Source organism: Antechinus flavipes, chromosome 2 (assembly GCF_016432865.1).
Source record: "Antechinus flavipes isolate AdamAnt ecotype Samford, QLD, Australia chromosome 2, AdamAnt_v2, whole genome shotgun sequence".
Classification (NCBI taxonomy): Eukaryota; Metazoa; Chordata; class Mammalia; order Dasyuromorphia; family Dasyuridae; genus Antechinus; species Antechinus flavipes.
The window spans coordinates 261,254,693-261,326,781 of record NC_067399.1 but is presented as its reverse complement, the minus strand read 5'-3'; the positions used below and the strand labels follow the sequence as shown (position 1 = coordinate 261,326,781).

At 36.0% G+C, this 72,089-nt stretch overlaps 2 protein-coding genes across 2 annotated transcripts; both read right to left on the bottom strand.

Moving 5' to 3' along the window:
* Positions 1 to 24,291: 24,291 nt before the first annotated feature.
* Positions 24,292 to 34,880, bottom strand: RNASE10 (ribonuclease A family member 10 (inactive)). The gene is made up of 2 exons (XM_051973620.1): positions 34,813 to 34,880; positions 24,292 to 24,955 (listed from the first exon to the last, which is right to left on the bottom strand). Exons 1-2 carry the CDS (start codon positions 34,878 to 34,880, stop codon positions 24,292 to 24,294), a joined length of 732 nt encoding a protein of 243 aa, XP_051829580.1.
* Positions 34,881 to 62,052: 27,172 nt separating this feature from the next.
* Positions 62,053 to 62,577, bottom strand: LOC127546590 (ribonuclease pancreatic-like). Its single transcript, XM_051973618.1, has one exon. The coding sequence runs from the start codon at positions 62,575 to 62,577 to the stop codon at positions 62,053 to 62,055; it is 525 nt and encodes a 174-aa protein (XP_051829578.1).
* Positions 62,578 to 72,089: the final 9,512 nt, after the last annotated feature.

Here is a 72,089-nt window from a genome sequence, read left to right as displayed (position 1 = left end):
ATTTATTTTTCTCTCTCCCTTCTTTACCTCATTTCTTCCTCAAGAGAGCAAGGAATCTGATATAGGTTATACATGTACAATCATTTTTTTAAAAAATGTATTTCCATATTGGGAAAGAAAAATCAGAAGAAAAGAAAAAATCATGAGAAAGAGAAAAATAAAACAAAACAAAAAAAGGTGAAAATAGTATCCTTTGATCTGCATTCAGTCTCCATATTTCTCTCTCTGTGTATATAGTATTCTCCCAGTTCTGCTCACTTCACTTGCCATCACTTCAAATACATCTTTCCAAACTTTTCTGAAATCAACTTGCTCATCATTTCTTATAGAACAATAATATTTCATTACATTCATATGCCATAACTTATTCAGTCATTCCCAAATCATGGGCATCCATTCAATTTCCAATCCAATACTACCACAAAAAGAGCAGTTTCAAATGTTTTTGCACATGTGGATCCCTTTCCTTTTTTTATGATCTTTTTGGGATAGAGATCCAGCAGAAGCACTGTTGGATCAAAGGGTATGCACAGTTTTATAGCTCTATGGGCATAATTCGTTGAATTTATTTTAATGATTCTTGATATTTCATGGAATCATTTGTTTTTGTTTAGTCTATTTCAGTTTTCAAGAGTCATTAGCAGGCAAGGTTTACCACTTGAAGCCATATATTCTCCTTCCAATTTTCTTCTCAAAAGATTTTATTTCATTTAAAAAATATTTCCTGCTTAATTTTTTTTATTCCTCTCTCTAACATTACTTCCTGTATTGGATTTTTATGCTCTATTCCTTGGCAGGAGTAATTGTTCCTGCTTGGTCTCACCTGGATTCCTGCACTGACCTTCACCTTGCAGGATTAAAAATCCCTGTGGTCTTTGAATTTCAAGGTGCTCCATCTTTAGGATCTTTTCTGATGTTTTTACATAGTGTTAGGGGCTTCAGAAGCCCTGGGCCTGGGATAATTTAATCATAGTGCTTAGATGCCTACTGGTTTCTGCTTGGTCATATTACTTAGCATTCTCCACCTGGGGCTGTCTAATTACTCTGGGGCTTTTTCAGAGGAGGTCTTTACTTTGGCTGGCTTGAACATAGACTCTTGCAATCTACATGTATCTGGTCCTCTCTACTTGTAGTAGGAGGCTACCCTGAACTAGCCCTGGCTTTATTGGAAGCCTCCTCTCCTAATAATCTTAGGGTTCAATCTGGCACATATTTCAGGGTTTTGTTGAAACAAGAAATCTATCTTGTCTCAAAATCCAATTTTGCAAATGTAACTCAGCAAAGGTGCAATTTTTTGTTGGAAGAGCTATAGGAAATCAGGTATATTAATTCACTGCTGGTAGGACTGTGAGTCAGCTCAACTATTATAGAAAACATTTGGGAATTATGCACGAAAAGTTTAAGCCTTTTGATCCAGAGATTCCACTCTTGGTGATATGTGCAGTTTCTAGGGGAGATGTAGCAATAACCATAAGCCCATCTGACCTTGAGAGTGTAATAGTTGGAAATGATATATTTCTTCCCTTAGGCTATTCTGCCCCAGTTTACTCTATATGATCAGGATATTATAGCCACAAATATTGCTGGCTGTCAGATAACAGCCTGTTGGTCAGCGATAACAGAGTTTCTGTGACTAATGAGCAACAATAATGAAGTTCTTTATTGAAGCAAAAGAAGAAAAACTCATCTGTACCAAACATTCATAGCAGGATTATTTATTTTTTTAAATGTATTTAATATTTTATTTTTCCCCAGTTACATATAAAAACATTTCAGTTCCAAATTCTCTCCCTTCCTCCTCCTCAACCCCTTCAATGGAAAGGAAGGAATTCAATATAAGGTTATACATGCATAATAGTCATGTTGTGAAAGAAAATAGACTTAAAAAAACCCCTCAAAAATAAATAAAAGGAAAAAAGGGTGTTTCTATTTGTATTCAGACACTATTAGTTCTTTCTCTGGGGATGGATCACTGTATTGTATTGCTAAGAATAGCTAAGTTTTCATAGCTGAACATCTTACAATATTCTATTACTTTTTCATTTTACATCAACTCATGTAAGTCTTTTCATGTTTTTATGAGAGTATCCAGAATTATTTGTGATAACAAAAAAAAACTGGAAAAAAATATTTGTTCAGTGATTGGGGGAAAACTAAAGAAAGTGTGCTAAAATGAATGTAATAGAATTTTACTGTGTCATTAGGAACATCAAATATAACTAATTTGAAATAACATGGGAGCACTCATGTCAACTGAAGACAACAGAATTCACAGAAAATAATTAATGACTAAAACAACATAAATATAGGCCTCACTGGCAGGCAACAAAACATGCAATAAATATAAGTCAATGCTGGAACTATAATTTCAAAGTTAAGAAAAAAGATTCTGTTAACACTCATATAGAAACAGAAAGTAGACTATTGCAACAGTTTTTTTGCTGTTTCGTTTTTAGTAAATATTCTTTGTGAGGTGGAATTGATTAGTCATTTCTTGGAAAGCATGTATTGTGTCAAAGCAGTGGGTTAAATTATTTTTTTAAAGAACAAATTTTTCAGAACTAGTTTCTTTTTTAAATAAAATGAGTAAATTGATAGGTGAAGTAACACAAATTACTTGAATTTCAACAAGGATTTGATTAAGAATTTTAGAATATTCTTATGAGAAGGCCAAAGGATAGTGCAATTGACCAGATTAGAAACAATTAGATCCAAAGATTGTAGATTAGTTGCTTGATATGTAAAGCAGAGTTTCTTAATTTAGAATAGAGGTTCTTAATTTAGAATAGGGATTCTTAACCCCGTTTTAATTTTCCAAGGAGAGAAGGTCTATGAACTTGAATAAAAGAAAATTATGTATTTTCACCAACCTCTAACTGAAATCTAGCCCTTCCTTCAATTATTTAATTATTTAAAAATATTATTCTTAGTATGTCAGAAACTTGGCATTGATCCACACTTAACATTGTATACCAAGATAAAGTTGAAATGGGCTAATGATTTAGACATAAAAAGTGATATAAGCAAATTAGAAGAACATAAGACAGTTTACCTCTCAGATATGTGGAAAAGGAAGGAATTTGTGGCCAAAGAAGACCTGGAGTTCATTACTAAACATAGAATAGATAATTTTGATTATATTAAATTAAAAAATTTTTGTACAAACAAAACCAGTGCAGATAAGATTACAAGGGAAGCAATAAACTGGGGGGGGGGGGGGAATTTTCACATTCAAGGGATAAAGATTTCATTTCTAAAATACATAGAGAATTGATTGAAATTTATAAGAATTTAATCCATTCTCCATTTGAGAAATGGCCAGAGGATATGAACAGACAATTTTCAGATGAATAAATTGAAACCATTTTTAGCCATATGTAAAGGTATTCTAAATCACTATTGATCAGAAAAATGCAAATTAAGACAACTCTGAGGTACCTCTCAGATCGAATAAGATGATAGGAAAAAAATGATGAATGTTGAAGGGAATGTGGGAAAACTGAGACACTAATACATTGTTGGTGGAGTTGTGAAACGATCCAGTCATTCTGAAGAGCAATTTGGAACTATGCCAAAAGGGCTATCAAACTGTGCATATCCTTTGATCCAGCAGTTTTTCTACTGGGCTTATATCCCAAAGAAACCATAAAGGAGGGAAAAGGTAGCTTTTAAATCTTGTATGATTCTGATGATGGTCCCATGATAGTTGAATTGTTTGTTTCTGCCTGTTTTCAGTATTTTTCTTTGGGCCGGGGGCGCTGGAATTTGACTATAATATTCCTGGGACTTTTCATTTTGGGAATCTCTTTCAGGATTGCAAGGTGGTGATCAAAGGATTCTTTCCATTTTCACTTTACCATCTAGTTCTAAAATTTTGGGATAGTTTTCCTTGATAATTTCTTGAAAGATAATATCTTTGTTCTTTTTTTCAGGTAGTCTAATAATTCTTAAATTGTCTTAAATTGATCTCTTTTCCACATTGATTGTTTTTCTGTTGAAATATTTCATATTTTCTGCTTTTTAATTGCTTTTAACTTTGATTGTTTTGTGATGTCCCATGTATTCATTAGCTTCATTTGCCAAATTCTAATTTTTTAAGGAACTATTTTCTTTAGTGATATTTCATTCCTTTTTTATCATGTGACCAATTCTGTTTTTTAAGATGTTATTTTTTTCACCATTTAAAAATGCTCTTTTCATAATTTTCTTGAATTGCTCTTATTACTACTCTCCATTTTTCCCTCTATCACTAATATTTGCTTTTATAAAACCTTTTTGTGCATGCATGTGTGCATGCTCACTCTTTTTTTCCTGTCTGTCTCTGTTTCTGTCTTTTTCTCTGTCTCTGCCTCTCTCTGTATCTCTCTGTGTCTCTGTCTCTCTCTGTTTCTGTCTCTGTCTGTCTGTCTGTCTCTTTTTCTCATTCTCTAGCTTTCCCTAGAAATCTTCTGGGGCTTAGTGCTTTTCTTTTCCTTTATGATTTTTTTTTGGTTGTTTTTCTATTGTTTTGGCATTTTCCTAGCCCATTTCTTGACTTTGAACTTTATGTTAAAATTAGACTTTGTTCACTTGTGAGAAGACACACTATCCCAAGCATCATATTGGTTTTTTCCCTTACAGTACTTTTTTACAATGCTATTTTGGGGGGTTTGTAAGTTTTTGATGTTCCCAAGGTTGTGTGATCTGGGTAAAATTCTGGTTATTGCTCTCTTGGTTTGTTCTCTGGTTCTTAATCAGGAAGGTCCCTTACAGCCAGCTACCCGCTCCACTTTGTAACTGTTACCCAGAACAATGACTGGATAATTTAGGTGCTGTCAGGATCCTCATATCAATATCACCACCCTCTTTTATTCTTTTCTTTTTACCATTAGGAGATACCCTGTTTTCTAAAGCTAAGACCCAGCAAGCAAGCTGTTCTCTAAGTTGAACATAACAAAAATCCTGAGTGCTCACCTGTAATGGGCCAGAATACTGGAGAAATTCTTATAACAAGGTGTTAACTCAGTGGAATTGATAATACAATGGTTATCTAGTTTAGCATAGTGATTAATAGTTCTCTAGTTCAGTACATGTACTTAGTACTCAATATAGTTCCAAAAGATTGACACCTATTCTACAAAATTCACACTTACGATGATGTAATTATAATAGAGTATATAAGCTGGTACAAACTCAGCCAGAGACATTCAGTCCATCTCCCACCAATGTGGGGGACTGGAACGTGTAACGACCGTGCTAGCACCCAGGACACCCCAGAATCAGCCGGAGTCAGGATAAACAAAAGTCCTCAATCTTTATTCTTGGTCTCCAGACTCGAGATTGAACAGGATGGAAGCAGAATCAATTCGACCACCTTCTCCCTCGTCTACCACCAACAGTGTGTGTCTGGCTAGCTTTTCTCCACCCCCTAATCCCTCCTACAATCCTCTATACACCAATCACTGAGCCAGTACTGATAGTGGAAAGGACCATTTTCCAAGCATATGCCCATAGAGTATCGTCCAATCAGAAGTTAGCCTCAAGCATTCGCAGTCTCTGCAGTCCCGATCTCAGTGCATAGTTCCAGTCCTCTACATCTCCCGCTTTCTTTTGTTTTAAAACACAGGTGGTCATGCCATCCCTGACTTCTCAGAATGGTGAGAGCCCCCAAAAGGAGGTGATCATGCCATCCCTGACTTCTCAGGAAGGGAGGTGAAAGCACTAAAAAGGAGATGATCACGCCCTCCCTGACATCTCAGGAAGGGAGATGAAAAGCACCAAAGAGAAGTGGGGGTTGCTAGTGGGTTTCTAGGCTGAAGGCTCTTATTAGAAGCAGGTATGCACAAACCCATCAGCATTGGAGATATTACACAAGCATGTAGCAATAACGCACAGGCTGTTAGTGGTGACTCTTCCCACAGTCAGTACAGGCTCAATGTGGTGCAACAGATATGAATTGTATATGCAAGTAGTGATATAACAAACAATATAAATCAATATGGTATTATAAGAGATTTCCAGAAGTCCTAGAAGGAGGGCATGTAAACAACAGTCACACATACACCTTTTTCAGCAGCCAAGACATAGTCCAAAACCAATCTATTGTCCACTGCTTCACATGTCAGGGAATCTAATGATTCCCCACAAGTTTTTGAAGTCCTGTAACAGTCTTTTCATGTGTTAGGGAATCCAATGATCCCTGCAAGTTTTTGAAATCCTGCAACAGTCTTTTCATGTGTTAGGGAATCCAATGATCCCAGCAGATTTTGAAGTCTTGCAACAGTATCATCATTTCTCAGAAAATCCAATGATTCCTGAGAGTTTTCAAGTCCTACAACAATCTTATCATATCTCAGAGAATCCAATGATTCCTGAGGGTTTTAAAGTCCTACAACAATCTTATGTCTTGATGTCCATGGGTCAAACACCATAACTGCCATGCTCTTTTTTTTTTTTTTTTAATTTTTTTTTAAATTTTTATTTAATAATTACTTTATATTGACACTCGTTTCTGTTCCAATTTTTTTTTCCCTCCCTCCCTCCACCCCCTCCCCTAGATGGCAAGCAGTCCTTTATATGTTGGATATGTTGCAGTATATCCTAGATACAATATATGTTTGCAGAACCGAACAGTTCTCTTGTTGCATAGGGAGAATTGGATTCAGAAGGTATAAATAACCCGGGAAGAAAAACAAAAATGCAGATAGTTCACATTCATTTCCCAGTGTTCTTTCTTTGGGTGTAGCTGCTTTTGTCTGTCATTTATCAATTGAAACTCAGATCTCTTTGTCAAAGAAATCTCCTTCCATCAAAATATGTCCTCATACAATATCGTTGTCGAAGTGTATAATGATCTCCTGGTTCTGCTCATTTCACTTAGCATCAGTTCATGTAAGTCTCGCCAGTCCTCTCTGTATTCATCCTGCTGGTCATTTCTTACAGAACAATAATATTCCATAACATTCATATACCATAATTTACCCAGCCATTCTCCAATTGATGGGCATCATTCATTTTCCAGTTTCTAGCCACTACAAACAGGGCTGCTACAAACATTTTGGCACATACAGGTCCCTTTCCCTTCTTTAGTATTTCTTTGGGATATAAGCCCAATAGAAACACTGCTGGATCAAAGGGTATGCACAATTTGATAATTTTTTGGGCATAATTCCAGATTGCTCTCCAGAATGGTTGGATTCGTTCACAACTCCACCAACAATGCAATAGTGTCCCAGTTTTCCCGCATCCCCTCCAACATTCATCATTATTTTTTCCTGTCATCTTAGCCAATCTGACAGGTGTGTAGTGGTATCTCAGAGTTGTCTTAATTTGCATTTCTCTGATCAATAATGATTTGGAGCACTCTTTCATATGAGTGGTAATAGTTTCAATTTCATCCTCTGAAAATTGTCTGTTCATATCCTTTGACCATTTATCAATTGGAGAATGGCTTGATTTCTTATAAATTTGAGTCAGTTCTCTATATATTTTGGAAATGAGGCCTTTATCAGAACCTTTAACTGTGAAAATGTTTTCCCAGTTTGTTGCTTCCCTTCTAATCTTGTTTGCATTAGTTTTATTTGTACAAAGGCTTTTTAATTTGATGTAATCGAAATTTTCTATTTTGTGATCAGTAATGGTCTCTAGTTCATCTTTGGTCACAAATTTCTTTCTCCTCCACAAGTCTGAGAGATAAACTATTCTATGTTCCTCTAATTTATTTATAATCTCGTTCTTTATGCCTAGGTCATAGACCCATTTTGATCTTATCTTGGTATATGGTGTTAAGTGTGGGTCCATGCCTAATTTCTGCCATACTAATTTCCAATTATCCCAGCAGTTTTTATCAAATAATGAATTCTTTTCCCAGAAGTTAGGGGCTTTGGGTTTGTCAAACACTAGATTGCTATAATTGACTATTCTGTCTTGTGAACCTAGCCTTTTCCACTGATCCACTAATCTATTTCTTAGCCAATACCAAATGGTTTTGGTGACTGCTGCTTTATAATATAATTTTAGATCAGGTACAGCTAGGCCACCTTCATTTGATTTTTTTTTTCATTAATTCCCTTGAGATTCTCGACTTTTTATTGTTCCATATGAATTTTGTTGTTATTTTTTCTAGATCAATAAAATATTTTCTTGGAAGTCTGATTGGTATAGCACTAAATAAATAGATTAGTTTAGGGAGTATTGTCATCTTTATTATGTTCGCTCGGCCGATCCAAGAGCACATAATATTTTTCCAATTATTTAAGTCTGACTTTATTTGTGTGGAGACTTTTTTATAATTTTGCTCATATAATTCCTGACTTTCCTTTGGTAGATAGATTCCCAAATATTTTATGGTATCAACAGTTATTCTGAATGGAATTTCTCTTTGTATCTCTTGCTGTTGGGTTTTGTTGGTGATATATAAAAATGCTGAGGATTTATGGGGATTTATTTTGTAGCCAGCTACTTTGCTAAAATTATGAATTATTTCCAATAGCTTTTTAGTAGAATCTCTGGGGTTCTCTAGGTATACCATCATATCATCTGCAAAGAGTGATAGTTTGGTTTCCTCATTGCCTACTCTAATTCCTTTAATTTCTTTCTCGACTCTTATTGCCGAGGCTAGTGTTTCTAATACGATATTAAATAATAATGGTGATAGTGGGCAACCTTGCTTCACTCCAGATCTTACTGGGAAAGGTTCCAGTTTTTCCCCATTGCATATGATGCTTACTGATGGTTTTAAATATATGCTCCTGACTATTTTAAGGAAAAGTCCATTTATTCCTATGCTCTCAAGTGTTTTTATTAGGAATGGATGTTGGATTTTATCAAATGCTTTTTCTGCATCTATTGAGATGATCATATGGTTTTTATCTGTTTGGTTATTGATATAGTCAATTATGCTAATAGTTTTCCTAATATTGAACCAGCCCTGCATTCCTGGTATAAATCCTACTTGGTCATAGTGTATTATCCTGGTGATGATTTTCTGTAATCTTTTTGCTAATATTTTATTTAAGATTTTAGCATCAATATTCATTAGGGAGATTGGTCTATAATTTTCTTTCTCTGTTTTCAGCCTACCTGGTTTAGGTATCAGTACCATGTCTGTGTCATAAAAGGAGTTTGGTAGGACTCCTTCAATCCCTATTTTTTCAAATAGTTTATATAACATTGGAGTTAATTGTTCTTTAAATGTTTGGTAGAATTCACATGTAAATCCATCTGGTCCTGGGGATTTTTTCTTAGGGAGTTGATTGATAGTTTGTTCTATTTCTTTTTCTGAGATGGGACTGTTTAGGATATTTACTTCTTCCTCTGTTAGTTTGGGCAAGCTATATTTTTGGAGGTATTTTTCTATTTCATTTAAGTTGTCGAATTTATTGGCATAAAGTTGGGCAAAGTAACTCCTAATTATTGCTCTAATTTCCTCTTCGTTAGTGGCGAGTTCTCCCTTTTCATTTTTAAGACTAACAATTTGATTTTCCTCTTTCCTTTTTTTAATCAGATTTACTAAGGGTTTGTCTATTTTGTTGGTTTTTTCATAGAACCAACTCTTAGTTTTATTAATCATTTCAATAGTTTTTTTACTTTCAATTTTATTGATCTCACCTTTTATTTTTAGAATTTCAAGTTTAGTGTTTGACTGGGGGTTTTTAATTTGTTCCTTTTCTAGCATTTTTAATTGCAAACCCAATTCATTGATCTTCTCTTTCTCTATTTTATACAAATAGGCCTCTAGAGATATGAAATTTCCCCTTATTACCGCTTTGGCTGCATCCCATACATTTTGGTATGATGTCTCATTATTATCGTTTTCTTGGGTGAAGTTATTAATTATGTCTATGATTTGCTGTTTCACCCAATCATTCTTTAGTATGAGATTATTTAGTTTCCAATTATTTTTTGGTCTACTTCCCTAGGTAGTGGTTCCATGAACTGCTGAAAAGAAAGTGTATTCCTTTCTGTCTCCATTACATTTTCTCCAGAGATCTATCATATCTAACTTTTCTAGTATTCTATTTACCTCTTTGACTTCTTTCTTATTTATTTTGTGGTTTGATTTATCTAATTCTGAGAGTGCAAGGTTGAGATCTCCCACTATTATAGTTTTACTGTCTATTTCTTCTTGCAGCTCTCTTAGTTTCTCTTTTAAGAATTTAGATGCTACCCCACTTGGTGCATATATGTTTAATATAGATAGTGCTTCATTATCCATGCTACCCTTTAGCAAGATATAGTGTCCTTCCTTATCTCTTTTAATTAGGTCAATTTTTGCTTTAGCTTGATCTGAGATCAGGATGGCTACCCCTGCTTTTTTGACTTCACCTGAAGCATAGTAGATTTTGCTCCAACCTTTTACCTTTAACCTGCATGTATCTCCCCGCTTCAGGTGTGTTTCCTGTAAACAACATATTGTAGGATTCTGGCTTTTAATCCATTCTGCTAACCGCTTCCTCTTTATGGGGGAGTTTACCCCATTCACATTTATGGTTAGAATGACCAATTCTGTATTGCTTGCCATCTTGTTAACCCCGGTTTATGCTTTTCTCCCTTCTTTCCCCTTTCCCCCCCTTCCAAGTATTAAGCTTGTGAGCACCACTTGCTTCTCACAGCTCTCCCTTTTTAGTATCCCTCCCCCCACCTTAGAGTTCCTCCCCCTATCTTACCCCTTTCCCTCCCAGTTCCCGTATTCCCTTCCACTTAGCTTATTCCTTCCCTTTTCACTTTTCCCTTCTCACTTTTCAATGAGGTGGGAGAAGTTTTACCATAGATTGAATATGTCTTAAGAGTCAGCAATGGAACCATCAGATGTTTCTTGGGTCTTCTCCTTTGTTTCAAGGGTCTGTTCTGTTTCCCTCTGATGAACAAGGCGAATACTGCTTGTTGGCACCCATCTGATTCCTTCTCCACCTGTGGAGATACAAGCAAACCCTCTCCCCCAAGCAGTTAACCTATCTGGTCCCTTCCATTCACCACTTTCTGGGTCTCTCCATATCACCTGGTGATTATCTAAAGATAGTGGAGCTGCTCGCACTGGACACTGTCCTTCCAATGGGCTATAAAACCTGTCTGCCGGAGCCAGTGCATCTCTGTCAAAAATCAAGAAATTAATAGTATAAAGGGTTAGATTTAGAAGTTCTCTAGGGTTACCTGTGGCTCCCCCTTTCTCTTGTTTTTGGAGGAGGTTCTTAATGTCTCTGTTTCTCCTCTCTACTATTGTCTATCCTTGAGGATTAAAGGGTATGCCAGTGGTGTGTAAAATCTTGTACTGTGCACAAAAGTGTGCAAAATGTTTAGAAGTATATGCAGGTCCATTGTCTGTTTTTATGGCTTGTGGCATACCCATAATTACAAATGCTTGTATAAGGAATCCAGTAACCACTCGAGCTGTCTCTTTTGCTGCTGGTATTGCAAAAGTGAATCCTGAAAAAGTGTCTACCACAACATGGATAAAAGACAGATGACCAAAAGACTTATAATGGGTCACATTCACTTGCCAAATTTCATTGAGTCTCAAACCACGAGGGTTCTTCCCTGGAGGCAGTGTAGGAGCATGGAAAGGAAGGCAAGCTGTACAGGCTTTTACTATGCTCCTTGCTTCCTCTCTTGTTATTCCAAATTGCAAATGTAAAGCTCGAGCAGCCTGATGATATTTAAAATGAGATTCTTGGGCTTCTTGAAATAAAGGAGTATTGGCCAGCATAGTTAGAAGGCTATCTGCTTTTGAATTACCATCAAAAATTGGACCTGGAAGTCCACTATGAGAGTGGACATGCAAAATATAAATCTTACCTGGATGCTTTCTCACTTGCTCTTGAAGTTCCTTGAAGAGCTGATATGTATTAGAGGCTACAAATTTTAATTGGGCTGTGGCAATTCTTTGTACCACACCTACTGAATAGGCCAAATCAGATATTATATTTACATCTCCTGGATAATAAGAGCTAGAATGATTGCATACAATTAATTCATTCTGCTGAGTGGACTGAAAAGGAGTTCTGACTATTCTCTTTATAGTTAAGTCATGAGAGTATACAGCACAAATATTATGTTTGGATGCATCTGTAAAGATAGTTGGTCTTTTAAGAGGAACTTTAGAAACCTTTTCTTCAAGAATCCATCACCAATTATGTAATAGTCTGGTTATCTTTAATGGAGACTCATGTGCAAAATTTGGAGCCATGGCTAATAAAATTTGCCATTCTGGGATGATTTCACAGCATACATTAATTTGTGCATTAGTATAAAAGGTGTATATCTTGTCAGGTCTTATCCCAGATAATTGTACTGCTCACTTAATGGCCTTTAGTAAAATTCTAACCAAAAGTACTGGGTAAGGAATAAAGCTTTGTTCTGGTTGTGTTGGGAGGTTCACCCACTCTATCACACTATCTCCTTGATGAAGGATTGCTGTGGGTGTCTCTTGGGTAGCAAAAACCAATATTTCCAAGGGTTTTTGAATGACCCTTTCAGCCACATTGGATAAAACCAGTTCAACTTCTCTCAAAGCCTCTTGAGCTTCTTTTGTAAGCTGGCGTGGTGAGTTTAAAGCATTGTCTCCCCTTAAAATGTCATATAATAGTTGCAATTGATAGGTAGTCAAGCCTAACACTGGATGCATCCATTGGATATCTCCTATCAATTTCTGAAAGTCCTTTAAGGTGTTTAGCTTCTCTGTTCTTAAGGAAAGTTTTTGTACTGTGAGCACCTCAGGATATACTTCATATCCTAAATATTGAAAAGGAACATGTCTTTGAATTTTTCTGGAGCTATGTACAATTTGTAGTATCTTAGCATTTCCATGATCTTTTGTAGACATGTTTCTAACATTTGTTCCTCAGGTGCATATCCTAATATATCATCCATGTAATGTAGTAATATAACTTTTGGAAATGCTTTTCTTACTGGAGTAAGAGCAGCAGCAACATACATTTGACACATAGTAGGGCTGTTTTTCATTCCCTGTGGCACAACAGTCCATTCATATCTTTTATAAGGCTCAGCTAAGTTATCGCTGGGCACTGAAAAGGCAAATCTTTTCATATCCTCCTTATCCAGAAGGATAGAATAGAAACAATCCTTAATATCTATGACCCAAAGAGGCCATTCTCTAGGTAATTGAGTAGGAGATGGAAGTCTAGGCTGAAGAGTTCCCATAGTTTCCATCTGTTCATTTACCTTTCTTAAATCAGTCAACATCCTCCATTTTCCAGATTCCTTTCTTACCACAAATACTGGGGAATTCCAAGGAATGAGAGAAGGTTGTAAGTGTCCTTGGTCAAATTGTTCCTGTACTATATCTAATAAGGCCTGAATTTTATTGCTTCCTAAGGACCACTGTTCTATCCACACTAGTGTATCAGTTTTCCATTGGATAGGAACAGGTGAAAGTGTTGGCAGGCCTTCAACAGCAGCCCTGCCTAAAAAAACCGCAGTACTCATTTTTTATCCTAATTGTTGTAAAATGTCTCTTTCCCAAAGATTGATGGGGATTTTTTCAACTATAAAGGGAGTAAAAACTCCTGTTTCACCTTCAAATATCTCAAAGGGGTAGCACTAACTTCAGCTGCTATTGATCCTCCTATGCCAGGCATGTAGGTGTCTGCCATAATCTTTGGCCAGTGACTGGGCCAGTTGGCATTTCTAATAACTGTATGATCTTCACCTGTGTCTACCAATCCTTCTAATAGTATGCCATTTATATAGATAGTGAGCATAGGTCGGTCAGCTGTCACAGCTGCTGTCCAGTATATTCCTGGATTTTTTTGCTTGGAGTCAGAATCTGGGCGACTATCACCAGATTGTTTATTAGGAGTCTCTATCAGTAAACCTGATGCTACTACTTCTCTTGGGTGAGTCACACATTGTCTACCTGTATTAGTGACTGGGATATTACCTACACATTCCCCAGTTTCCTACATCAGTGTATGGATGGACACTGTTTTGTATGTACTCTCAGGAGGTGAAATGGTCAAGCCTACTGTGCCTGGAGGCAAGGGATCCATAAGCTGGAGAGGAACAGATTTCACCTCTCCAGGGGGTATCTCAGTTGTCCCAGATTAATACAGCTCTATTCTCCCCAACTGTAATCCCTTTCTCCCATCAGGTTGCTTCCTGGCTGACTGATTGTGTAATTCCTTTCTCCCATCATATGTCTTCCTGGCTGATTGGTCATGTCTGGGTACTAGACTTCTAGGCACTCTCTGGATGTACCATTGGCTGCCATCATGCCCCAAGTGTTTTTTTGTCTTGGGTCCTGGGGCTGGGCCCCTCATCCCGTTTCCTTGAATCAGTCTACATTCTGATGCCCAATGGAAGTCTCTGTTGCATTTTGACATGGGGTTTTGGGTCTTGTTCTCCTTCCCTGTTTTCTCACTCTGTCTCTATGCCAACATTGAGCTTTCAGATGCCCTACTTTACCACACTGAAAGCATTGATGAGTATCCCTGGAAGTCCCTTGCCAAAAGGGACCTTGTCTCCCCATGTTTGGATTTTGGGAAGTCTGCATCATAGCCTGGCTATAAAAAGTATTTGTGCCCACTGTGGCACAGAGTCTTATGAGCTCCTCTAAAGGAGCTTCCTTGCATAGTCCTAGTATAATTCTTCTACAAATCTCATTAGCATTTTCTTTAGCAAGTTGCCTTATCATAATGTCTGTTACTGCATTTTCACCATTAATATGTACGACGCAGTCTGCAAACATCCCACAAAATCAGCAAAGGGTTCATTTGGCCTTTGTGTTATTTTTGTGAAGGCTTCACTCCTGTTGTTCTTATTGAGCAGCGAAGTCCATGCTTTGATAGCTTTAGCAGCAATTTGCCCATATGCTGCTAACGGGTAATTAATTTGCACTGAAATTTCTGCATAAGAACCTATACCTGTTAATTGGTCACATGTGATTGGAGGATTAAGTCCACTTTGACTATTTTGTTGGGCTTGTATTCTACAGAGCTTATTATCTTCAGAAAGCCACAACAAGTATTGTCCCGGTTCTAAGCACGTCCTTGCTATAGATTTCCAGTCCCTAGGGGTTAAGATTTCATAAGCCAAATTCTGTAATACATCTTAATATAAGCTGATGAAAACCCATAAAGAATGCAAGCCTTTTTCAGGTCTTTGAGGATTTCTATATCAAAAGGAGCGTATCTTCTACTTTCTTGACCTGAAGAGTCAAACTCTTAAATCACTGGATACATTTCCATTTGCAAATCACTTAAATTCTGGCCTTCTTCCCTGGCTTTAACTACTGCCTTTTGCAATCTAGTCAGAGGAGGGGGTGATTTTTTGGGGGGCTGGTGCTGGTGGTGTCACAGCCTCTCCTACTACTCCTTCTCCCTCCATCCTGGAAGGTGAAGTTGATGGGGGCGTGTCAAGAACGAATTCTGGTGTAGGTGGAGTTGAAGCTGCTTTGTGAGAGTAAGAATCACCATATCCTTCACCACGCCCTTTATCCCACCCTTCACCACACCCTTCATCCTCACTTAACTCCTCATGCCCTCTGGTGATATCTCTGTTAATCCCTCCTTTGTCCTCCTCATTTTCCTCACACTTCCTCATCTGGCCATTTTTAGAATTTTCCTTTTTTCTATAACTAGCAGGATTTTTTAAGGCCCATTGTATTATGTTGTATGTATAGAATGTCTCCTTGGAAATTGAATGAGGACCGCTATCATTATAGTATTTGCATAATTGCTCTCCTACCAGCTTCCAATTATCTAGCCCTATTTCTTCTTCCTTTAAGAATCAAGGGGATGTTCGTTTTAATGTACCCAACAGTCTAGCAATCTGCAACCAAGTTACAATTAATCCTTGTCCCTTGATCAGCTTAGGCATGCTTTCTATAGCACCCACTTGGGGTAGGGGTGGGTGTGGGGCTGAGGCTGGGGCTGGATCTTTTCCCAATATCTGCCCCATTGTAGCTAGAAAAGGATACTAGCTTAGCCCTTAACAAAGTTAAGTTCCCTGTTTGTCTATTTAAATATTCACCCTATTTCCTGGTCCTCTGAGACTTCTTCAGTGAAGTTAGGGTCCTCTGGGTGCCAAATGTAACTTCCGTGCTCGCACCCAGGACACCCCAGTATCAGCTGGAGTCAGGATAAGCATAAGTCCTCAATCTTTATTCTTGGTCCCCAGATTCGAGATTGAACAGGATGGAAGCAGAATCTCTGCAACCACCTTCCCTCGTCTACCCCCCAAAGTGTGTCCCTGGCTAGCTTTTCTCCACCCCCTAGTCCCTCCTACAATCCTCTGTACACCAATCATTGAGCCAGCACAAATAGTGGAAAGGACCATTTTCCAAGTATATGCCCACAAAGTATCGTCCAATCAGAAGTTAGCCTCAAGCTTGGCAGTCCCGGCAGTCCCAATCTCAATGCATAGTTCCAGCCTTCTACAGGAACAAACTCGGGAAGACAGAGGACTGGAGGCTGGAGCACAAGCTCCCCAACTCAGGGAGACTTCAAGACAGAGACCATCGTGGTGGTCCTCCTGCCTCCCCCACAGAAACCAAGACACATTCTGGAGGGCCTCCAGAAAGTTGGCCCAGGCCCCAGGCAAGGAAACAGACTGTGAAGGAGATAATAAAGAATTTGGGCTTTATCCCTGGCTATTCTAGTGGTGATTACTCTGCTGAAACAAAGGCTGGTCCAAAGACCTCCAGAATACCAAACAGAACACTACACTCACCCTCTGGATGAAGTCTGATGTAGCAAAATCCCAGAATTGTTTCACACCTGCCCCAAGAGATCCTTAACTCAGATGAACACTTGCTTTTCCAAAATACATTCTGGTCAGGAAGCCCTGCTATGAATCAAACTCGCCTCATTGTTGCTGCTACCCTATCATTGCCATGGCTACAATTCAAAATGTTTCTTTGTCTAGATACTGCTATATGTATCTCTTCTCCTAGAGCAGACCCTGGCACACATATTTATTTAATTTCTCTCCTCCAGTGGAATAAAGAAGATTTTCTGCCAATAGCCTCTGTGAATTCTTTGGTTTAAGTTTACGTTTTTCAGAATTTAACAATTGGTGCATTACCTTTGTGAGCTTTGGTATTTTCAGAGTTAACCCTTGTTATATAACTTCTGTGGCTCTTTGGTCATTTATTTTCAGGGTTTAACAGTGCCAATTATACCCAGTGTCAGCATAAATATCTCCTTTAAGCTCTTTCCAACCCCTTGACCTACCTCTTCAGGCTGAGAGCTCCTAAAACTTCTACTGCTGTTGTTGTCACAACTTCCTCCAAGACCCACTGTCTGGGACAGTCCCAACCCCCAAAACCTCTATTTCTGATTTCCTAAGTCATCTTGTGCTGGGAAAATGTCTCTCTTTGTACTTTTGCTGGCTACATCATTCCACAATTTGATTTGATGCATTATTTTAAAGTTGTCTGGAGGGCAATTTTGAGAAAGGCCAGGTTACCCTACTGTAATGTTTTGGATCCACTTACATCAAATTTAATTCTTTTGGTCCTGTCTCTTAGAGACTGAAGGGGATATGGGAGATAGGGATCTCAGAAGCAGATTCTGATGAGTCATGGAATTTTAAATATTAGGAATTGAAGCTGCAAAGGGCATAATCATTAAGTCCTCTGGTTTTATAAATAAGAAAACAAAGGCTCAGATGCATCTTAATGTCATACCAGCAATAAATATCAAAGGCAGGGTTTGAACACAAATACTATAAAATCTCATGTCATGCTTCTCTTTATTATGCCTCAGTGCTCTGAGTTCCTTTCCTTTTCTACAAACAGAGCAGTATAGATAAGGTATGTGTGTTTTTCTCAGCTTACATACTATTTGTTTTACACTCCACCTGCTCTCCTCTTGCTCTGATATGTCTATACAGACATTTTAGCAGTTGATCTACAAAATCTTCTGTATTTGTTCTTTGGAGGGGTTCAAATCTTTTAGTAGTTCTAGGTAGAGATTAAAATAAGAGACAGAAAGTATCAAATCTCAGAGACCTCCAAGTAGTATTGAGTGAACTATCAGCCGAACAACAATGTCAAATATGCAACACCAAGCAAGGGAATGTTAGGGACAAATCACACTCTCTGAAACAGAATGACAATTTGCAAAACTTGGTTTTCTTCATATACTCATCATTTTTTAAATTCAAGCATTTTGTTTCTACATTCATAGATATCTAAAGAATCTGCCATTTCTTATTTAAAGAAGACAGGTCAAAAGTAGGAAGAGGCAGTCTTTCAAGTATGTCCATGTATTTCCATTCTGGTTTCAGTCTATATGAATGTGGAATTTCAGGAGAATCTCTTTTCCATTTACAATGACTGGGGATTAATACTATATAAAAACAAAAAAGTCTTGACGTTGCCCAGGGAGTGAAAAGAAAATGCTAAATCAAGACAGAGTGGTTATGTAAAAAGAGATGACTGACTTTATTGCTGACCCAGCCTTTCTATGCTCTTTGCATTCCAACTCCCTGCCTCCACAATAGTCATTTGAGAGAAGAACTTCCTTGTCTTTCTTCTTACTCTGCCAAAATGACTGTGAACTCAAGGACATCAAGATCTCTGGTGTTTGTTCTTTCCTAATCCTAGGTGAATGAGTAATCCAAGGTGGAGGCAGTGACAGTGATTTTGTGAGTTTAGATCTCTTTTAGTGATAGGAGTGGCAATGGGTTATTAGCCAGTTGGCAGCAAAAAACTCAGCCCAGAAGAGTAGCCCAGTGCTGTAGCTGGGAATGTAGCATAGTCCCACAACAGATTTATTCAGTTTGGTAGTGGACCAACCTGTCTAACAGAGATGTTTCACTTTTTGAGAAGGCAGCCTAATGGAATGATTCCAGACACTAATACCTTTCATAAAAAAAAAAAACAAAAAACAAAAAAACAAAAAAACTTCAGATGAGTCCTTCTGGGAACAGGAGTCTAGAGGAGTTCCTGCTACACTTGTTCTCCATATGTATGCCTTATAACCCTTACGTGTTTCTAATGAACTATCCTACTATCCCCCATGGACTCTGTGTCTATTTGTCGCACAGTGAGTTTCAGACTTTTAGTGGACTGTTTTGTCCCAACTCTTGCAATAACATTTTAGTAAATAACTTTTCTAAAAGCTAATTGTTATCTATTGGCTAACTATTGCTGTGTTGATAGAAACCCCAACTTCTGAGAATTGCTCCTAGAACTCTGAAGGAAGAAAATAGTTATCCTTTGGTACCCCAAGGTACTTGAGGGTGTAAGTATCCCGTTGGAGGAATCGCCCCAGAGAGGAATGCTACAATTACAAGAAATACTGAAATTCATTGGAAAAGAAGTGGGGAGGGAGACATATTTGCAGAATTACCCAAATAATTTTTGTACTTATTTTGGAATATTCTTAACTTAAAGAAAAATCCTTTTTTTTCCCTTCCAAAAAGTGACCTAGAGTTTCATTTAACTGATTTGTATATCAAGTCCTTCTGTGGTACTGTCAGTGGTTATAAGTAAAGCTTTCTCTTAGTATTCAAGTTTCTCTATACCAATAGACCAATAAGCAACTCTACTTGGAAGATTTTTGTGTTTTTGTGTTTCTGAATAAGAAGTTTTTCTTTATGGTCCAGTTATAGACCGTCAATTTTAAAAGTATTTATTAAGAACTTAGTATATAGAGGGAGATGTATTGGCAAGGGAGAAGGAAATAGACATTTCTTTCCTGCTCTCACTTAAATATATTTTATTTTTTACAATTACTTGTAAAAAATCCTCCCCAAAAAGGTGAAAATAGTATACATCAATCTTCATTTAAACTGCATAGTTATTTCTTTAGTTGTTCTTTATCACGAATCGTTTGGAATTGTCTTAAATTAGTGCTCAAAAAGAGCAAAGTTTATCAAATGGTCATCATGTAATGTTGCTGTGACTATGTACAATGTTTTCCTGATTCTCTCATTACACTCAGCATCAGTTCATGTAAGTTTTTCCAAGTTTTTTTGGAATCTACCTGCCCATATTTTCCTACTGAGTAGTAGAATTCCATTACATTCATATATCACAATTTATTCAGCCATTCCCCAATAGATGGACATCTCCTCAGTTTCCAATTCTTTGCTTCTAAAAACATTTTTGTATATGTGGGTCCTTTTATATTTTTATGATCTTTTTGGGATATAGATCTAGTAGTGGTATTTCTGGATCAAAGAATATGGACAGTTTTAAAGCCCTTGGGAATAGTTTCAAATTGCTTTCTGAAATGGTTGGATCAATTTACAATTCCACCATCAATGAGTTAATGTTCCAATTTTCCCACATCCTCTCCAATATTTTATCATTTTCCTTTTCTGTCATATTTGGCAATCTGATGGGTGTGAGATGGTACCTCAGAGTTGTTTTAATTTCTATTTCTTTAGTCAGTAGTGATTTGGAGCATTTCTTTCAATTACTATAGAGAGCTTTAATTTCTTCATTTGAAAACTGCCTGTTCCTATCCTTTGACCATTTATCAGTTGGGGAATAACTTGTATTCATACACATTTTTATATATTCTCTATATATTTTAGAAATGAGTCCTTTTCAGAAACACTGACTGTAAAAAATCATTTTCTGGCTTTCTGCTTCCATTCTAATCTTGGTTACATTGGCTTTGTTTGTGAAAACACTTTTTAATTTAATGTAATAAAAATTATCCATTTTGCAAGAAATGAGCATTTCTTTAGTGACTGTTTTTTTTTTAGTTCCTAACTTTTAAAAATTCCAGGCACCTTGCTAAGTGCTTTTACAAATATTATCTCATTTGATCTTCACAGCATCTTTTTGAGCTAGATACTATTAATTCCATTTACAGATGAAGAAATTGAGGCAAACACAAAGTAAATTAATTGCCCAGGGTCACAGAACTAGTAATTGTATTTGCATTCAGGTTTTACTGATTTGAAACCCTGCTTGCTATTCATTTCATCACCATCCACATACAAAAAATTTGGATAACCATGGTTCTTTTCTTTATAGGAAGGACCAACAGACTGTAATAAGACATTTGCATATATAAATAAAACATACAATTAAGAGTGATAAGGATGCTCAAATCAAAGATTGTAAACACTTTTTTTTAATGTCATGAAGTACTTTTAGCAAACTGTTGAAGCCTGTGAACCACTTCTTAGACTAATTTTTTAAATACTTAAATTAAAATACAAGGGATTACAAAGGAAACAAATTATACTGACATATATTTAAAAAATGTATATTTCAAAAAGTTCATGGAGCTCATTGTGATCTGGAAGACCAAGTGTTTTTATATTATCAAAAGTTCATTCCTTTAATGGGTGGTGGTGAGAGGGATAGGACAAAGTCCAGGAAGGAATCTGTTCTTTGATAAGAATTTTTTAAGTTTTTAAATTTTATTTTTACATATATTTTCTCAATTATATGTTAATCAACATTTTGATATTTAAAAAAAAATTCAAATTCTCTTCTCCCCTCCCTTCTCTCACCCTTTCTTAAGAAGACAAGCAATTTAATATAGACTATACATGTGCAGTCACGCAAAACATTTCTATATTATCCATGTTGAAAAGAACCATAAAGAAAAATAAAATTAAAAAGTATGTTTTAATCTGCATTCAGACTTCTTCAATTCTTTCTCTGGTAGATAGCACTTTTCATCACAAGTTCTTGTATCACTATATAGCTCAGAATAGCCAAGTCACTCATAGTTGATCATCCTAATATTGCTGTTACCATGTACAATCTTTTTCTGTTCGCTTCACTCAGCGTCAATATTAGTTCATATAAGTCTTTTCAGGTTTTTCTGAAATGTGCCTATTCATAATTTCTTATAGCACAATAGTATTTCATCACAATAATATATTGCAATTTGTTCAGCCATTACCCAATTAATAAGCATCCTTCAATTTCCAATTCTTTGTTACCACAAAAAGAGCTGCTATAAATATTGTGTACATTTTCTTTTTTCTTTGATCTCTTTGGAATATAGATCTAGTAGTATTACTTCTGGGCCAAAGGAATATGCACAGTTTTGTAGCCCTTTGGCCATAGTTCAAAACTGCTTTCCTGATTGGTTGGATCAGTTCACAATTCCAGCAACAATGTCTCAGTGTCCCTGTTTTTCCATATCCCCTCCAACATTTGTCATTTTCCTTTTCTGTCATATTAGCTAATCCGATAGGTATGAGATGATACTTCAGAGTTTTAATTTGCATTACTCAAATCAATAATAACTGACAGTATTTTTGTATGATTATAAATAGCTTTGATTTTTTCTTCTGAAAACTATCTATTCTTATTTTTTGATCATTTATCAATTGGAGGATTACTCATATTCTTTAAATTTTACTTTGTTCCATATATAGTTAAGAAATGAGGTCTTTATTAAAGAAAATTGCTGTAAAATTTTTTGGTGTTCCTCCTTTCCATTTCTGCTTTTTCCTAATCTTGGCTACACTGGTTTTATTTGCAATTTTTAAAATTTATGTAATCAAAACTGTCTATTTTTATATCTGTAATTCTATTTCTTGTTAGGTCATGAATTCTTCCCTTGTCCATAAATATGTAGGAAAGTATTTGTTTCTTCCCTAATTTGCTTATGATAACACCCTTTACATCTAAATCATGTATTCACTTTGTCCTTATTTCACTATAGGGGATGAGATAGTTGGTTTATACCTATTTTTTTTTGTCAAAATGCTTTCTAATTTTCCCAGAAATTTCTGTCAAATAGTGATTTCTTGTTCCAAAATTGTGGATCTTTGGGTTTGCCAAATACTAGATTACTGTGGTCATTTATTACTGTATATTGTACCTGATATATTCCACTCTATTTCTTAGGCAGTACCAGATTATTTTGATGATTACTGCTTTGTAATGTAGTTTGATATCTACTATTGCTATGCCACCTTCCTTGCATTTTTTTTCAAGGATTATTTCTATAGAGCTTTCACATTGATAGACAACCATGAACAGTGCAAGTAGGCACTCACTAGAACCCTCCCTTAAATGTCTTCATCTTTTTTTTTTAGTTAACAGAATAAAATCAGATTATTTTTATATTATTTGATTATTACTTTAATATAAGAAATATCATCATTAATTATGCTTTGGTGCATATTGTATCCTGCTCTCTAGAGCCCCCAAGTTGGGATAACAAATGTACTGTGCTTTCTAGAGCCCCCAAGTTGGGGTGGTTAAAACATACTGTCTTAGTGGAGAAGTGAAAAGGTGAATCTCCTGAGGATGGTGGAAATATGGAGTCCATTTATTCCCAGTTCTTTCCCCTTTATATTCCCTACTACCCTTATGTAACAAAAACAACACTGCACATGCACTAAGTATATACTGGGCATGTAGGACCACATAAACAACTTGCTATTGTATGTAGTTTGCCACCTAGTATCATTCTGCTTCAATCACAACACAGGTTGTCACCACCTCCTGACTTCTCAGGAAGGCTGAGAGCCCTTAGGGAAGATGGGGAGCTGAACCAGACATTATCAGCAGGTTCCCTCTAGGCTGAAGGGTCTTATACTCACACAGAGTTCCCCCACTGTCTGTGGCCATTTACAAGTAAAAATGAAATTGGTTTTGGTTCCCATGTGAAATTACTTGGTTATCTATATCATAGATCTATAGTTATCACACAATTATAACCACTTTAATTGAAACAAAAAACAAAGAGTTCTAGTTTATTTCAGCTTTAACTCAAACGCAAATTTCTCCTGAAACAGAAACTCAAAGACTCAAGATTAGGGCAATAGTTCTACTGAATTCATAGGTGCTCTTGGATTGGGAGAGGAATTTGGGCAGAGTCAGAATCCTGTCTTTTGGACCTGTATTCTCATTATCTCCCTTGCCAAGAGGAAAAAAAAGGAAACAATAGTTTTATTTCTCTTGCCTCTACCTTCCCAAGGAGCAAAGCCCTCTTAATATGCCCCATTTTTAGAAGAACCTCCCTAGGGTGATTGCAGTAGAGGTGATAAAAGCAGTAAAAGGTGAGAACTCAGTTGTACCAACACCTCTTCCCAGGGCCTTCCTTGCAGAATTACTTAAGATGTGTGTGTGTGGATGCAATAATAAGAGGAGAAGGAAGACAATGTTTAGCAATTCTCTTGGTTTCTTAACCTCAGTTATTCATTTGGGAAGTGAGAGGGAAAGAAAGGGAAGGAGGGGGAGGGAAAGAATAGGTATTTATGTATAAGGAACTATACTAAGTGCTTTTTACAAATCTGATTTTATTTGAAGTGATAGGGTGGACTAAATAATCTGTATATTCTTATTAAGATCTGGAATCAGTTTTTCTATGTTCTTAGGAGGAGAACAAACAGGATGAGGGGGAAGAAACACATGCATTATTAGGCATGTTCTTTAAAAGTCCTGGGGTTCAATCCATCACAAGAAATGACTATGTTCATGGTCATGGGAATGCTTTCGTAATTGCACTTATTGGGGGAGATCATGTCATGGATCAGTTGGCAGACAGTCAACTGTAAAAGTTCTCTGCTCTGGTGACAGTTATTCCCCTTTTTCTTACAAGGAATACTTGGGGTGTCACAGATGGCTCTGACTGTCTTGTAGTGTTCGTGGATGAAGGTGTGCTTCTCCTTACAGGTGCCCTTTGGCCCTGGTAACTTCTGGGCCATCATGACGTTGCAGTCCCTACTATTCTTGAGCTGCCTAGAGTAGACTATGGCCTCCTTTTGAAACAACTCCTCAGTTACTAGAGTCTCATGGCCCACAACTTCCTTGTCACGGGTTTCTGCCAGTGATGTTTTCACCTTATTCAAAAACATGTCAGTCTTGCCAGTCTCCTGCAGTTCTGTAGTTTGGGTGCCTTCTAAATCATCTGTGACTTCTGCCTCCTCCCATGAGTCACTGTCCCAGAATGAATTCTGCAGTTCCTGATTATCTCCTAGTTTTGTGGAAGTCAGCCAAAGCCCAGGCCCAGCCCCAGTTTTAGCCCCAGCAGCAGCAGCAGCAACACAGGAAAGGTCTGCAGCAAGACTGATTTCATTTTTCCTGTGAAACAAGAAAGAGATATAGATGTAGAGGGAAGAGGGAGAGAAACTTGTTTTTTAAGACACTCATCTCCCCAAATCCTTTCAGTCTTGTCCTTTGCTATCTTCTTTCCCCACATTCCCTCATACACACATGACAAAGTATCCCTCTCTTTATATTTCACATATCTCCAATATTTTCTACTCTTTCTGACCTTACTTTGGGATCTTTAGATTATAAACTTAGAATTAAAATGGGCTTTAGAAATGATTTCCTTTAGTTTCCTCATTTTATAGATGATGAAGCAGAGGTATAGGGACGTTTTACCCAGGAGTCACAAAATGGTAAATATTAGAGGTAGGATATGATCATCTCCTCTGATTGAAAAGCCAATGATATTTTTACTGTAGCCCACACTGATCTAAGACAATCTATCATGGTTCTGGGACCTTCCTGGCTTCCCAGGTCCTGTGCTAAAGTTTCCATAGAAACAAGATTTGTCTCTTCTTCAGGTCAAAGAGGCCTTAGAGAACATTTTTCTTCTAGAGCTGACAGGGGCTAGAGTTGGAAGTTAGTTAAATAGATGAAGTTAAAACTTTTTCTATAGGGAAGGAATTCAAGTATTCCCTTAGAACATAAATGACAAGGTAAAAGGCCAAAGATAACATAAATTCATACAAGCACACTTCTCTTCAGCAAGATTACAGTCATAGTCTAGTGAGAATGTGAACCTGGGATCATAAATTTCAAAGCTTCTGGTAATGCATGCAGCAAATTTCTTTGAGGATAGTCTTTATTTTTTCCCCCTTTCACTTGTAGCAAATGGATTTACCTTTCTAAAATCTGAGCAGCATCCCCAAGACAAGGGAAACCAGTTCCAAACTCTTTGCATAATGAGAAACTGCTAAGAGTTTGGGAAAAATGCTGGCTTATTGCTTACAAACTGTAGTTTCTGGCCTTTGTTCTGATATTTTCTTATTTGGGGAAAGTCATTCCGATTTTCTGAGTTTCCTCATCTGTGAAATGAGTATTAGATTAGATGATTTAGATCCCATTCAGTAATAATGCTTATGATCCTAAAAGTAAATAAAGCCATTGTACAAATATTTTATAGCTTTGTTTCTCTAGCAATTTTTCCTTATTGTGAAATATATCCCTTATCCTACTTTTCCCCAAATGCAAGAAGAAATTCACTCCTCCTCAAGTCAATTCTGGGAAAAGAATATTTACTATTGTATTCCAGGGCCAGATGAGGCTTGCAGAGTTAGGTGTTGCATTGACAGGCCTCTTCTGAAGCTGATAAACCATTCTTAACCCACATATAGTTGAACTTCAGCCAATCCCAAGGTAGGATAGAGGATATAGGATAGCTAGCTGCTGGGATCACCTTGATAATCAAATCCAAAGACAGTTGAGCAAAGATGCATTAACCTCTGACTCCAAGTCAGATTTCAATAGGTTGGTCCCTTTCTAGTATTTCTTCCAGTACTCTGACATAACTTACCTAATCACCAGAATAGCTTTCAAGACTCTCTTCAATTTCTTGTGTTCCCCTTTTGCTCTTCCTGAAAGTCCCCTTTCCACCTAAGTTTTCCTTCCTTTTAGCAGATGCTGATACTGAGCTATAGAGGAAACAGTAGTGAATCTCCTAATGAACTATTTATTCTTATATACAGTTTTGTCCCCTCCTTCCATTGCCTTAACTCCTAACTCTTTGGGTATATTCTCAGCCTATTCTTATTCCTACCCCCAGAAATTCTATGAAATCCGGTCATTTGGAGACTGAAACACTTCCGATCATCAATAAGGGAAATGATCCAAGACTGGGGAATGACTGGCAACTGTACAATCATTGGGTGGTTCTGCTCCTTGCTTACACCCGCACAGTTCCTTTGTTTGTGGCTGACCTATAGCCACCTCCCTGAATTTAACTGTTTTCAATATTCTCTCAAGCTCTAGCCTAATTCTTTTGTATTCACTCAGTTTAACTGTTCATCATAGCTATTTGACTTTCCAGTTTAAGAAAATATATTAAAGGAATATCATTGCAAGATGGTGAAACACTGGCCTAGGAAATGGGTCCAAATTTTGTCTCTGACACATACTGGCTGACACATGCTGGGCAAGTAACTTAAGCACTCATTGCTCTAGGCTATGACATTCTGTCCTAGACTCTATATATATTGCAGAGATGGTACCAAATTGGTAGAGGAAGTTTCCCTTATTTGGGAGTGCCATATATCAATGAAACCACAGGTTTCATGATTGCTGAGAGTTAAGATGGCATAGGAAATACAAGTTTGGTCTTGAAGCTCACAAACCACATGTGTGATCATGGAAGCAAGATCACAAGCCTAATTCCTTAGCCTTCCAGAAAATTCTCAAAAAACTTTAGATTTTAGAAAGCTTGTTACAGTTTGCTCCCACAAGTACTCACCTATTTGGTTTTCACAAGATAGCACTATGAATTTGCAAATGAGAAGACTTGCTTAGGTTTTAAAACTAATAAGTGAGATTTGAGACTTAAACTCAGGTCAGATCCACTATGACCTGTTGTGATCCAAGGACCATTACTGTTGTTATAAACAATGTTTTGCAAGTTGATCTCTAAGTGTAATGGGCTGAGGCTTGAGTTGATGCACTGAGGTCCCAAGCACATGAGGCTAAATAGTAATTGGGCCATACTCTATTAATATATAAGCTTGGAGAAAGAATGGCCCCCGCCCATTCTTTGTGCAAGTCCTGATGTGTTGTATAGGAAATGACGATTTTGGTGGGTGGAGGCAGGGGAATGGAAAAGGAAGGGGAAGGAGAGACTTTTGGGATTGCCATTGCCACGGTTTGCTCAGCTCAGATCTCTCTCTGTTAGCTGGCTTCCTGTTGCAGCTGCCCATATTGCTATCGCAATCTTTCTTGCCCATATTGCTATTGCAATCCTTATTCATCTCTTCACTTCAATAAAGATTGAAGATTTTTCCCTTAACCTGAATTCCTGACTCCAGCTGATTTTAAATACGCGGTCATTACATCTAATATTTTCAGTATTTACACTATGACTGTTTATATTGTTCTTTCTGGTATGAAATAAGAATAACAATATTTTAAGTTTTACAGAGTGATTTACATATACTAACTTAATTTATCCTCACAACCACCCTATGAGGAAAGTCCTATTGTTTTTCCTACTATGCAGATGAGGAAACTGAGACAGTTGAAAGTAAACTGAATTGTGCAGGGACATACAGTTAGTAAATTTTTGCTGCAATTGAAGTAGGAGTCAGTCAAAATTTAGGAGTGAATCCAAGAGAAGACTTTAGAATCACTGAATCCCCCTATTGGAGGGGACCTCCAATTTTTCGATAAGACATCAATCTTTTCTCTAATATTTCCAATAAAGAATTATCAAGTCTTCTAGAAATCAAGGGCACTTTCATAAAAATTAGTTTATCAATTAACTCTATGCATGTCTTCTCCAGTAGATAGTTACAGCACAGATCCTAAGTCAGAAATTAGAATAAGGTAATATTTGCTTCTCTAGTTTCATGGCCAATTCCTTTTTCCCTACTGAAACTTGATTTCAGGAAAAGAACTGATATCTGAATATATACCTCAGTATAATTTGTTCAGACGTTTTGGAGCCAGCTAGAACTTGATCAAGAGAGTCAGTGATTACATTTTCAGTTTGAACATATGCATCTTGGAAATCAAGCAAATACTACAAATCAGATCTTGATTTATTATTCTGTTTATAAGAAAATGATGATGAAGCAGAATAAACTTTTAAAAAGTATTGTATGTTTTCAGAAAGGTGGTTGTAAGATATTTCCTGGTGTGCCACTATTTTTGTCTTAGGGTCTGGGTAGTCATGTATGATTCCCAACAACATAATTCAGCAGTTCCTACCCTTATGTTTCTTATTAATCAGCCAGTAGAGGCAATTAGCTCTTAAGCAAAATCATTCACTAAGGTAAAAAATAGTTTCTATAAAACATTCCTTTTATAAACCTGGGGCACATTCTCCCACAATACACTTATAGTTGATGGAAAGACTTAAATCAGACTTAGAGAAGATGATGGTTATTAGGACATGTGTAAGAAACATGTGGCAAGAGCAACTCAGCTCTCAGTATTGCAAGTTCTAGGAATCTTTCTTCCTAGATTTCTTTTGACTACAGTATCTTTTGCTGGGGTAGGCTGCTTCACTGCCAGGCTGGGTTTGCTTCTCACGGGGCATCTCTGCTTGGTTGATTGCTCATCTGGGTCCTTAGAGGTACTTCATATCCTGATTCTTAATTACCCGAGGTCACATTTCTTGAAGCTGCTTCTTCCCTTGAATGACAATCTTTCTGTATCAGAGTCTGTCTGGAGTGTATGTTATTTCTCAGTTCTATTTACCTCTGATTCTGGGTGACTGCATGTCTGTATATTCTTTCCCCTCTATACTATCTTATTCACTTAGAGGTAGTATCTCTTATTTTGTTCCTCAAATTTCTCATAAAGGGATCACATATTGTTTTTACATGAAAATCTTTGCATGTAATGACTACAGTCTGTGACTATATCACTTGATCATTTCCCTTTTTCTTTTTATAAACATCAGACCCCAGATATTGAGAAAGTCCTCTTTTGTGTGTGTTTAACTTTTAGAGTTCGTGCTGTTTTTTTGGTCTCTTCACAAGAAATATTTTCAGAATGATTTTTCTGGTCTACAGAATGTCCAAGAAGATCATGAGGAAATAGAGAGGATAGAGGAAACAAGGAAGAAAGATCAAAGAAAAAGAGAGATAAACATATAGGGGCAGGATGTGTCTAAACCTTGGCAGATCAGGTATCAAGTTGTTCCTTCCTACAGGTAGCCTACTTAATACTGTGCCTCTCTTCCTGGCCAGACTGGATCAGATTGCATTGTCTGCCTGATGGTATCTATTTCAGGATTTTCAGGTTTCAGGCAGGCTTGTTGTCCAGGACACCTCCATAGATTGCCTTTGTTACTTGAGATCTTCCAAGTTCCCCCCTCTAATTGGATCTGATCTGTCCTGAACTCCATCCTCTGAATAGGAAACTTTCCAAGTCAGCAATTAGCTAACCTGATTATTCAATCTATGTGAACTTGCTTGAGGGTTTAGGCACCCCCAATTTTTTAGGTAACTGCAATTCAACAATGATTCCCCTTGGAGTCAAGCACATACATCCAAGCCATATCTCAAATTGACTGAAGATAAGTAATTTAGAAAAAATGAGAAAGCCACTGTGAATTTCTAACCCTGTACTTAGTTTTTATTTTGCTTTACAAAATGTATTCTTTTGTTATTCTTTAAAATTTTTTTTATTTTTTATTTTAAAAAATGTATTTATTTTATTTAAATTTTTATTTTATATCACCATGGTATGCCATATATCCTTTCCCTTCCTTCTTCCTACAAAATGTATTTTAACCTAGAGTCGATTAATTTTTCAGGGTCACATGAAGCTAGGAAAGAGATTAGAATTTCATTGGAATGGGGGCTGAACCTTAAGAGATATATGGGTTATCGTTTGAATTATTTTATATCCATAGAAAGTGAACCTAGGAGGGAAAAATTGAAGGTGGGGAAAAAATGAGAATTTCATGAATACTCCAAGAAGTGATCTGATATCCAGTGCCCGGACACAAATATCTAGAGTTATTTGGTACCTTAATTTGAAATAGCAAGCCACCAGACTGTTTCTTTCTTCACACCAGGGGAGTTAAAGCAGCTCGAACCTAGCCTGCCACCTTCTGGCTTTTCCTGATATAGCACTCTGAATCGCCCTTGGAGGGTTGTATTATCCATAGCAAAAAACAGTCAACGAATCAAGAAGCATGTATTAATTACATATTTATTGCTTACAACAAAGAAAAGCACAGTGTCTCAATAAGGAAAGTTGAGGAGTCATTTCTGCTCCTGATTTTTCCAGTTTCTTTGAAGATGTCTTAAATTCTATCTTCTGCAAGAAGCCTCAGAAGAATTCTTCTCCCTTTCTGTTCCTTCTTTCCTGCTTCCTTCCATTGCTAGTGTTTTCCCTTTAAAATTTCTTTCTATTTTTACTGTATATATTCTATTTATAAGTAGTTATTTCATATGTCTCCCCCATCAGAATGTGTGATCCTTAAAGACAAAGGCTATTTTTTTTTGCCTTTCTTTGATCTTCTGCCTTAGGACAGAGTCTGGCACATAGTGGATGCTCGGTAAATGCTTGTTAACTGACTGACTACAGGATTGAGAGAGTAAGAAAGACAAATACTTTTGTCCTTTTTTTGACCTTTTATAGGAATATTTCCTTTTCTCTGCCATTGCATAGATGGCTTCAAGGGTGTGTGTGTGTGTGTGTGTGTGTGTGTGTGTATAAAATCAAGGAATATCAGGAAAGAAGCTCAGGAATGGTATCTTTTAGTTGATAGACTAGGTAGAAGTGTCAAACATGAAACCTTAGGATTTCACTCACAACTCCAGAATTGACTTCTCATTTTGTAGTCATTGTTTAATCATGTCTGATTTTTCATGACCCTGTGGTCTAGAGCACACCCTTATATCCTCCACTATTTTGCTCAAAGCTCGTCTAACTTCATGTTTGTTGTTTTCATAATACTATCTGTCCATCTCCTTTTCCCTCTATCTATAGATAATTAAAAGATAACATCTTTTCTTTTTGTCTTCAATCTTTCTTAACACCAGGATCTTTTCCAGTAAGTCCCATCTTCTCACTATGTGTCCAAAGCTTCAACTTCAGTATTTGACCTTCCAGTAAACAGCTTGAATTGGTTTCTTTTTAAAATAGTATTTTATTTTTCCAAAAGACATGCAAAGATAGTTTTCAACATTCTCCTTTGCAAAACGTTGTGTTCCAAATATTTCTCCCCCTCCCCAAGATAGGAAGCAATCTGATATCAGTTAAACATGTGTACTGAATTAGCTTCTTTAAGTACTGACTGATTTGACTTTGCTGTCCAAGGGACTCTCAATAATCTTCTACAATACCACAATTTGAAAAAAAATCAATTTTGTGGTGCTCAACTTTGCTTAGAGTCCAATTCTCACAAACATACATTGTTTCTGAAAAAAAGCTTTGATGTTTGAGCCCAAAAATGTAAAATCAGACATTGTTTCCATTTCTGCTACCTCTGTTTGCCAAAAAGTGATGGGACCAGTAGCCAAGTTCTCAGTATTTTTGATGTTAAGCTTCAAGTCAGCTTTTACACTTTTGGATAACTTTGCATGGTATAGCTCATAGTTTCATTGTGCTACTCAAACCTCTCTGCCATGACAAGGCAGTGATAGGGAGGGAGGGGCTCTTCAATTTTATTTAATAAAATAAAAATATTACAAAACACAGCTAATGCTAACATGTTATTTAAGTTAACATACAACTCTCATGGAGCCTTACATATAGCTTAGTGACCCTCATTTCCCTTTGACTTTAACACCATTGGCCTACAATGGGGTCTGGGTGCTGTAAGCATGTCCACTTCAAAAATGACCAGGGGATTATCATTTGAGTTATTTTATATCCATAGACAGTGAACCTGGGAGGGGAAAACTGAAGGTGGGGAAAAAAATGAAAATTTCATGAATACTCCAAGAAGTGATCTGGCATCCAGTGTCTGGGCACAAGTATCTAGTGTTATTTGGTGCCTTAATTTGATACAACATTCCTATACCATAGTTGCTAAGAAAGAGTTTTGGTTGTGAATTTTTGGCATATTAAAGAGTAGAGAGTGGTTTGGAATAAGAGTGATTATTATGAGTGACTGTTTAGGAGTGTTAAAGAATAAAGTAAGGGCAGGCAAGTATCAGGGCTGAAGGGAGCTCTTGGCTCAAGAGAGTGACATGAGGATAAGTGTGTTGCTGGAATAGGGTTATCACCTGGTTATTAATATCTCTTACATAACTTATGGCTGGATGGAATCAGCAATGTGGAAGAAATTCCAAGATCAGATTCTTTCTAGTACAGCCTACAATTGTGACTGAGATCTGAAGACCTCTTGATGTCTGTTTTTTTTTTTTTTTTTAATTATTTATTAAAGCTTTTTATTTACAAAATATATACATGGGTAATTTTTCAACACTGACCCTTGCAAAACTAAGTGTTTCAAATTTTCTCTTTCTTACCCTCACCCCCTACCTGGATGGCAGGTAATTTAACACATGTTAAATATGTTAAAATATATATTAAATCTAATATATGTCTACATATAGTTATCTTGATGCACAAGAAAAATTGGATCAAGAAGGAAAAAAAATTGAGAAAGGAAACAAAATACAAGCAAACAACAATAGAAAGAGTGATAATGCTATGTTGTGGTCCACTCTCAGTTCCCACAGTCTTCTCTCTGGGTGCCGATGGCTCTCTTCTTGATTTCTGTTTTGGAAAGAGATTGGGATGGTGGTGGAGGAAGGTGGGGTAGGGAGAAGGTGCTAGTTTACCTCAGGTAAACTCTCCTTTAGGAACAAGTTGATGATGTGGGTAATAGATTTCAGGACCAAAATGTTGTAGATTATAGGTTTAGGATTAAAGTGTGTTGCTTGAGAATTAGGAGGGTGATCTGGCTTCTGTGCACATATGAATCTCAAGTCAATTGTTGCTGTAAGTATATACTCTGGTTGTGGATTTGCATCCTATCAGGGAGTGGAGTGTAGTTTACTGTGAGAGTACTTGTAGTGAGTGGCTGTTTAGGAATGATGAAAAGTGAAAGAGAGCACAGACAAATGTGAAAGGAACTTTGGCTCAAAAAAGGAGTGAAAGTTTAGGGCTTCTTAAACTTTTTCCTCTTATGACCCTTTTCATCTGAGAAATTTTTACACAATCCTAGGCATATAAATATATAAAATAGGCATACAAATCAAACATTTACTGATAAAAAAAATTACCGATAGATTTATTTTAAAATATTTCTTTGGTATACATATAATTTTACCATTTATTAAAAATGAAAGCAAATTTGCATACCAATTAATTACAAGGAATTAAATCTTGGCTGAATATTTAATACCTTTTACTGTTGCCAAATTTTCCATGTCCTTCATGTTTAGTAACCCCATGTGGAGTCGAGAACCACAGTTTAAGAAGCTTTACTATAGTCTACTCCTGCCCCACCTCACCTCCCTCACCTCCAGAATTACAATCACTTGCTTCCCTTATATCCAGTACCTGTGCAGTATTGGAAGAAAAGATATAAAAGGGTAATGAGTGTGACTCACTAAGAATCAATATTCTTTGACATCATTTCTATTTAATAGATTAGAATTTTTTTCCTCTTTCAGAATATTAATTTTTATTTGGTTTTTATCTGGATTCTCATCTTATACAGAGAAGGAATCCTTTGCTAGCCCTTGAAATAACAGTATCATTAATGAAAAGGAATGCTTTCCTACTATAGCTGGTATCATGTCCTCTTCAGGGAAAAGGAGAGATATAGATCCATGTTTCTGACTGTACTGCAATTCCATACTTGCCCTTTAAAAGTCACTTAAAGCTATCCTGAATATGGGTACCTTAATAGTCTCACTACCAGCTCATCATTGGATAGAGGGAAAGAGATTGGGGCAAAAGAACAATTCTATCTCATAGCTCTAATGCAATATTTTATACTTCAAGGATCTATGATTTCATCTGTGAGTTGTTATGGAAGTAACCTGCTAGTGGCTGCTCTGACCAGCAGAATAGATCCCTTCGTGTGAGAGGATGATAGCAATACAAGGAGACAAAGAAGCAGTAGCATTCTCTGACCACTTTCCTCTTCCCTCTTGCCTCTGATTTATTTCATTCCCAATTTACAAGCAACATCTGCTTCAGTAGAGGCTGATTTGCAGTTCCTTCAAGTGAGTTATGATTCACAGCTGTGGGGACTTTCAGAGTACCCGACAGCCCTTAATGGTACAATCTCCTTTAACCTTTTACAGACTTTCTGGTTTTCACACTTAGGCATGGTCCTTAACAATGAATATTCCCTCTACTGTTACTGATTTGAATCCTTTTTTGTCTTAGTTGCCTTAAGTGTTTTTTTAATCTCCCCCCCCCCCAAAGGATTTTGTTTTTCCAAATACTTGAAAAGATAATTTTCCAAACTCATTTTTGTAAGACTTTGTATTCCAAAATTTTCTCCCTTCCTCTGTTACATCTCCACTTCCCAAAACAGCAAGCAATCTGATATAAGTTAAATATTGTAATGCCTCAGTTTCCCTGAATTTTTATGCTATACTCTGAATTAAAATATTATAGTCACCCCTCTTTTCCTTACCCCATTAAGCTCTGGCCACTCTCACATTCCAAAGAGTCATAAAACTCCAGATGGCTTGTCTCAAATGTTTAGGTATTGCTCACTATCTCCTGTCCCTAAACTCTTTGTCTCCTGTACCTCCTTGACTCCCAACCTGTCAGAAGGAAATTATGATCCTTTCCTAAAATTATGGCTCATCCACTCACCCAGTATTTCCCCTCTCCCCCCCTTTGCCTTTGTTTCCTTGATAGCTGGAGCCCTATAAAAGTCTCTGGAATTAATTGCTGGCTGCTGGCTGCTTTGAGATAAGAGTCCCATTCAGCTGGCTAGTTTTGGCTAGTCTAAATTCTCTATTAATAAAATAATAAAAACCTAATCTCTGTCTTGCCTCAGTTTCTCTGGCATTATAATATGTGCAATCCTTTTTAACAAATGTCCATATTTGTCACTTGTTCAAGAAAAATTAGACCAAAAGGGGAAGGGAAAAAAAAAAAACATGAGAAAGGAAAAGCAAGGAAAAAAAAAAATGGAAATACTGTGCTTCAATCAATCCACATTTAGTCTCCATGATTTTCTCTCTGGATACAGATGGCATTTTCTATCCCAAGTCTATTGGAGTTGTCTTGAATCACTGAACTGTTGAAAAAAGCAAAGTATTAGGTGATGTTTTAATAACTTATAGTGGCTAAAGCCATTTAACAGTTTGTAGATAATCCTCTGGTGGTGAGCATCAATAAACTTTATCAGGATGCTCCTCTAAAACATAGATTTCATTGGCAGTTCTGTACTTGAAATTTTCCTTTACAGTTTGACAGGACCTTTTAGATCTTGTCTTTCATTGGCTTTTTTTTTTTTTTTTTTGGTTAGGCAATCAGAGTTAAGTGATTGGCCCAGAGCCCAAACTTGCTCACAACTAATAAGTGTCTGAGACCAGATTTGAAAAGAGGCTCTCTTGACTCCAGGGCTGATAGTCTATTCATTTTGCCACCTAGTGGCCCTTCTGGCATAATTTTTAAGAAGGGTCACTTCTACACTATAATAATTTACCAGAGTAGAAATTTGGTGAAGCAATATAATAATATCTTTATGAAATATTTTATGATTCACAAAGTGACTTCTTCAAAATATCCCTATGAGATGAGTATTATCTCCATTTGAGAGATGAAAAATTTGAGGCTTGATGAAGTTAAGTAACTTGAACACAGTCATAGAGTTAGTAAAAAAGCATAGCCATATATGATATACTGTACCAAGGTCTATAGATATAAAATCCAATGTTTTTTTCCTTTAGACCTCCAGTTTTCCCTAGGGCAGGCTTAAACAAGATTAAAATATAATTGGGAAATATTTATCAAAATAAATAAAAATGCAATATAACATAGATAATGTAAAATTGTGAAAATCATAGTTTCACAGGATTTAGAGTTGGTAGACTTTAGAGAACATTTAGTCCATTGGAAAGAAGACTGATCAAAAGAAAAGAAAAGGACTGTGATCTTTTCTTGGGGTCATTTTGTAAAAAGATTAACTTAAAATATTGGTGTGAATAAATATGCATCCCTCCTAAGAACGCCAAAGAACCTAGGATTGCATTTGTGTGACATGATTGACTCAGGACGAAAAAGTCTCAGGCAAAAATGAAGTATAAGCACTTTGACTTCTTTTAGGGAATTCTCTTGCTCCCTTAGTGGTCTTCTTTTAAATCCCAATCTTAATTTTTCACATTAGGTTCACAACATCCTCTTCTCTCTATTCTCTTGCCTATCAAAATCTACTTTCAGAAAAAAGAATCTAAAACATATTAAGATGTAAATGAGTCAAAAAAAAAAAGGCAGAAGTGGTGCTGATAAATGTTTAACAACTGTTCCTCAAAGAAAATATATAAATATTCACATTTTTTTAAAAGTAACTATTTTTCAAAATATATTCAAAGATAGTTTTCAACATTCACTCTTACAAAATCTTGTGTTCCAAATTCTTTCCCCTCACCTCTTCCCCTAGATAGTAATGTTAAATGTATGCAATTCTATACATATTTCCATATTTATCATACTGCACAAGAAAAATCAGATCAAAAAGGAAAAAAAATGAGAAAGAAAAAAAAATAAGCAAACAACAACAAAAATATGAAAATACTATGTTGTGATCCACATTCAGTTCCCACACATGGCTCTTTCCATCATAAGTCTATCGGAATTGACCTAAAATTCTTGAAAAGAGCCATGACAGGATACACTTTTAAGTTTAATATGTTTTACTAACATTTCATCCATCATTTTCTTCAGTCTAGACAACCAGCAATAATAAACCAAGCTCAGATTTGTATTATTGCTGACTTTTGAGGCATAAGTGCTCAACCTGAAATTTTTTAGCAATTGGCTTTCAAAAGCCCCTGTGAGCCAGCTCCAGCAAATCCCTGTTGAGGAAAACTACATTTCAAAACGGGGCAAAGTCATAAAGCAAAGAAAAGAATCTCTAATAGTGGAATTCATTGAGAAGTGGAGCATGTCAATACCTTTGATGTCACATTCCTTAAAGATAGCACTTAACCCAGAGACATGCAGGGCCATTCTGTTCTGGCTCCAGGTTGTTACACTGGTAGAAAATCATGAACAGATGGATATCTTGCTTGAAGCTTTTAATTATATCTGTCTAGATAAAAAATATAAACAGGGCTGGGGAACACTGAAATTGAAAAATCTGCAAAGTTTGCCTGCCGTTCTCCTCCTTCAGGTCCTATTTCCAAACCTCTACAGTGTCCTTCCCCATCTCCTATATTATATGGGGAGAAGGAGTTCTTATTCCTGTTTCCTAACTGCCTCCTCCATAATAATAGAACAAGGATCTGAGATTGTTGTTTACAGGTTGACAAACTCATTCATCATAACTGCCTCCCGATTTCCATAAATTACCAAGGATTTAGAAGCAAATGAAAGATTTTGGCTTCAGATCACAAGAACGGGGGTAGCAGTGGCAATAGATGGCACAGTAATAGTTCAGGTCAGACAAATGAGTCCTTCAGGTCCATGTTGAGCCTTTAAGGATGAAAAGAATAGGGCAGAAACAGAACAATATTTCTCTGAAAAATGAAGTTCACAATGTTTCTTTCAACAATGAAGTTCACAATGTTTCTCTCAACAATGAAGTTAACAATGTTTCTTTCAACAATGAAGTTCACAATGTTTCTCTCTCCCCTTTCCAATTCTGGCTCCCATTTTGGGATGTGCCAGACCATTCTGTTAGTTTTATTCTTTGATCCTTCTTTCAGAACTATAACTGGATATGTGTGAGTTTTTCCTAAATGAGGCAAAAGTAGTGTGAGGAGGTGTATGTTACAGAGGTGGTGTTACAGAGAAGAGAACATTTTGACTACAGATTTAGTCTGAGAGGAGGAAGCCCTTTTTTCCACTATCCCCTTTGAGATCCTGATCCCTATTCCCTCTCCTGCCCCTAAACTGCTATCTTGATATTCCTATCACCATGACATCCTTCTTCTGGAACCTACCTCTTTCTTCTTCAATTATATTAGAGGAAGGTGTTTTTAGAAGATTGTTTGGTATGAGACATAGATCCTCTGAGCCACTATGGGAAAGAATGTTATGTCCTTGCTCTAAGCTTTCGACTAGGATCAGGCAAAGAAGCCAGAAAGAAGTCCAAAGTCATCATCTCCTATCCAGGTAATAGCCAGAACCAGATCCATCCAGATGCTTTTGAGGCAGGAACCAATCTCAAGCACCATATCATTCATGAAAACTTCCTTTATCCCTCAAGTGAGATGTATGCCTTACATTCTCTGTATCACTTTTGTACTGCTTAACATAATTCTTCCTGCTACTATTAATTACTATATTCATCACTTGCTCTAGATTGTAACCTCTTTGACAGAAAAGAAACTGCATTTTACCTTGCTTGCCATAGTTCCTTGTATACGATAGAGACTTGAGTCTGAAGACAAGCTATTGATACCATTTATTTTTATAACACCTACATTTCCTCCTCCCACTATTCACTGAAGATCCAGAAGAGAGACTGAGAGGGAATGATCTGACAGGTAAAATGAGAAGCAGAAAAGAATAATATCATGTAGCTGTATAAATATGTATACATATATTGTATTTAACATATACTCTAACATATTTAACATGAATGGGACTACCTTCCATCTAGGGGAGGGGATGGAGGGAAGGAGGGGAAAAGTTGAAACAGAAGTTTTTTGCAAGGATCAATGTTAAAAACTTACCCATACATATGCTTTGTATATAAAAGCATATATAAAAAATATATAAAAAGTATATAAAAAGCTATAATAAAAAAATAAATTAATAAAAAAAAAGAATAGTATCATAAAAAACTTAGGAGAATATCAAGGAGAAGAGAGTAACTACAGTGACAAAGGCTATTAAAAAAGTCAAAAACGATGAAGGCCATTGAATTTGGCAATTAAGAGATCACTGTTATTTTTTATTGAATAGAATTTTATTTTTTCCCAATACATGTAAAATCAGTTTTTAATGTTTATTTTTGTAAAACTTTGAATTCTAAATTTTCCTTCCTCTCTCACTTACCTGACATAGGTTAAATATATGTTAAATATGTACAATCCTTTTAAACATATTTCCATATTTTTATGTTGTACATGAAAATTAGACCAAAAGAGAAAAAACCATGAGAAAGAAAAAGCAAGCAAACAAACAAAATGGTGGAAATACTTTGCTTTGAATCCACATTCAGTTTCCATAGTTCTCTCTCAAAATGCAACTTGCATTTTCCATCCCAAATCTATTGTAATTGTCTTGAGTCACTGCATTGTTGAGAAGCCTCAAGTCCATCACAGTCAATCATCACATAATCTTGTTATTACTGAATCACTGATCATTTTAGAGAGAACAATTTTATTTGAATAATTATGTTAGGAATAATTAGTCATAAAAGGGAGAATGGATGTAGGACAATAAGTTAGCTGATGAATGGATCAGATAAAGTTTTGGGTTTTTTTTGAAGCTGGGGGAAGACGTGGGCATGTTTGTAGGCAGTAGCAAAACAGCTAGTACACAAGGAGAAATGGAAAATAAGAGACTGGAGATAAGAACAAAAACAGACTACTGTAAAAGATAGAATGGAATAGAATCACCTGGGTAAAAGGTTTGTCTAGTTAGAGAGAAAGGCGACCTCTTTTATTTTGAAGTGTGTAATAAGTGTTAATTGAATTAACCTTAAATTCCATTTACTTAAAAACTTAAAAAAAATTTCACTCAGTTGAGGTGGTTATTTTCTTACATGTATATTAATTTTTTAAATACACATTTCTTTATGAATCATGTTGGGAGACAAAAATGAGAAAAAAGGAAAAAAAAAACCATGAGAGAAAAAATAAACAGGAAAAAAAGAAAGCAAACATAATATGTGTTGATTTACATTCAATCTCCATAGTTCTCTTTCTGGATGCAGATGGCATTTTCTATCCAAAGTTTATTGGAATTGCCTTGGATCACTGAACCACTGAGAAGAACCAAGTCTTTCATAGTTGATTATCACACAATCTTGCTATTACTGTGTATTTCTGGTTCTACTTGTTTTATTCAGCATTAGTTCATGTAAATCTTTCCAGGCCTTTCTAAAATCAGTTTATTTATCATTTTTATATAACAATACTATTCCATCACTTTCATATACCATAACTTATTCAGCCATTGCTGTATTGATGGGTATCTACTCATTTTCCAATTTTTTTTTTTTTGCTACCACAAAAGAGCTACTACAAGCATTTTTACACATGTGGGTCCTTTCCCCTCCTTTATGATTTCCATGGGATACAGATCCAGTAGTGAAACTTCTGGGTCAAAGGGTATGCATAGTTTTACAGCTCTTTGGCCATAATTTCAAATTGCTCTCCAGAATAGTTGGATCATTTCAAAATTGAGGTGTGAACCTTTTCAATTCTGCAGTTGAAACTGAATAGAAGCCTCAGAACATGGCATCATTAAGATATTATATCTGTAAAATGAGCTGGAGCAGGAAATGCAAATCACTCCAGTTTCTTTGCCAAGAGAACCCCAAATGGGGTAATGAAGAGTCAGACACGACTGAACAACAAAATCTCTTGGATGTTCCTAGAGAGCTGACTTCCCCACTACACCATAGAAATTGCCCCAATGACTGAAATCAACTTAGGATCACAGTCTTATGCTCTGCAGAAAAGGAACATCTCATTACTATGCATGATTGGGTCTCAATGTCTGCTAGCCCAGATCTGTCAGAGACAAATGGTATCCAATTCCTAATTCCAAGTTTCCAGTTGGGTCAAGTCACACTTAAAGTGTTGATGCCTGTGAGTAGTAAGTCCGTAGATATATATATGGAGGGGTGTGTGTGTGTGTGTGTGTGTGTGTGTGTGTGTGTGTGTACACCTCCATATATACCTCCTGTTGTGCCACAGTTCTCTTTTAATGTCCTGACCCAGTTTCCCTAATTGTCCTATTTACTCTGCCTCAGGTTATAACCATTCTCTCTTAATGTTTCATTGAATAAAGATCTTATATCAGTGGTTCTCAAAGTATGGTCTAGAGAATCCTTTGGATCTCTGAAATCCTTTTAGAGTGTCTACAAATTCAAAAATAGTTTTTATTTCTAAGGTAAATGTCTATAAATATAACCCAGATAAACAAAAACCGCTTTGGAGAGATCCTCAATAATTTTTAATAGGATAAAAATACTGAAAACAAAAGTTTGAGAACCACTGTCTCAGACTTTAGGTTATATTCATTCCCTCCTAATGTTTAATGGGTTAAAGGTCTTTATCCATTTTAGACATCGTTAGCATATCAGCAGCCTCTCTAGTATCTCCCTCCATTATGTTATCCTAGGTGCCTACCTCCATTATGTCATCCTCATCCTAAATTCCTCCCCCCATTAGGTTATCCCCATTCAGGTACCTCCCCCATTATGTTATCAGTCTTGTAACCCTATAAAAGAATCTTGTATCCGACATTCACTGCTGGATTCTTTGAGATGATAGTCTCATTCAGCCCTGGGACCAAACTAGGATCCATTGGTCCCGGTAAATCTCTCTCATTTAATAAATTATTAAATTGTTCTCTAATCTCTATCTTGCTCACTTTCTCCTGCATTACACTCCCATGCTCTTAAAAAAGACCAATTGTGGGAAATAGAAACACATATAGAGAGAGTGACCAGGAATAGTTAGGAGTCTGCTTATATTAATATAATCAACCTTAACTGAGGTGACCAATGATGTTTCTTTGATAGAACTACCTTGGTCTATTTGATGAGATTAAAGCATGACATCTTTGTTTTGCATTTGAAAACATCTTTTTGTGGAAGGTAAGGGTCTCCTTATTGATACCCTATTGATGTGACTAAGGATATAGCTTTCATGGGGTATAGAGAAAATTCTTGCTCTGGGTACTTGTTGAGCCACTGATATCTAATTGAAAATGTTCGAGTCATAGCTATTTATAGATTTAAGCTGTATACTTAGATGGTATTGACAGATTAGAGAACTAGAGCTGAGAGGGAAATAATACATTAGAAAGTGGATTTGGATCCCTGAGGAAGAGGAGGGGTAAAGTTTATGCATTTATGTAGTCCCTTCCTACCCCCACCCCCAGGTAAATCTTCAGGACCAGAGTTAGCAGTTTTTAAGGAGGCAATGATAGAATCAGTCTTTCAATTCTAGAGATGGCAGCCAAAAAGAATTGATTGAAAGGTGTCCAAGATGTTCCTGGAGAAGAATAGATTTATGGCTCCAGGGGATGAGGCCCCAGAACTTGAAGTTGTTGTCTGCAAATGCAGAACATTAAGAACTCTTAGACCAAGTCTCCAAGAGGAGAATATGTTCTGGAACAATGTTCTTGGAGAGAAGAAGAGCAATGATATGGTCCTATCTGAGGGAGAAATAGCTAGAGACAGAGCCATGTTGTTGGAGGAGTTATATATATATATAATGCCGGAGAAACTGAGCAAGACAGGGATTAGAGACCAATTCAATAGTTTATTGAATGGAGAGAAATACTGGGACCAATGGATCCATGTTTGGTTCCAGGGTTGGAAGAGACTATCATCTCAAAGAATCCAGCCATTAAGTATCAGAGGGCAAACCTTTTATAGGATAACAAGAACAATGACATAATGGGGGAGATATCTGGATGGGGATAACCTAATGGAGGGGGAGGCCCCTAGGATGACACAATGGAAGTTGGTTACTGATATTCTAATGACATCTAAAATGGATAAACCTTTACCCTGTCAAACATTAAGAAGGAATATCTATAACTTAAAGATATAAAACCTTTATCTCATCAACCATTTAAGAGGGAATGATTATAGCCTGGGGTTTTGGGGCAGAGCAACTGAGATAGACTTTTATCTCATCAAATATTAAGAGGGAAAGTTTATAACCTGAGGCAGAATAATTAAATAGGACAATTGGAGAAATTGGGTCACGACATTAAAAGGGAATTTTGGCATAACATATATATCTCCACTGTAACGACTGTGCTAGCACCCAGGACACCCCAGAATCAGCCGGAGTCAGGATAAGCAAAAGTCCTCAATCTTTATTCTTGGTCCCCAGACGCAGGATTGAAGCAGATTCTCTGTGACTGCCTTCTCCTCATATATCCCCAAGAGTGTGTCCCTGGCTAGCTTTACTCCAACCCCTAGTCCCTCCTATAATCCTCTATACACCAATCATTGAGTCAGCACGGATAGTGGAAAGGACCATTTTCCAAGTATATGCCCATAAAGTATTGTCCAATCAGTAGTGCCTCAAGCGCTCAGCAATCCCGACCTCAGTGCATCAAATTCAATAGTTTCAGCCCTCTACAATCCACAATATAAATTTGTGCAGGTCCAGTGGGAAGGGGATTGACTCTAGCAATCTCAAAATCAAAATTCTCTTTAAAGTGGGGCCCCCAGGTTATAGGACAGCAACGTAAGTCTATAGAATTATATTGATACCTAATGGATAATGGTAAGTTGGAGGTGTTGTGCCACAGTTCCCTTTTGATGTCCTGACCTAGGATGTCCTGACCTAGTTTCCCCATTGTCCTATTTAGTTATTCTGCCTCAGATTATAACCTTTCCCTCTTAATGTTTGTTGAGATAAAGGTCTACCTCAGTTGCTCTGCCCCCAAACCCCAGGCTATAATCATTCCCTTTTAAATGGTCGATGAGATAAAGGTTTTATATCTTTAGGTTATACACATTCCTTCTTAATGTTTGACAGGATAAAAGTTTATGCATTTTAGATGTCATTAGAATATCAGTAACTTCCCTCCATTGTGTCATCCTAGGGGCCTCCTCCCCATTAGGTATCCCCATCCAGGTACCTCCCCCATTATGTCATTGCTCTTGTTACCCTATAAAAAGCTTGCCCTTTGATACTTAAGGACTGGACTCTTTGAGATGATAGTCCCGTCCAGCCCTGGGACCAAGATTCATTTGGTCCCAGTATATCTCTCCATTTAATAAACTATTGAATTGGTCTCTAATCTCTATCTTGCTCAGTTTCTCTGGCATTACAAAGGATGATTCAAAGAGGTTAAGTATTTCAGAACCATTGATAAAGTGTTTTTATATTTTAAAATGGGATATCATTGCTAAGTGAAATGAGCAGAACCAGGAGATCATTATACACTTCAACAACAATACTATATGAGGATCAATTCTGATGAAAGTGACTATTTTCAACAATGAGAGGATCCAAATCAGTTCCAATTGATCAGTAATGAACAGAACCAGCTACAGACAGGGAAAGAACACTGGAAAATGAGTATGGACCACAACATAGCATTTACACTCTTTCTGTTATTGTTTGCTTACATTTTTGTTTTTCTTCCCAGCTTATTTTTACCTTCTTTCTAAATGCGTTTTTTTTTTTTTGATGTAGCAAGACAACTGTATAAATATGTATACATATATTGTATTTAACATATATTTTAACATATTTAACATGTATGGCACTACCTGCCATCTAGGGGGTGGGGGTGGGGAGGAGGAGAAAAGTTAAAACAAGTTTTTGCAAGGGTCAATGTTAAAAAATTACCAATGAATATGTTTTGTCACTAAAAAGCTATTAAAAAATAGAATATCATTTCCTTTACATCTAAAAGGTACTCTTCACCTGTTGTTATATCCATTGTAAGCCATGGCATTTTTTCATAGGGGAAGAACATAGACTAGTATATGAAGTATGCATCACATATATATATATAGGGCTCTTGGACCTGTGCAGAAAATGCCAGTTTCCTATACACAATGGCATCATCATCCCAGGGTACTTACTTGCATTATAATCTCTCAGATTCTCTTGGTTGTACCTAAGGAACTGCATTTCTCTCTCCCTACCCTCAATATGTTGCTTCTGGCTGTGCCCCAGTGACTGAAATCTAACAATACCAGTGTAAAATTCCCAGTGGATGATATCCCTAAACCTTAAGAAAACACCATAAATCTGGAAGGCTGTAAAGGTCTCCGGGGGAAGTGGCAAATTGAACTGAAGTCGAAGAACCTCCATTTCTAGGAGATGTTCATACCTTGTATACAGATAATATTCAGGCTATTGTTGATTACACTCACTACATACACAAATCAGGTGAATTCCAATTCCTCTTTATGATAAAATATTTCAGTCTTGTGGTCTGGTTCCTTGGAACTGAAATCCCAGGTAGATAATTCATCATTAGCTTCAGGCTAATCTGAGAAGATTTATGTTCAATAAGTCTGTTTCTGGTGGGTATAGCAAGTGAAATTAGAAACGTTTGTCCTTGCTAACCCCATTACAAGACTACTCATTTTCATGATATAATGTATGGGGAAGAAATTGCCATGCTCTTTCAGTAGAACCTGAAGAAATCCGAGAGAATCTGTAATGGATATCACTAGAGAAATGGGGCTGGGTAGTAAGGAAAAGAGAAAAGAAAGAGTAAGAAAAGAAGAAAGTTAAATAGAGATTGGGAGAGAAAGGAAAGGAGGAGGGAGAGAGGGAAAGAGAGAAGACAGATGGAAGAGAAAAGAAAATGTAGAGGAGAGAGGAGGGGAAGAAAGAAGGAAAAAGATGGACAAAGTAAATTCAACATGGGCTTATTTTTAAAATTAAATTTTATCTTATTTTTTTAGAATTGTGTTGTCTCCTTCCTGCGTCTTTTGACTAAGAAATACAAAATCCTGTTATAAATAAGTATAGTCAAGCAGAATAAATTTCTGTGTTGCTTATGTTAAAAAAAAAAAAATCTCTACTCTGAGCCCATCACTTTTCATTTTATCTTTATTTGTCTGGAATTGTGGCTGGTCATTATGTTAGTCAAGTCTTTCAAATCATCAACCATTTATAAAGAACTTAATATGTTCCAGGAATTGTGCTAAGCACAGGGGATACAAATATAAGTAGAAATAAAGATAATGCCTACTTTCAAGGAATGCATTCTAATGGTGAAAGAAAAAATCCAATGAGAAGAAAAAGAAATTTTAAAAGAGAAAGAAAAAAAGAAAAAAGAATGAGAGAATATGAGTACAGAAACACAAAGAGACAGAGAGATTGAAAGTTAGGTTTACTGTATTGGATGAATTGCTATCTAAGGGAGGAGGAAGGTGGAGAGGGAGGAAAAAAAATTTGGAACACACGGTTTTGCAGTGATGAATGTTGAAAACAATCTTTGGATGTATTTTGAAAAAGAAAAAGTTATTAAAAAAACTTTTTATAAGATTGTTAAAACTTTTTTTTTACATACAATTGGAAATATTTAAGGTTATAAAAATAATTTTAAAAAAATTTAAAAAGAAAGATAGGTTAATTTCATAATTTTAAAAATTCTAATATGTGATATATCCAGATATGAAGAGACTGAGATAAAAAGAAAGAGAGATCAACCCCTAAAGCCTAAACTCAGAGGCTCACAGAACCACACACACGCACACACACACACCAATTTAGCCAGGGAGAAGAGAAAATCACCTTTCAATACAAACAAACAAAAAAGTAATAAGCAATTACATAAAAATATATTATATTTACAGTTAAATTAGACACTCAATTCAGCAAATAGTTGAAATATATTTCAAGCATCAATCCATTCATCACACTCATACTGATGTAAAAGGAGCATATGGTATAATTAGGAAGATAGTACCTCTGGTGTAAGGGTTTGCTGCTCCTTTTTTACTGCTGCTCATCCATTTTTGGTGTCCATCAGATTCACCCAATTCTCCAAGCTTTAAGAAGCTATAGCATACTAAGTGGCTATATCCCTGCAAACCATCTCAGCAGATGGGCTAAACCAGATTGAGGGTAATGAACAAACCTTAAACCTATCAATGAGTTAGGGAGATGTCCACCCCAAGCACATGAAGAGTATCTCCAGCATAATGGGCAAATCAGAACAATTTGTTCCAATGGCCATTAAGATGGTTAGCTTAGTCAGGTATTGAAGATGCAAAGGTCACCCACTGCATCCCAGGCCATTGCTAGTCATATTGACTTTTGTCTTGCCATTGAACTTTGATGATTCAGAAAGAGAGGAGGAAGCTGATGACTTTGTGCATCTCTCCATCACTTAAAGTCAATATAGTCAAATCAAGGCATCATCTGTGATATCACTGGTCCTCTTCAAAAATGTAGTAAAAACACCTGAGATAAACAATTATGAGAGGACAACTAATCTCATTCCTTGTATCTGCTAAAAATACCCATGAAATTTTGCAAATGAGCAGCTACTGAGCTCACCAATCTCAATTCCTTCTTCAAACCTAGAGAGTATGAAAAAAACAGAGATGAAACAGAAAGAAAAGGGAAATTATGCTCTATCCCCTCAGAAATTTCAAGAAGAAACCCATGAAAGCACTCAACATTTCAGTTTATTCACCTTTCATCTGATTGTTCCTTTCAAATGGGAGAGAACTAAGGAGAATCCATTGCCCTTTAGCTATACAATAAACGTCTGTTTTTCTTAGTTATGGAATAAAGAAAGGAGTATTTCACTTCTACAGGAATAGAATGAATATTCCCATTTGGAGAGATATAAGGATTATACATTTTTTCCCCCAAATAGTTGCCATGAAGAAACAATCAGGGAAGAGGAATTTTTCCAATGAATTTACAAGTTTTCTTCTTTATATTTCCATTGTTCTGGTAACATTTTTATCCAGGCTATATTTTTTTGCCCAGGGTATATTTTTACTGGAATTTGGGGAATCATAGTCCTTATGGTTATTTAACCTGTGAAAGTGAATAAAAGAATGGTGCATACTAACCAATCTCCAAAATTGATGATGTTTCTAATCATTACTTAGTTATAATATCTGGGATACTAGTCTTAAGATATTCAATGTAGTGTGTCACAAACCTATTTTTATGTTATACAAAAATGTAAATCTTTGTCTTTTTAGTAAAATATCTTTAGTATTAACAACTAGCTATTCTATCTATTTAACTTCACCCTTAAAATTACTCATTAACCCATGGAACTGGAGCATAGTAATAAGAATAAATGGGAATGATTTCTCATCAGTGTTACTATCATCAGTCATATGAGGGAAAAGAAGAAATGAAGGACTGTGTCTTGTTTTTAATGAGGCAGAAACAGACCTTTATTCTTGTATCTGTCCCATTGAGGTCACTTAAAGACAGTATATTAAGTTTACACACAAGGCTGGAAGTAGTTCCAATTGCTCTTGCATAAAGAATCTCAGTTTAACTGGAGATATGAAAAAACTTAATAAGTGGTACATTAGTCTCATTACTTGTATCACCTGGATGGAAGGAAGGAATCTGCTCTTCTTCTCTCTGACATTATCATCTCATTTCCTCCTGTTTGGGCCTGGAGCCAAACTGGGAAGAGCAATAAGCAAGACCAAAGGATCTCTTCTAACATTATAAAAAATAATGTTATAAAGTTTTTCTTGTTGTAAAACTCTGAATGTGGTTACTGAAGCAACAATCAACCTTACTTTTATTTAATTATTGCTCTATGGGATAGGTTGAGATTAACAAGGAAGGGATAAAATGGCAGGAAAATAGAAAAAAAAATTTAGGAAGGAGAACATATGAAAGGTGAATGGTTAATCTTTGCCTATAATCTTTAACCAAAATCTCTTTTTCTTGAAGATTCTAGGATAATAAAAGATTTGGGAACCAGGTGTCCATGGTGGTGATGGTGGTGGTGATCCATGGCAAGAGATAAGGTAAATAATACAGATTTTCCATTAAAAAGAACAAGGAATTATTGGTACGTTCTCATCTGATGAAGGACACTGCAGGTACCTATAGACCAGCTATATAAAGTCAAAGTCATTATTTCTTATCTGGGCATTGAAATAATAGACTACCTTTTTAGAAGGATAGAAAGTTAGATTCTCATTTAGTTTCATTTTATAAATGAGCAAAATGAGGTTAAGAGGTAACTTGCCCAAGACACATAGCTAACCAATGAGAGAACCAAGACTAAGATCCAGATTTTCTGGATTCCAAACCAATTTCTTTCTGGTATTTCACACTGGCATAGAACATCCAATAGAGCTCAATGTCTTTAGGAGTTAGTGAAAAAGAACTGAGTTGAATAAGATGACATCAGGCTAAGACAGATATGCTTAAATGTGCTAAAAATTTAAAGACATAGAAAGCTGAGATAAGCTGTGCACACATCTGAGAGGACTAAATAAGAATTAAGAGTTTCATTTGTCTTTGTGACATCATGGAAATAGGGAGAGGAAAAAATTAATTGCCTTTTCACAGAGAAGACCTTGGAGACACTGAGTCATTTGGATTATTTAGGGTCATACACCTTGTGATATATACAGAACTGAATCTTCATAGTCCAAAGGTTAGTATTGCCCAGTCTGGACTCCCTTGTCTTGTTGATGTGGAAGAGGGAAGCATATTGGGCACAGTTGATAGGCATATTCTATCTGATGAAAGGGCTGGATAAAACTAGAATTGAAAAACCTTAAATAACTCTCAGCTCTGACACTCAAGAATAGTGAGTCTATAGATAAGTTTATTAGTTCCCATTTCCTCATCTGTAAAATATGTATGGTAATATTTGTTACCCTAATGCATGATCTTTACACAACTAACAACTCATATAATAGTTGAAGGACTTTAATAAATGAATGAATTCAAATGACCTGTTAATTAGTATTTACTCAGCACTTGCTATGCTCAAGGCACTGGTTTAGGTGGTTAGACAAAGTCAAAAACAAAACAGTATTTGCTTTCAAAGACCTTACATTTTTACTAATTTATAGGTATATTGATATTCATGTTATAAATGAAATCAGAAGACAGAAATAACAGATCAATGAAAGAATGCTTTTCAAGTTCTCCTCTAAGAAGGAGATGAAAGGACAAGGAAATGAGCCCATCATATACCCAAGAAGATTTCCTTAGGATACAAACCTAGTAGTGACACTACTTGCTCAAAGGATATGCATAGATTTATAACCCTTTGAGCATAGTTCCAAATTACTCTCCAGAATAGTTGGATCATTTCACAACTCCACCAACATGCATTAGTGTCTCGGTTTTCCCACATTCCTTCCAACATTATTTTCTTGTCATCTTAGGAAATCTGAAAAATGTGAGGTGATACCTCAGAGTTGTTTTAATTTTAATTTTTCTAATCAATAGTGACTTGGAGCATTTTTTCTTTTTTTAAATTTAATTTAATTTTATTTTATAATAACTTTATATTGACAGAATCCATGCCAGGGTAATTTTTTTACAATATTATCCCTTGCACTCACTTCTGTTTCGCTTTTTCCCCTCCCTCCCTTCACCCCCTCCCCTAGATGGCAAGCAGTCCTATATATGTTAGATATGTTGCAGTATATCCTAGATACAATATATGTTTGCAGAACCAAGCAGTTCTCTTGTTGCACAGGGAGAATTGGATTCAGAAGGTAAAAACAACTTGGAAAGAAAAACAAAAATGCAAATAGTTCACATTCGTTTCCAGTGTTCTTTCTTTGGGTGTAGCTGCTTCTGTCCATCATTTATCAATTGAAACTGAGTCTTTGTCAAAGAAATCCACTTCCATCAGAATACATCCTCATACAATATCGTTGTCAAAGTGTAAAGTGATCTCCTGGTTCTGCTCATTTCACTTAGCATCAGTTCATGTAAGTCTCGCCAGTCCTTTCTGTATTCATCCTGCTGGTCATTTCTACAGAACAATAATATTCCATAACATTCATATACCACAATTTACCCAGCCATTCTCCAATAGATGGGCATCCATTCAATTTCCAGTTTCTAGCCACTATAAACAGGGCTGCCACAAACATTTTGGCACATACAGGTCCCTTTCCCTTCTTTAGTATTTCTTTGGGATATAAGCCCAATAGAAACACTGCTGGATCAAAGGGTATGAACAATTTGATGACTTTTTGGGCATAATTCCAGATTGCTCTCCAGAATGGTTGGATTCGTTCACAGTTCCACCAACAATGTATCAGTGTCCCAGTTTTCCCACATTGGAGCATTTTTTCATGTGATTATAGATGACTTTAATTTCACCATCTGAAAATTGTCTGTTCATATCCTTTGACTATTTATCATTTGGAGAATGACTTGTAGTCTTATAAATGTGATATCATTCTTTATATATTTTAGAAATGAGGTCTTTATCAGAAACACTGGCTGTAAAATTTTTTCTCAGCATTGTACTTCCCTTTTAATGTTGTTTGTGTTGGTTTTGTTTTCACAAAAACTTTTTAATTTAATGTAATCAAAGTTTTCTATATTGCATTTCACATTTGGTCATAAATTTCTTCCTTCTCTAAAGATCTGATAGGTAAACTATCCTTTGTTCTCTTAATTTGCTTATGGTATTACATGCCAGATCATGTACCTATTTCAACCTTATTTCAGTACAGGGTGTGAGATATAGGTATGTGCCAAATTTCTGACATATTATTTTCCAGTTTTCCCATCCATTTTTGTGAAATAGTAAGTCCTTATCCTAGAAGCTAGAGTTTGGCAGTTTATCAAGTACTAGATTAGTATAGTCATTGATTATTGCATCATGTGTATCTAACCTAATTCACTGATCCATTATTCTATCAAATTATTTTGATGACTGATGCTTTATAATAGAGTTTTAGGTCTGATACTGCTAGGCTATCACCCTTTGTATTTTTTTTTAATTAATTCTTTTGATGTTGTTGTCCTTCAATTCTTTCTGATGAATTTTGTTATTTCTTTTTCTCACTCCATAAAATAATTTTTTTGGCAGTTTGATTGATATGGCACTAAACAAGTAGACCAATTTAGGTAGAATGATCATTTTTATTATGATACTTCAGCCTACCCATGAGCAAATGATATTTTTCCAATTCTTTAGATCTGACTTTATTTGTGTGAGAAGTGTTTTGTAATTATGTTCATATAGTTCCTGGGTGTGTCTCGGCAAGTAAACAAGCAAATATTCCATGTTGTCTACAGTTATTTTAAATGGAATTTCTCTTTCTCTTATTGCTGGAATTTGTCAGTGATATATAGAAATGCTGATGATTTATGTGGATTTATTTTATATCTTGCAACTTTTAGGCTAAAAGTCATTATCTTCTCAAGCTAAGAATTTGACTTGATCATGAAGCTCAGTGGCCTCAAGGCATCTGCACAAGAAAAACCACCTGCATCTGGATCTTTCAGTCTAGTTTTCTCCTCCATGAGGTAAGTGGCCCTAAACTCTAATGGAAGGGATCAAGGATAGAGGTTCCTCCCCTTAGGGTAAAGTCTTGCCAGGATATATTCTGTTTATACAATTATCTTTTCTACATCACAAGTTTTCGCATCATAGTTTCCATGTATCATGGGTTAGAATAAGAAATGAAGTGAGAATTTTGGGGGAGTTTTACAAAAGCCACAGATGACACACAAAGCCCAATAATAATACAGAAAAGTCTAGAAACCCAGAAATGAATGAAAGATTTGTATAGTATTACAAAATATCAAAAATTTTATCATTTAACATCATAATACTTTAAACTTCTCTGTTATGCAGGAAAAGCCTGAAGATTTTGCCCAGATTTTCTAGATAATGGGGGTACTGCATCCCTGTTCACAATACGAAAGAGATAAAGGAACTCTAAATAGAAATTAGATTTCCACTAAACAGGAAGTAGGGAATTACAAATATTATCTCATTTGATCTTTACCATAACCCTATGAGGAAGATATTATTAGCTCTGTTTTACAGTTGAGCAAACTGAATCAAACATGCTAAGTGGTTTACCTATGGTTACCCAGTCTGAGGCCAGATTTTGAGCTATCAAGCTGCCTATCACTAGTACAATGAGAACCTCTCTCTCTGTATTCTAGCAACTCAGGATCTTAGGACTGGCCAGTTCGTATGTCCTCACTGCCATCTTACAGAGTCCCAATAGGTAAAGTCCTACTCTCCTTAGTTAATGAGCATGTGTTTGAGAGTCTAGGAGAAGATTGCTACTGGTATATACCCTTCTAAAACCGTCTGCCCTTTTTAGGAATTGGGTCCTAACAAAAATAGGAGGAAAAGGATGTGTCACAAATCAATAATTTGTTATTAATATGATAGTACAATATTGATTTCTCTCAATTTATATTCATATGGGACAAGTATGCAGATAGCAAGCATATATAACAACAGAGAGAATGAATATAATGAATATTTGTTAAATATGAAATTGCTTAAGAGAGAAAGCATTAGCTCTTAGGGGAATAGGAAAAGCTTCTTGCAGAAAGCAGTACTTGAATTATCTTTTAGAGAAAGAGAGTAAATCCATGAGGGGGCAGTGAGGAGGGAAATGTGCTTCTTGAGCATACGAACCGGCCAGTGCTAATGTCCTCAGTTACTACAGTACAGAGAGAGGCCTTCACTATATAGTGATAGACAATTTGGGGACACAGCTTCTGGTGTTAAGATGATCTGCGATCTGCCTTCAACACTAGCTGTATAACCATGGGCAAATCACTTAACATGTTTGGCTCAGTTTGCTCAACTGTAAAATGAAGATAATAATATCTTCCTCATAGGATTAAATCAAATAAGATAATATTTGTAAGCACTTAGAATAGTGTGTGTCACATAGTGGACACAATAAATGTTTATTCCCTTTCCCTTACCCCACTTGTATGATCAGTTATGGACAAATCATCCCAACTTCATAAACGTCATATTTTAGTTAAAAGTGGGGTATTGGTTTGCCACGACAACCAAAGTCAGTTTCCTCCCAGATCTGTACCCCTTGTTCATCATTTATTATAGGACAGGGAGGGTGGTGGTCTTCACTTGGGACAGTTTGTCCTTAGGCAGATTAGGCAACCTCTTTATATGCTGACCCAGGGGTACCATTTCATTGCAAGGAAGATCTTGACCTAAAGTTTAGAAAGTGTTAGCATAGTCAATAATTGATTAGCATTAATGGAATCTCTCTATGTGGATCCTCAGTCATAGGTGTTTTAGATTACATATGATATCTGTTTCATGAGTGGAATGTTGTATATGTCCAAGGAGAAAATATAGGTTAATAGTTCCCAATTTTTTAGAGAGCAGTTGTAGAGAATTTCTCTATTTATAATGATACATCTTAGAAGTCATCAAAAGAACTACTAGTTAGTGTTATCACTGTGGAATCCAGAAATCCCTAAGCATTTCTTGTAATGATGATATGGAAGGAGAATGGGAAAAAATAAATGTGAATAGACTACCAAACTTTGACTGTTATAATAATAGCTAGCATTTATATCATGCTTTAATGTTTGCAGAGCACTTTACAGATATAATCTCATTTAATCCTCACAACAATGCTGTAAGGGAGAAATTATTATTATCCTTATTTTCCAAATGAGAAAACAGAGGTAAGAAGACTTGTTCAGGATCACACAAGTAATAAGTATTTTAGTCAAGATTTGAACTCAGATCTTCCTGTCTCTAAGTTCAGCACTCTATCAGAACCAGAGTGAATTACCATCCAATGCTAAGAGTCCAAGATCCCCTGAGTTCTTTGCCAAGCAACCAAACAAAGGATTTTACATTTGATTCTGGAAGTACAAAGGAACTCTTTGAGTTTATTAAATAGGGAAGGATTGTCATGTGGTCAGACCTGGACTTTGGGAATATCAATTTGATAACTGAGTAGAGATTAGTGAGACACTTGCAATAGAGAGATCAAACAGAAGGTTGTTGTAATAGCCCAGGAGTGGTTCCAGCATCAGAGGAGACAAGAGGGCTTGTATGAAAGAAGTTGTGAACGTAAAATTGACGGTACTTGACAACTGACTGGACATATAAATGATGCCTTGATTTCAAGGCTGGATATATGAGAGGATGATGGTACTCTTTTTTTTTTTTTTTTTTTTTTTTTGCCAACATATATTTTTTTTTAATTAAAGTTTTTTATTTACAAGATATGTGCACGGGTAATTTTTCAGCATTAACCCTTGCAAAATCCTCTGTTCCAACTTTCCCCCTGCTTCCCTCCACCCCCTCCCCCAGACGGTAGGTAGACTAATACATGTTAAATATGTTAAAGTATATGTTAAATACAATATAGATGATGGTACTCTTAACAGTAAAAAGAAAGTTAGGGAGCAGGAAGGGATTGGGTAAAGAGATAAATCCAATTTGGGACATGTTGAATTTTAAAAGCCTCCTGTTAAACATATGAAATAGATAATTGGATAGGAAAGAAGATGAAAAACTATTTATGTAGGCTGTGTATGATTCTTATGCCAGGGAAAACAAAGAGAAAACAGCTTTTATTTGCCCAATTGGATTCTAATAATTTAAATGTACATCTCAAGGTATCTCTGAGGTCTTGCCATTTTTCAGTAGATTATGGAGAAGATGGCTAGAGACTTGACCTGTCTGGAGGTATACATGATGTCACAGTTGACCCCATTGTCTTTGGAAAGTCAATGTCTTCTGTAATATGTTTTTTTTTTTTTTTCCAGCTAAGGAAGCACTAATTTATTTCTTTTTTAAATAATAGTTTTTTATTTTCAAAATAAATGCAAAGATAGTTTTTAACATTCATTCTTGCAAAACATCTTTTCCAAAATTTTCTCCTTCTCTTCCCCTACTCCCTTCCCCAGATAACAAGTAATCCAATATATGTTAAACATGTACAATTCTTATATACAGTAATATATTAATTTTTTTTCTTTTCTTCCCCATTATTATCACTATCCATCAATTTCTTCCCCCACAGCCTTTTACCTCAGTAAAAGTCTTTTCTTATATAAGTAAGTATAGTTAAGCAAAGGAAATTTATACATTAGCTATATTTGAAAATGTCTCATTATATTCCCTAAGTCCATCTCCTCTTTGCCAAAAGGTGGGAAACATGCCCACTCATCAGTCTTCTGGATTATGATTGCATTGATCACAGTGCTTAAGTCTTTCAAAGCTTTCAGATCAGAAGTTTTAAACTTTTTGTGTGTCTTGAATCCCTTTGTCAATTTGGTGAAGCCTATGGATCCCTTCTTAGAATAATGTTTTAAGTGTATAAAATAAAATACAAAACTTATAAAAAATCAATTATATGGAAATATAGTTATAAAAATACTGAGGAAAACCTACTTTCATGGATCACAACTTTAAGTCATTGTGTAAATTTCCTGTTTCTATTCACATGACTCTGCATTAACAAAAATCTTCCAGGTTTCTCCAAATTTGTCCCTTTAGTAATTTATTATTGTAGCAACAATATTCCATTATATTCATATGCTAGAATTTTTCAGTCATTCCACAATTGAAGGATACCCATTTTGTTTCCAAGTCTTTGTTACGATAGAAAATGCCACTATAAATATTTTTGTACACGTGGTATCTTTTCCTGTTTCTTTCCTTTTCATGACATTGTTGGGTTAAAAGATAAACAAAAACTATTTAATAACGTGGTTCCAAATTGTTTTCCAGAGTAGTTGGAACAATTGACAATTCTTCCAGTAGTAAGAAATAGTCATTTTTCTTTTTGGTCATTTTTGTCAATTACATGAGTCTAAGATGGAACCTCACAATTATTTTAACTTGCAATTCTCTTGTTTTTGTTCATTCTCCATTTTTACAGGCTATCCCCACAGAATCCCAGAATCTGAGAGATGGAAGGGAACTTAGTTGCCATCTAGCTCAACCCATGCATGAAAGCAATCCTTATTATAAGATCCCCAATAAGTGGTCATTCCCAACTCCCAATTCCTAGAATTAAAAAAAGTATATTCCTAGAAATGGGAGTTAGGGTGACTACTAGCTAGATGGCAGGTCTCTTGCAACTCTTAAATTCTGGGATTCTGTGAGGATGGTCTCAAGTTTGTAATTGGGCAAACTGACTCTAGAAAAATAGTTCTCAACTTGAGGCCCTTGAATTAATTTTAATACATTAGAGCACCTTTTGTTGTTAATTGTTGTTAATACTTTACATATCTTTCTTTGGGAACTTATTATATTCTTTACTATTGGGCATTGACTTTTACTCACAAATATATTTATGACAATAGTATCAAGACCTTGTCCTAAACAAAAAATAGAAATGTTGCTGTGTCTCTAAGATGTTTTACAATCTTGAACAAATGAGGTTTTAACTTCTGGGATTTTGTTGGGATGGTATGAATTTTAACTTTGATATTCCAGGAGCCTGGAAGAAGACTGACTCTTAAGTGTTAATTGAAAAGAATATTGTTTTTTAATCATTTGAAATAAAGTGGAGTTTTACTTGTCATCTCTGAAGGGTTTGTTTTCTTATTCTGATTGGAGAAGTTGTATAAGAATAGAGAAAGAATTTATTTCTTATAAGAACTAAGACATAAGGTGAATATGTGGTGAATAAATAAAATAAGGAATATTGAGAGATTTTAGCTGCTATTCAGAGAAGCTAAAGGGTAGGACTATGTTTCAGAAGTAAGGAAAAGTAAAAAGTAAAATAACAGTAATAAATAGGTTTTGAGCTATTTTTCAGTTATGTCCATCATCTTGTGACCTAATTTAGGTTTTCTTGACAAAGATGCTGGAATGATTTGCTCTTTTTTTTCTTCAGGTCATTGAACTGAGGCAAACAGAGTGAGGCGATTTGTTCAGGGTCATACTAGTAAATAGGTGAGGGTGAATTTGAGCTCATGAAAAAGAGTTTTCCTGAATTCAGATTTAGCACTCTAACTGCCATAATAATAATATAATATATACATATATATTATCTCATATGATGCTTAAAGATAACTAATTGTGATTATTCACACAGTTACATTACTGTAATTATAATTTCAGTCTTTGTGCTATTATTGGTTACCCATTAACAAATTATATAGTTCATTACTTTGATATTTATTTATACATGAGATTAGAAATTTTGTGGATATTTAGAGAAAGGAGCAATTGTTTATGAGAAAATACATTTTTCCAATTTATTAAAAAAATTCTTACTAGACTAGGGTAGAGGCTTAGAGTAATTGATTAAAAATGAGAAAGACATTTCAATTTGAGTAACATCAAACATATTTGAAACATCAAAACATACCCCATGAGTTTAGATTACAAACTCCTTGAGGATAGGTACTATTTTTGCCTCTTTTTGTGTCCCTAGCATTTAGTACAGTATCTGGAACATAATAGGCACATGAGAATTGTTTATTGAATTGATATGAATTATGTTACCTTAGAATTGAGGAGGATGAGGATGAATATATCAGTGAATGAGGGAGCAGTATGAAGAATTACCACATCATGTAGGCTACATGTAAGGATAGTTGGTTTTAAAATCCCTGATACACATTTATACAAAATCCTTATATATCTTGGATATTGGATCTTCACATTGGAAATTCATAACAAAATTTTCCCAGTTAACTCTTTCTAATTTTAGTAATTTTATTGGTGCAAAAGCTTGTCAAATTTATGTAATCAAAATTGTCTATATTATCTTTTATGATGATTTTAACCCCTTAACTTTATCAAGAACTCTCCCTGATCCAAAAACTCTCCTTTATTTTTTCCTCTAGTTTGGTCATATTATGATCTTTTTCTAGGTTATATATCCATCTGGTGCTTATTGCAGTATTTGTTCTAAGAAGTTGATCTAATGTTTAGAAGAATTGTACCTATACCGAATTATTTGTCTTGGGGAATGGGGAAATGGAGAGAGGGAGAAAAATTTAGAAAACAAGGTTTTGCAAAAGAGAATGTTGAAAACTGTTTCTGCATGTATTTGGAAAAAAATAAAATACTATTTTTCAAAGTAATCTAAAACTAATTTCTGTCAGACTACTTTCCAATTTTCCCAAAACTTTTTGTTTTGGGACTTCTATGAATGGATTTCCTTTTTTTTTCCCTTCAAAAACAAAAACAAAAAACTCTGATCCTGGGGAATCCTTCTCCCTCCTTCCTTGCCTATTTCCATAGTGTTTCCTTCCTCAACCTCAGTGCTAATCTGACTGTGATTGTATCTCTCTCCCCAAATTGCCTGTCAAACTGAACCCCTTTTCCTCCTTTCCTTTTATGTCTGCTTTTAGTGCCGCTCCTCCAACACTGCATATGTTGCTGAACGAGGATGACTTTACCTTCTCCCTGGAATCAGTGGATGATCCTTTTTCACACTCAACAGAAGTCCACTTTCTGTAGTAGTGGGGCTTTTTACCTATGGAGGATTAGTTTTAGATCTCCCTAGACTTACCTCTATTTCTCTACTAGGAGAGGGGAACTCTTTATTATTCCCTCAGTGTAGGTGATATGCTAATTCCACTTCATGGGTGCTGAACCAAATGAATTAAATATCCTATTGATCAGTGTTTCTTCACCTGAAATGCCCTTACTCAGAGAGAGAATAGCACATGGAGTGGAAAAAACATTAATTATTTATAAAACTCCCAAGCCCTTGCTGAAAATAAGAACAAAATAGCATTAAATTTTCTTTTTCCATATTTGTTTTTCTAAAAAATAAGTTTGCTTTAAATTTTTATTTTTTTCCTAAGTTGTCTTTTTCCCCTTCTGCTTGTCCTCTCAAATTCAATATCGAAATCTAAATTTGGCTAGACTACTCAAACTAATTTATAATATGCCCTCTAGTAATAGGTAGGACAGAGGAAAGGAGGACAGTATGAAGAAATAGTGACATAGGCTTAGGGGCAAAAAAAAGAGATATTTTTATAAAGAAACCTTAGTTTGGAGCTGGGAAGGGCGAGAGGGGAAGAGAGAAAGAAAGACAGATGGGGGTGGGGAGAGAGAGGCAGAGTTTACAAAGACAGGAAAGATCACAAAATAGAGATTGAACTTGCAATCAGGAAAACCTGAGTTTTGTTACCAAGATAAGCCGTTTGCCATTTAGGAACCTCAGTTTCCTTAACTATAAAGGAGCATAATTATAATTGTAATAGCCACTTAATGCATGAGATTGTTGCAAAATAATATATTTGTGGTGTTTTGTAAACGTTAAAGCATTATATAAATGAATTATTATTATTGTGACAAATATATTGGTTGTGTTATGTTGGTTGGTTATGTTGGAACCAAGTATGTTCAAGTCACTATGTGTGGTGCTAAAAATACAAAAATGAAAGCTGATTATTTCTGCTATCAAAAAACTTACAATCCCATAAAAATAAGAATGACATTAAAATTAAAGGAAAAGTTTTAAGACTTGAAAGGAGGACTGATAGGGGAGGGATTTTAATAAAATAATATGAGGTCCAGTCTGCAATTAATTTGAACTTTTTATTCTTGTATCCCTCATACTCTTGTAATGATTAATTATGCATATAACTTAGCTGTGAGTGCTAGACTGTAGTAGACAGGGCAAAAAAAAATTTATGGCAGAGAAGAAGAAAAATGAGCCAAAAGCCATGAACTTCAAAGAATAGTTTCTCAAAGAGAAAGGAAATTCTTTTCCCTGAGAAAATGATATTTAAAATTAGGCCAGGAAAGTACTGGTTAAAACCCAGCCCTTGTTTCTGAGTGAGGTCTTGGCCAAGTGGTTATCTTATTTTGATTTCAGGAAAAGAAATAAACAGAAATAGAAAGGAAGAATTCAAGCCACATGCCCAAATTCAGGAATCACAGTCACACACATACAGTTAAGGAAGAGCAATTTTTAAATTTTAACTAAATCATTCAATTCAACAAAGAACTCAGAATCCAATTCTGAAAGTTATTTCCCCTTCCACTTGCTATTATCCTTCATTGTCAGCTATTTAGTCTAGGAAGCCCTTGAATTTTTCCTTCATAATCTTATCTTTTGACCCACCTATGAATGCCAATGAAAAGGTAGAAGTGAAGCTTTGTTGGAGCTGGTTTTGGAACTCCAAACTCCTTAGTTCTTATTGTGCTAGTCAAATTTTTTTTTTTTTTTGAAAAAAAAGGTGGGGAGAATTTCATTCCAAGACATTTTAATAAAAGCATCATAATATAAGTAAGAAAGTTGGAGACTGGGGATGCTCATTTGAAACTTGAATGAGCTAGTTGCTTGAAATTTCTGAAGAAGTATAATCAAGTCCAGTAGGGTCAGGAGAAGATGATATCTGGGTTTCTCCAGTTGAAATTCATAATATCAGGTGAGAATCAGGGTTTTAAACTAACGAAGAATTTCAGTTTGCTGCACTGACTATTCCACAGTCAAAAGTATATTTCAGGCGTATCCTCTTCACCTTTAACTATTGTGGCTGCCGTTCTCATCATCTTCTAGAGTTGCTATGGACTTAGTCCATTGGGAGCTGGAAATAAATGGAGCCTTGGGAGCAGAATTCAATTGGTTTCCATCATCAAGGAACACTACGGGGAAGACCAACTTCTGTAATTACATCTTTTTGCCCTACACATCTGAAGAGATTTCACTGGATTTGGAGGGGAGATGTGGGACTCAGGACCCTTTGCATGTCTGCTTGGCCACATCTGCTCCTGGATTATTCAAAAATTTTGTCCACCTCCAGAGGGACCTGGATATTTGTGCCCATTGCTTCAACACAGCGGATTACCAGTGGCTTATTTTTCTTCTTAGATGAGTAGACACAATTAGGATAAGTTACTCCTGCAGTTAACTCACAATGTGTAATCTCAATTTTTTTGATCAGATGGCAGTTGCCTTCTAGCTTTGTGCATGGATATTGCTCATACTCACAAAGGCTTTCGAGTTTGAACCATGGTTGGTGAAAGAAGTAATGGTGTGACTTACATATGTTTATAGGATCCATGACATGTCTACGTCTCACCATTTGGTTACAGTACTCCATGGCTGTGATGTTTTTGATGGGGTAGTCACCGAAATAGACTTTGAATCTTCTTTCTAGGTAATTCAGTGTTTCAGGCATTGGTTCTATTTCTTCAAATTTCATCTCAGGAACCTCCATCAAAGAGAAGGAATTCTTCATCAGCCCCTGAAACAGCAGCAGCAGCATTAAGGCATGGGGTTGTATCAAAGTTTGGATCATCTTTCCTGTTGCAGGGTAGGGTTCAGAAAGGGAGAGAAGACATTTAAGAAAATTATCAGTTTTAATGTGTATAAGGGAGTTTTGTATTACTGTATTTATTCTGTAGAAGTCCCTTGATTTTCTCCTGGGTGAGATATCTCACTTCTCCAGTATAGAAATATTTTTAAAATTTGAAAGATCAAATAATATCTAGTAAGCAGTTAAAATGTTGCATAATTGCAAGTTTTATCTTTAAATCCAAGAAACAAAGTAGAGAGGAAATAGGAGAAAAAGAAAAAAAGGAAAGAAAGAAGGAAGGAAGGAAGGAAAGAAAAAAGGAAGGAAGGAAGGAAGAAAGAAGGAAGAAAGGAAGGAAGGAAGGAAAGAAAAAAGGAAGGAAGGAAGGAAGGAAGGAAGGAAGGAAGGAAGGAAGGAAGGAAGGAAGAAAGGAAGGAAATGAAAACGGAAGACAAATGTTCTGTCTAATTTGGCTTAGACTGAGGCATGACTATCTTCTAGATATCAATTTAAGCATAAAAGAAATAGAGGGAAGGAAAGTTTGAAATATAAGCCTTTATTTTTCACCAACTCCATAAACATTATCAAAGGCTCATACTATTGCTTACATACATCAATGGATCTTAATTGCGATAATGCCAAGCAGGTTTTAAGATTTCATAGGACATATCTCAATGAAAAAGAGTAAGAGTAAGATGGAAAAAAATAAATATAACAAAGGGATTAAGAGAGAGGTATGAATGAAAGGGAAATGCATAGAACCATAGACTCTCCAGAATGAAAAAATTAAAAGGAAAAAATAGTCTTGGTACTATCTCTACAAAATCCCACTCAGCCTTTGTTTGAAGACCTCCAATAAAGTGAAACTCACTAATTCAATTCAATTTCCACAAATATTTATTAAATGAATGCCAGATCTGGAGGCAGACAATTTGGGAGAAAATTCCCAATTTGGGAGAACTCTAATTGAGACAAGGGTAAATATGGACAGCTTAAGCTTTATATTGGTATACATGAAATCCAAGCAAATCTAAAAGGGTTTATTAAGGACTTAATATGTACAGGGCACTGGGGATAAAAAGATAAAACACACATGGATGAGTGTCTGCATGTGCACTCATACACACACAATAGTGCCTGACTTTAAGGAGTTTACTGAAGGAAGCTAAGCATTCTAAGACAGAAATGAGAAGGGAGTGCATACCTGGTATGGGGATAAAGCCTAGTTAAAGGCATGAAGGAAGGAGGTGGAATGTAAATCTGGGGTACAAAGAGGCCAATGTGACTAAAAGGAAGAGGTCATGAAGAAAAGTAGAAAATAATAAGCTTAAAAGGTAGGCTGGGACCTGAGTATGAAGGGATTTCACTGACAGACTTAGGCAATTGATTCTTTTTTTTAAGAACAATAGGAAGTCACTGAAGTATCTTCCTCAGGCAATTGGCATAGTCAGATTTATTTCTTGGGAAAAATTCCACATATGTGGGATATGAGAAAGAAAGGGGGAAAAAAAGAAGGACGGATGGAAGAAGGAAAAAATAGGAATGAAGGAGAAAGGCAGGGAAGAAGGGAAAGGAAGAGGAAGACAGGAAAAAGAAGATTAGAAAGGAAGGTTAAGTGGCTTGTGTGGAGAGTGGATTGAAGAGAGAAATTGACAGTCGGGAGGCCCAAGCTGTTTTTTAAAAAAATAATGAAAAAAACAAAGTGAAGGAGAGGAAGAAGGATTCTGCTTGAGTAACAAAGAGGAAAAAGAAGGGAAGTAAGTATTTTAAATATTCTAAGCTCTTGTATTCATTCAAGCATGAGGTGATAAAGACCTGAATTTGGATAGTGACTATATTAGAGGAGAGAAGAAAAATGTGAAATTATTGTAGAGGTAAAAAGGACAAGATTTGGCAATTGTTTGGATGTGGTAGAGAAAATGGAGAAAGAGTCAAGGGCCCATTGGTTGAAAAACTGAGTCACTGGAAGGATTGTAGTGCATTAATCATAGGAAGAATGAGAAATGTAAAAGGATTGAAAAAGGTTTCTCAGACTTTGGATACTTTGTAGAGTATCTACTGGAGACCATGGACAAGACTAGCACAGAATGAGAGTGAGTATGGATAGACTGCAATCTACATGAATCTATTGATTAACTATCACACTCACTACAGCAACTCTTCCAAATTTTTTCAATACTCCTCATACCTTCCATGGTTTCTTCTCTACTCACCTACTCATCTAAGAACTGCATCTCATCTTTTACTTTAAAAATGAGGCCATTTCCAGAGAGTTGTCTCCTTTCATATTCTTTTCACATCACTCACATTTCTTCCCCAACTATTTTCTTCACTACAGTCTTACATGAAGAGGTAGTTTTTCTTCTTGCCATAATAACTAATCTATATTCACAAATGATCACATTCTATCCTGTCTTTTCCAATAGACTGCCTCACCTGTCTTCATTCTCTAACTAATCTTCAATGTCTCCCTGTCTACTGACTGCTTCTCTGTTGTCTACAACCACACCCATGTCTTTCTCAACCTCCATCTTCAGTATCCTCACTCTCCTCTCTCTTTCACGGCTAAACTCCTTGAGAATACTGTCTGTAATGAATGCTTTCACTTAAAAAAAAAGATTAACTATTTTTAACATACATTTTTTTCTCATTAGCAAAAAATCTACTTTCTTTTCCTCCTAATTCCTCCCCTCAGTTGAGAAAGGAAAAAACAATCAATCCCCCAATTAAAAACATGCACAGTCAAACAAAACAAATTTTTGCATTAGCCATGTTCCAACTGCCTCCCAAAAGACTCATTCTGCACTGAGTCTTGAGTCTTGCAGTGATTCTATCAGGATGTAGATAACATATTTCATTATGAATCCTATAAAGTTGTGATTGGTTATTAAACACTAAGCAGAGCTCTTAAGTAAAAAGGGATAAACAAGGACAATACATTATGCTGAAAAGAGCTATAGATGACAAACCAATAACAATATTAAATTTTGTATGTTCTAAGTGCTTTATAGCACCTAAATTTATAAAGGAAACATTAACTGGGTGGCAAATAAACATAGATAATAGCACAACAGATAGGAGATTTCAAAGTCTCTCTCCCAGTTTTGGATAAATTTAACAGAAACATAAACAAGAGGAAAAATATAGCACTAAATACATTACTATAGAAACTAAAATTAAAAGAGTTATGGTGTCTCCTAAATACCTACTCAATCTAGTTCCCACCTTTCTTTCTGGCTTTATTGATATTACTATCCTTCCTGTATCCTGCAATCCACCCAGATAGGATCATCTTTCTCTTCCTCACACACTTCATTCCAACCCCCATTTTGAGCTTTGACATTGGCCATCCCACATGCCTGAAATCACTCCATTCTTACTCAAAAAGTCTATACCTTTAAGATGCAGCTCAAGCACCATTTTCTAAATCTTTCCTGATTTTCCCAACTATTAGTTCTCTCCTTCCAAAACTATCTAGCATTTAACCACTTTCCATATATTTACTTTTGTTAACTTCATATTTCCACTGTATATAGTAACATGTATTTGACTTACCCATTTGATTGCTAATTCTTCTCATTTGAGAAGTGTTTTGTACTTAGTACTAGTAGGAATTGATTTTTCTAAAGAGTGAATTTCATCATTGCACTCCTCCCTCCCCATATGATAAAGTTTAATTGCTCCTTATCTTCTGCAGGACCAAATACAAAATCTATCTGGCATTCAAAGCTCTTCATAATTTAAACCTCCCACACATACCCACATCTTCCCAGTGTTCTTACACCTTTCTTACCCCCATGCACTCTTCAATTTAGTGACACTGACCTCTTTGCTTTCTTTGAACAAGATACTCCTCTGACTGCATTTTGACTGATTGTCCTCTGTTCCTGGAATTCTCTCTCTCCTCAGCTCTCACATCTGACTTCCTTTAAGCCCTAACTAAAATCCTACCTTCTACAAAAAGCTTTCCATGATTTCTCTTAATTCTAATGCTCAGCCTCTGTTGATACTTTACAATTTATCTCGTATATATTGTGTTCATCCATAATTGCTTATATATTGTCTGTCCCATTAGACTACAAATTTCTTGACATAAAGAACTAACCTTTGCCTTTCTTGGTATTCTCAGTGCTTAGGTCAGAGCCTGAGTTTAGTAGATGCTTAATGAAGATTTGTTAACTGACTACTTTGTCAGAGGCAGTTAGAGGTTCAGTAGAGGCAGCTAGAACTCACTAAATAAGAAAACCGAAGTTGGAGATGTGACCTGGAGCAGAATTGGAGGTGTCATAGAATCAGGAAAAAAGAAGTTTCCTTTCCCCTTTTCTTACTTCTACATCCCAACGAGTTTTATTCGGCCTCACTCTATTCTACTCTCATTCCTTATCTCACTTTCTCTTTTTCTCTAATGAGGTTTCTATCCTGGGAAGCTTTAGGTGGCCATCGTGGCAGTGAGTAACAAGTTCCAGCTTTACGCTTACCCTGGATGATCTCACCTGGCTTAAACTGGGTGTGTGAATCTTGCAGACAATCAAGGTATTTTCCTGTGACTAGAGGGAGGATTTAGGCTGTGCTAATATCATCTCCATCAGGAAGTGGGAGGAGCTGGGCACTGAGCAGAAAAAGTAGATCAGAAGCTGAGTAAAATAGAGGGAAATAAATTAAAGGCTTTACTTGAGAATGGGAGGAAGGTTTTATTAAAGAATGAATATATTGATTTTTTATCCTTCCTTCTTTTCTTCTTCCCTCTCTTATTCCCTTGTTTCCTCTTTCCCTCCTTCTCTCCTTTTTTCCCACATAGGATTATCTATCATACCCTTATCTACAGATACTTTTAAAAACTTTTTTTTCTTTTTTGCACCTCTGAATCCTCCCAAAATATCTTGAGATTTACTGGCTAGATTTCTTTCTTAAGTACCTTAAGGATCCTTTCTTAAAGATTTAAGATTTGCTTAAACCAAAATCAATTTGATTTTAATTGGCCACTAATAGTTCCTAGGCCAAGTTCCTTTTGCTCACTATTTGGGTCCTGATTGAGTCAGATTGAATGTAAATATCAGTCATTTCTGCTTTGACCAGAGACCTTGAGGGTCTTCCCCTCCCAGATTCATTTATTTAGATTTTTTACAGACTTTGTGAAAAAGGAGATTCTTTGCCTCAATTGCTATCCAACCTTAATCACTGAATGAGTGTGATCTCAGTCAAACTGAGTCCTATTGAAGGTCATAGCTTAAAAAGGCTATGGTCTCCTATTTCATTCAGGTTCATCTCCAATCGTCTTGATCTGTATTTTGCCATTGGACCCAGATGGCTCTGGAGGGGAAAGTGAGGCAGGTGACCTTGCACAGCCCTCCCTCACTTAAATCCAATTCACTTACATGTCATCCCCTCCCTGATGTCATGGCCCTCTTTGAGAATGAAGAACAGACAGCTTTATCATGTAGCCTTCCACATAGGAGAAAATTTTGTGTCTTACTTACTCAGCTAGAGGAGTAATTTCCAGTATTTCTTTTAAAACTATAAAATTCAATGATTCTGTGAGTTTTCTGAAACATTTTTTATCCAAGGTTTCATTTCTAAAATATATAGAAAATGACTCAAATTTATAAGAATTCAAGCCATTTTCCAATTGATAAGTGGTCAAAGGATATGAACAGATAATTTTCAGATGAAGAAATTAAAACCATTTCTAATCATATGAAAAAGTGCTCTAAATCACTATTGATCAGAGAAATGCAAATTAAAACAACTCTGAGATATCACTACATACCTCTTATATTGACTAAGATGACAGGAAAAGAAAATGATGAATGTTGGAGGGGATGTGGGAAAACTGGGACACTGATATATTGTTGGTGGGACTATGAACAGGATCCAGCCAGTCTGGAGGACAATTTGGAACCATTCCCAAAGGGCTATCAAATTGTGTGTACTCTTTGATCTAGCAGTGTTTCTATTGGACCTATATCCCAAAGAAATCTTAATGGAAGGAAAGGGACTCATATGTGCTGTTTGTGGCAGCCCTTTTCATAGTGGCAAGAAACTGGAAACTGAGTGGATGCCCATCAGTTGGACAATGGCCAAATAAGTTATGGTATATGAATGTTGTGGAGGATGATTTTAAAGAGGCCTGGAAAGACCTATATGAACTGATGCTAAGTGAAATGAGTAGAACCAGGAGATAATTGTACATGGCAACATCAATATTATCTGACGATCAATTGATGAACGTGACTCTTTCTGTTATTCCACAGTCCTCTTTAACTGTCCTGACTCAGTTTCCCTGCACTAGTTTCCCTTGTCTCAGTTTCCTTAACTGTTCTGTCTCAATCCCCTTAGTTGTAATCCCGGCTCTGGGCCATTAAGACTGAGGACTATTTGCTCTAAGGTTATAAATTGTTAGCAAGATAAACAAGAGAGTAGACCTCTTGATTCTTTTCTGTTCTTAAGAATTTACAATATCCCTCTAAAATATTCCAAGATACCTCACTGACATCTTTATTTCTGTGTATTCAGACATCCTGTCTCTGGGTTTTTAGGATTTATGGCCTCCCCATCCTGACAGAAGTTTTCCTACGCTTCTTACCCCTTCCTTTGTTTAGAGAAAAGGTATTTAAGAAGTTGGGGTTCCCCCATTCATTGCTGGAGGCTGGAGGCTGGAGGCTGGATGCTGGATGCTGGATTCTTTGGGATGACAGTCTCCTCCAGCCCTGGGACCAACATGGATTCCTTGGTCCCAGTATAGCTTTATCTCTATCTGACTGGATAATTTGAGAGGAGAGTCCTGTCCAGTCAATTTTACTAATTGACCTGTGCTCCCATTAATAAAATATTAAAAACTCTTTAATCTCTCTCTTGCCTCAATTTCTCCAGCATTACATTTCCAACAATGAGATTGAAGGGGGTGGGAAACTGTGTTTCCTTTAAAATTATCATTCTGAAATGTGTTCCCTTTAAAATTATCATGTGAAACTATGTCCCCTTTGAAGAAGAGATCAGGGTTTCCCCAGGTTCCAAGAAGTCTAGAGAAAAGGCCCATCCTCCCAGGATGAGAGAAGCAACACTATTCAAGGGCAAATAAACTCTCATTGATCTTTTGAAAAAATCACATCCTTATTCAGGAAATTCTAAATTCTCATTCAATTGTGAAATCCTGGTCCGTTCAGCTCAGGCTAACCCAGCACTGCTTGCCTCCCCCCCCCCAAAAAAAAAAAAAAAAAAAGCCAAACATAAAATAGATTTCCTTTTACTCATTTCTTTGAAGAAGGTCCAAAGCAACTTGCTCTGCTTTTAGAACCTGCCTGCTGAGAAGGCATTATCTTCTCACTGCCAGCCTCCATTTCCCTAATAGGACTTTGCCACTAAAGAAGTCAGTCTCTTAGCAAAACTGGCTTCCTATCCAACAGTAAACTTCCATTTTTGCCAATTAATATTTTGGGTTTTGTGAATTCTTTCACCATTGAACCTGTGCACCCACCAAAAGGGGATTTCCACAACTCTTTGACTGCCACTAACCTCATCAAGATGATTGATGCCAGTTCCGATGATCCTGTGATAAAGAGAGCCATCTACACCCAGAGAGAGGACTATGGGGAACTGAGTGTGAATTACAACATAACATTCTCACTCTTTTTGTTGTTGCTCATTTGCATTTTGTTTTCTTACTCATTTTCTTTGTGATATGATTTTTCTTGCGAAGCAAGAGAATTGTATAAATATGTTTACACATATTGGATTCAACATATATTTTAATATGTATAACATATTTTGGATTGTTTGCCATCTAGGGGAGTAGGTGGAGGGAAGGAGGGGAAAATCTGAAACACAAGGCTATGCAAGGGTCAATGGTGAAAAATTATCTGTTTTGAAAATAAAAAGTTTTAAAAAATAAACACCATTTTTTATCTTTGATGTTTTCCTGTCTCCTAGTGTTATTTCTAAGGCAAGAAAAGGTTACTATTTCTGTAGTTACTCATTTTGATCTTCTCTCTTCTTCTTCTTCTTTTTCTTCTTCTTCTTTCTCTCTTAATGAAATTCAGTCATAACTTGTCCTGAAACAAGTTGTTCTTCTGTGCTTAATGTTCTTTGGGCTATTGCTGAGATGAATAAGAGAACTGCTTTTTTTTCCCCCAGTTGAATGGAAGTATTAGAATTTAACCTCACTGTATGAATCTTCCAAGAGATTAATAGTAGTAACTAGCATTTATATACTAAAGGTTTACAAAGCACTTTACAAATATTAGCTCACCTGATCTACTTAGAAACCCTGGGGAAAAGGTGCTATTGTCATCATTCCATAGTTGAGGAAAATGATATGAAGTGATTTACTCAGGGTCAAATAACTACTACGTGTCTAAGATTGAATTTGAACTCCAGGTTGAGCCCTATCCAGTGTTTCATTTAACTGCTTGAATAGAACTCAAGTGGCAAAAAGGATGATGGGAGTAAAACCTGTTGGTTCCATATAACTTATAGATTGTAAAAATTTCATATCATATTTAATATATTTAAAAATTTTAAAGAATTAAGTATTATTTTCAGCTGATTCTAGGTGAGCCCATTTACAGAGGCTTATTCTATTGGTTCCAAATTTTGTGTAGGTATCCAATTGGTTTTAGTTTGACTTGGTTTGGAATCCCAAAGCTCAAGCAATCCACTAGCCTTAGAACTTCCTAACTCTTCTTCACAAGGGTCATGGTCATGTGCCACAATGCCTCATCCTTCTCATAATTTTCAATAGGGTTCAGACAAATATGGTCTAAGAACAAGTCACTATCTTGCCATATTTTGTATATTTAATAATTCTATTGAATACTATGCTGGTGGATAAATTTTTTTGTAATTGAGAAGTAAGTTCATTTTCTATAGAATCATTAACAGCTTCTTTAGAAATATTCTAATAGCAGACAGGATGATATATGCCTCAACTTGTTTCCAAATGGTTTCAATTTCTTCTTCTAAGTCCCAATATTTTGAAATATTTTCATTGCATGTAATTCTTTTTAAGTTAATTATTTCTCTAAAAATTTTATATATTTTTCTAATTACATATCAAAACAATTTTTAACATTCATTTAAAATTTTTTGAGTTCTCTCTCATTCTTTCACTCCCCTTCCCTTTCCTTGATAAGAAAAGCAATTTGATATAGTTTATAAATGTTCAGTCATGCAAAACATATTTCCATATTAGCCATGTGTAGTGTGCTTTTTAGAGCCAAATGTACTATGCTTTCTAGAGCCCCTTTGCTGGGGTGCTAGAATATACCATCTGGACTAGCTCTCTGGAGGATCTTGGGACCAGCCCAAGTCCTTGGTCTTAGAGGAGGACTGAAGAAGGCAGGAGATCCACAGGGATGGTCAAAGATGGAGTGTCCTTATTTCAAGTCCTCTTAGCTCTTAAATACCTTGGTATGATTATATCATTACAGCACACTAGGTATGTGCCAACTAGAGAACCATTATATCATCACATCACACTGAGCGAGTGCTAACTATAAGCACCCTGCTATTGATATGTT

Excerpts from the sequence above, each read along its gene's own strand:
- LOC127546590 (XM_051973618.1), bottom strand. The coding sequence starts at position 62,577 with ATGATCCAAACTTTGATACAACCCCATGCCTTAATGCTGCTGCTGCTG.
- RNASE10 (XM_051973620.1), bottom strand. The coding sequence starts at position 34,880 with ATGCCTAAGTGTGAAAACCAGAAAGTCTGTAAAAGGTTAAAGGAGATT. Across the intron at positions 24,956-34,812 it reads GTACCATTAAGGGCTGTCGG|GAAAAATGAAATCAGTCTTG; the intron begins GTACTCTGAAAG and ends CTTGTTTCACAG.